Below are 72,089 nucleotides of genomic sequence, written 5' to 3'. Positions count from 1 at the left end.
AATGCACAACATAAAAGTTGTGAGTTATGTTTTATTCGGCAGATTTTCTGCAGACGTCAATCCCCAGAGACAGGACTCTCAGATTGCTCTGAGGGACTGCCCCAAAGATGTAAGGGAGGAGCCAGGATATAGAGGAGTTTGCAACAAAAACCAGGTGGTCGGAACATCAAAAGATGACTGTTAATTAAAGAAAACCAGACATCGTAAGTTAATGAATTTAGTGCTTTTCTGTGTGTGGGAAGATGCAAAAGTTTGGGCTCATTGAAATCATTCCTTTGATATGCACCTCAGCTATCTAGGGCCAGTATCCTGTTTCTTTTTCCATCCTAAGTTTCCTCAGGGTGCATCCTTGCGGGTAGCTGCAGTGGCTGAGGGTTTGATGGCAGGCATCCTATTTCCATCCTGAGATGGCTTGATGGCTGCAACATCCTCTGTTTATTGATGTGGCAGATGTGATTCTTGGTCCCCAGTGCAATGAAGTGGATTGAAATATAGTGCTGATAGAGCTATGTATGGTCCAATTACGCCATGTAATAAGCAATTATAAATCCTTAGTGCAATCTATACTAAGAGTATGCTTCCTATGCATCTGGGGTAAACTGGCTGATCTAAGCTGGCCATGGCTGGTGCAGCTGGTGGGGTGTAGCTCTACTCCACATGTCTCTCTTCTTCCAACAGGCCAGCCTGGGCACACTCTCACGGTGATGACAGAGGCACAAGAGAGAGCAAGCTCCAGTGTGCAACCTCTTTTCAAGCCTCTGCTTGTGTCACAGCTGCTAACATCCACAGGTGAAATTACTCGGTTAAGCCCAAGGTCAAAGGGGTACAGCAGAGCACCCTGCTCCTGTCGGAGGGCACTTCAAAGTCACATGGCAAAGAGTGTGGGTGCAGGGAAGGGTTAATAATAGGGCTAAAGGAAACTATCACATTGCCAGAAACTCACTGGGTATTATTTGTAGATGCATTTGAGTATGCTCAAATTTGTGGTTGAATAACCACATGAATTCTCAATCAATGGTACATGTTCAGATATCTTCAAAAAATCTGGAGCCAATAACGCTTGTTTTATGAAGTTCTGATTTAGCCCCTTCAGAGGTTATTTTCGATATCTGAAATTAGTAAACACTAATTAACTGTTACTTACCATTTTGGTACCCAGAGCCAAAAAACCAACTATCTTCCACAGAGACATCAGAGCAGTTAAATAAAGCCACACATGAAGTACTTAAGACACTGTTTGATCTTTTGGTCCATAAGTGTTGGTTATTTGTATTATCATTTTCTGAAACTTAAATATTATCATGACACTTCCCTGCTAATCCTTCCTGTGGCTTCATGTTGCCTGAAACTCTGGTTCTCAATCTTCAGTTTGCCTCATGATCACCTGGGCAACTTGATAAACATGCATAATTCTGCATTCCATTCCTATAGATTCTGACTCAGTAGATCTGGGATGGGCTCAGAAATCTTTATTTCTACAAGTGCATAGATCATCAGGATGAAAGTGGTACTTGCATCACACTTGGTGGCACATGGACCCACAGGAAAAAAACTCCAGGCTCTTAAGCATTGCACACAAGTTGCTCTTCTGAAGCCTTATCTCCAACTGCATAAAGCTTTAACATTTACTAAATGAATGAAAGGTGGGAATGACACAGCTGTCCTTTGTTTCCTGAAGAAGCCGTCTTACGTTATGGGTGCCTTCTCAGTTTTAAGCATCCCTAGGAAGGGGCAAATTATCTTTTTTTTTTTCTTGTTTAGGTATATAAATGTCATCAGTCCCATTGTCCTTCATTCCTCCAAGCTGTTTTGCAACACAGGAAGCTGCATTTCCCAGGCTCCCTTGCCCTCTGGTTTCCTGAAGTTTTGGCCAATGGGAAACATTGGTGGAAACTGGAAGATGGAAAGGGGAGAATAGCCAGGTATTTCTCCCCTTTTCCTTCAGCTCCCCTACCAAACGTGGTAGCTCTACCACCTGCAATGCCTCTTCTGTGGTCCCAGCTCTTACCAGGCAGTTACCATCATGCTTCCCCACCATTTGGACTCTAGGATACCATGTCATTCCAATGTTCCCCCAGCCCAAGTGCTGATGTGGATTCTTGCTATCAAAAATGTAATAGTCAGTCTTCTGTGTCAACCAGGCTATAGTACCCAGTTATTCAACAAACACTAATCTAGGTGTTGTTGGGAAGGTATTTCATAGATGTGATTAACATCTATAATCAGTTGACTTTAAGTGAGAAGGTGATTATCAGTAATGTAGGTGGGCCTGATCCAAGGTCCCTCAGGGGAAAGAGCTTAAGAACAGAACTGAGGTTTCCCTGAGGAAGAAGATATTTTGCCTGTGGTCCTGTGGACTGCAGTATCACCTCCTGCCCAAGTGTCTCCAGGCTATGCTGTTGACAGCTGGCCTTATGGATTTTGAAATTGCCTAGCCAACCTCCACAGCAACATGAGCTAATTCCTTATAATACATAACATACGTTATATTATCTCTTTATCTATCTATCCATCTAATATGCTGGTTCTGTTTCTCTGGCAGAGCCCTGACTGATACAGATCATCTCTGGGTTATCTTTCCACTCTCTGAGCCCTCCCTGATATAGCATATTTGAAAGAAGCTTTTTGCAAGGCATTGTTTAGAGACTATGCCAGTATTACCTTAAAAATTGATGTGTGTCATAGATCAATGGAACAGAATAGAGAGTCCAGAATTAAACCCACACACTTATGATCAATTAATCTGTGACAAAGGAGGCAAGAATATACAATGAGGAAAAGGCAGCCTCTTCAATAAGTGGTGCTGAGAAAACTGCATAGCTACATGTAAAAGAATGAAATTGGAATATGTTCTCACTCCATACACACAAATAAATTCAAAATGGATTAAAGACCTAAATGTAAGACCAGAAACCATAAAACTTCTAAAAGAAAACATAGGCATAACACTTTTTGACGTAAATCGTAGCAATATTTTTTTGAATCTGTCTTTTAAATTAAAATAAATAAAATCAAAAATAAACAAATGTGACCTAATTAGGCTTAAAAGCTTTTGCACAGGAGAGGAAACCATAACAAAGTCAAAAAACCTACAGAATGGGAGAAAAATATTTGCTAATGATATGACTGATAAGGGATTAATTTCCAAAGCATGTAAATAGCTCATACGATTCAACATCAATAAAACAGACAGCCCGATTTAAAATGATAAGAAGACCTGAACAGACATTTTTCAAAAGAAGACATGGCCAACAGACCCATAACAAGATGCTCAATATCATTAATCATCAGGGAAATGCAAATTAAAACCACAATGAGATGCCACCTCACACCTGTCAGAATGGCCGTCATCAAAAAGAACACAAATAACAAATGTTGGCAAAGATGCAGAGAAAAGGGAACCCTCCTCCACTGTTGATGGGCGTGTAAATTTGTGCAGCCACTGTGGAAATAGCATGCTGGTTTCTCAGGAAACTAAATATAGAACTACCATATGACCCAACAATTCCATTCCTGGACATAAATTCTGAAAAAAATGAAAATACTAACTCAAAATGATACATGCATCCCTATGTTTATAGCAGCACTATTTACAATAGCCAAGACATGGAATCAACCTTATTGTCCATCGACAGATGAATGAATAAAGAAGATATGGTATATATATATATATATATATATATATATACAATGAAATACTACTCAGCCATAAAAAGTGAATGAAATGTTGCCATTTGCAACAACAGGATGGACTTGGAGGGTATTATGCTAAGTGAAATAAGTCAGACAGACAAAGACAAATACTGTATGATATCACTTATATGTGGAATCTAAAAAATAAAACAAGCTAATGAATATAACAATAAGGAAACAGACTCACAGATATAGAGAACAAACTAGTAGTTACAAGTGAGGAGAGGGAAGGAGGAAGGGCAAGATAAGGGTAAGGGATTAAGAGGTATAAACTATTACGTATAAAATAAATAAGCTACAAGGATACATAGTACAACCCAGGGAGTATAGCCAATATTTTATAATGAGTATAAATGGAGTATAACCTTTAAAAATTGTGAATCACTATGTTGTACCCCTGTAATATATAATATTGCACAGCAGTTATATCTCAATAAAAAATTGATGTGTGTATATAATTAATGTTTGAGGAGAATTTTATGATTTATAAAGTACTAACACAAGTTATATCATATAACCATCGCTCCCCCTTTATATCCCAGTGAGTTACATATTATAATGCTACATCTCAAGGCAGACAATGAATCTCAGAAGGCTAAATAATTTGACCCATGTCATGTATCTGGGAGACAGAGGAGTTGTGGTTTGAGCTCTGGTCCCAGATACCAAATCATGTACAATTTCCAGCACTCCTTGTGGCCCTATGAATGTTGGTGACATGAATGACCACAGAGTGCGGTATTTGAGAACAAGGACTATCTGTGTAGATGTGGGCAACTTATTTACATTCTCTGGGCCTGGTTTTCATATCTATAAAATAATAGTAGAATCTATTTCACAAGTAGATTTTGAGGACCAGAGGAAATAATATATATGAAGAGCTAGAAAAATACTTGGCAGTGGCATGTAATAATTCCACAAGAAAAGTTAGCTATTATAACTTTAGCAATATATGTAATTTGATGCTATACATCATTTGCACTGAAAACATGCTTGATGAATGGTCATTATTAGCTTTGTGCGGTTAGGGGTGTTGTAGCTGCCCGTGAACAATCTGTTAACAGTCTCTAACAAGGTAAAATTTGGAAACTTTTATAGCAATTTTACATTGCTCCAGTATCTGAGAACCTAATTGGTGAACTCATTTTATTTCTATGGTATTTAAAAAATATATCAGTCTGTGACGGGTTGGGGAAGGAAGTTTCTTCATCCTAGGTAGTTTGAGAAGCACTGGTAAAAGGAGGCACAGTCTCTCAGCTCGGGGAACCCCAAAGATTGAAGCTCATGAAGTCAAGAGGAAAGGGAGAAATAGAACTGGGGAGCCAGGAGTCACATGAGAGGCAGTGGAGAGGAGCTTCATTTGTCTTCAGTGGACACAGATATCCGGTATGGTTTAAGGCAGGGCCACAAACTGAAACTCCCAGTTGGGCACCAAAGATGAGTCATGGGGCCTGAGTCTAAAAAAAAGTCCACTTTATTTTGATAGGAAACAAGTAGGAACATTTTTCTTATTGTTTTCAAACTACATGGCCTTTCCGCTTTTCATTGTCTCAATTTTTGATAGAAACGTGTCATAGAAATAGTTCAATTTCAACTCTATTCCGAAAAAAAACCCAGTGCAAGTTTGATAATGAATGATAAACCAACCTAGCCAAGCGTGGCAGACAGGATTCTAAGATTCCCACCTCATGTTGTGCATGCCCTGCATAATCCCTGGGACTGGGACCGTGATGGGACATCACCCCCCATGAGTAGCTTATATCACATAGCAGACTTGGCTTTAAGGATGGGAGAATAGCTTGGGTGGGCCATCCCTAATCAGATGAGTCCTTAAAGGGGACTGGGCTCCTCCTGGAGAGATATCTGGGGCACGAGTGGGGTTTGGTGCATGATGAGTGCTCCACTTCTGGCCTTGGACATGGAGGGGGCCACGTAGTAACGAATGCAGGCAGCCAACAGGAATTGACAGTGTCCCTGCTCAGAACCAATAGACAAACAGGGAACACAGGTCTACAACCACACAGGACTGAATTCGAGCACAGCCACGTGGCTTGGAAGATGACGGGAAAGCAGGCTGGCTGACACATGGACAGTAGCTTTGTAAGATCGTAAGCAGAAAACGCAGTCATGCTGTGCCCGGGCTTCTGACCACGGAGCTGTGAGCTGACCTACGGGTGCTGTTTTAAGCTTCTGAGTTTGTGCTCATTGTTGTGAGGCAATAGAAAACTAACATAGTTAGGAAGCAGACACCAGAGTCAGAGCAAATGGAAGACTCTGGAGGGCTCTAGTTTGGTTAAAAGGAGTGGCCACCCCTTGATGCCAGCTTCTTGTTGCATGTGAAAATAGGGACTCAGTGTTGGCAGATCTGTATGCTCTAGTGAAGCCAGGAATCTGGATTTTTGTATGAAACATCTAGAAGTTTTATATGGGCAGTTCTTCACACACACACACACACACACACACACGCGCACACACACACACACGCATGCATTTCAGGTCAAGAAAACCATATTCATGCCCTGAATCTGTAGAATGCCAGTTTGCTACCTATGGCCTTAAATTTCTCATTTGTGCTGATATATTTCCTTAGAGTTAAAATTTCGATTTTCTTTTCTAGATCATTAATTGCCAAGTAAAATTCAAGATCTGACTTTGAGAAAAGCTTCGTCATTACTTCCTGTTGGTATCTATTGACAGCTCTCTTTGCTTAGAGGTGCATTTTTATTTCCTTTGCTTAAATGTTAATGAAGAAAAGATGTCTCAGAGAATCCAACCCTTCTCTCCATCATACTTTAGTTTCAAGAATTTTTACCTAAAATGGAATGTGTGAATGTGTAGAGTACAATAATGCCTCTAAATGATCCACTGTCCTTTCAAATTAACCTGAAAAAGCACTGAAGTTCTTTCTGTTTCAGAATCTTTGTGAGGCTGACATTTGTTATTAAAGTAGCTTTTCACAGTTTTATTATTTACTACCTTGTAATATCATTATTTATTATTATATGCTGCCACCTAGTGAAATAGCAGAAGGGCTGTGCTGGTGATTTCAGATTTTGTGCTTTTTGTATCTGAATTTTGGTGACTATTGTGATTCTCCCAAATTATAGAACGCTTTAGAGTGACAACATTGGTATGGGTTAGACTTCCTAGGAAACAGAGGGTCTATATAATATGTACATTCTTAGTCTTTTTTTTAAAAACAGATATAGTTACTCAGATTCTTGGAGGTCTAAAATAAAATTCAAAGGCATGTTATATGTTTACAATGTTTTATCCTTAGGTATAACTTGCTGTGTTTTGAAAGTTGTCATGTTTCATTTCTTAGAGATGTAGAGTTCACAGAAAAAGGGGAATTTCCTGGGAAGAGAAGTCATCGTTCGTTTTGAGTGTTTGTTTAAAGAAAAGTGTTCCTGTTCCACCAGGCTCCACCCTAGTAAGTAAATTCTCACGTCCCTGCCCCTCCCATCATTTCCCCTTCACTGCACCATCTTGTGCCCAGTTCTGGGGATTTGTCTGTTTACTTTCTCAGCAAAGTACTTAACATTTGAAATTTCCAATATGTGAAAAGTGGGTCACCTATTGCAATAAGATTCATAGATTCATAGCATTCCCTCTGCTAGAAATGACCTCAGACTTAAAAAAAAAAAATGTACCTCCCTCTCTTTATAGACAAAACACCCACCCAGATGGGCCGTGTGGTTTTCTCTGGGCTCAGAGCTTCTTCACGGCAGAGCTGAGATGAGGCTGAAGTGTCTTAATGGCCATTGAGTGTCCTAGACACTAGGACGCGCCCCTTGTCCTGATAAGAGAGTTCGATAGGGCTGAGCTGGGAGGGAGAGGAGGTGCCATTCAATAGCGAGGGCGGGAGGACCCCAGGCAGAAGAGGGAGCCTCAGCTCTGGAGCGTGTGGGATGGTCTGCAGCCAATGAAGAAGTGTTTATCAGCAAACTCTTATTCACCCAGCCTGTGGGGCCTCACCCGGTGCCTGTTCAGGTCATGCAGGGCAAGGAGAGACAAGACTGAAATGATTGGTGTGCGTCTACCCTTCCTCATCAGAGGGGCTGGCCGAAGCAGAGGAGTGCTGAGCTCAGGGGCAGACAGCTGGCTTGAATGGGGTTGAGCCTGAACCTTGACTCAATGGGATTGAGTCAATCCTCCTTGACTCTCCAAACACCTTTTTCTGTATCAGCCAAGAGAAAAAAAAAGCTGCTAGAGCAATATTATTATACTATCACTAGTCATTAATGATTGCTCATTATTAATCAACCTAATTATTACTAGTAATTGTTAATCATCGATATTAGCTTAATTGCATGTTAATAATTAGTATACTATTACTAGTTATTAACTGTTACTAATTAATTAGCCGAATTATTATTAGTAATTATTGATTATTAATATTGGCTTAACTGTATGTTAATAATTAGTATTAGCTTTTTCATAGCAGTAAAATCAATGTTAGCGATAAGGAAGATCACCACATAAACAAAAACAACCCACCAGGAAAACTGAACAGTTCTGAACTCATCTGCGTCTAACAGCATTGTTTTCAAAATATTTTTAAAAACCTTTTAAGGAGAAATGGGTATATTTCTACTAATGGCAAGAAGACATATCTTTTTCAGAATCTGCTAAGTAAGGCAGACAGTATTTTTTAAAAGGATTTAGAAAATTTGAACAATACAACAAAATGGGCATAATAGAATCACCCTTTCCCATCAGTTAGAGACTAAATACATACAGAGCCACAGAAATGTCTCAGCAAACACCTGAAAACACATATACTATAGATAATGTTGTCCTACTAAAATGTACTCAAACTAGCACCAATACTACAAATAATCCCTATAGGTTTTTTTTTTTTTTGTGGTATGCGGGCCTTCCTCTGTTGTGGCCTCTCCCGTTGCGGAGCACAGGCTCCGGACGCGCAGGCCCAGCGGCCATGGCTCACGGGCCCAGCCGCTCCGCGGCATGTGGGATCCTCCCAGACCGGGGCGCGAACCCGGTTCCCCTGCATCGGCAGGCGGACGCGCAACCACCGCGCCACCAGGGAAGCCCCCCTATAGTTTTAAAAATTAAAAAAAACCCACAGTGATCAATTAACAAAATGTGTCTTAAAAAGAAAGCATAATAAAAATTCTAAAATATTTAGAACTGAATAACAATAAAAACCCTACAAATAAAGATAATGGGGGTTTAGTGACTGCAATATTTTAAATTTATGGAATTAATACATTATTAGACAAAAGAAGATGTAAAATTACAAAAGAAAACAATTGAATTCAAGAAATTAGAAAAAGAATGACAAAGTAAACTCAAAGCAAGAGAAAAAGGTGGTACTCAAGATAAGAGCAGAAATAAATTAAATAGGAAGCAGAAAATAATAATCAGCAAACAATAAAACTAGTTCTTTGAAAAGGCTAACAAAATAGATAAACTTTCAGCAATGGTGATTGATATTAATATCGAGGTAAATGATAATTATTACTAGGAATGAAAAAGAAATCACAACTACAGATACAGAAGAGATTACAAACATTTCAAGAGAATATTGTGAACAATTTTATGCCAATAAACTTGGAAATAGTTTACTAAGCTTGTAGAAAAGTGAAGAGTACCAAAAATGACTCAAGAGGACATGGAAAACCTGAAAAGTCCTCTTAACTTTGAAGAAATTGAATCAATATTCACACACACACACGCACGCATGTATGCACACACGTGCGCCCTCCATCACACACCTGGATCAGACTACTTTCAAGATTCAGTCAGTCAGATTGTGAAGGAAGTCTATTCACTAGCTTATGCAAGTTGTTCCGGTGGTTGAGAAAGACAGAAAGCTTGTAAGTTCATTTCACGAAGCTGGTATCCCCTCAAAACGAAACAAGGACAATAGGAGAAATAAAAATATAGAGCGTTCTTCTTTAAGAATATATACTTTTAAAGTTTGAAATAAAGCATTAATACATGTAATTCAGCATTGTATACATGTGAGCAAATTCGGTAGTTAAAGAAGGAGAAAGTATAAAAAGCTAGGAAATTAAAACTGCTAATTTGTACCAGTTTAAATTTAGCAACATTGCTGAAGACATGATCACTGAGATGGATATCTTTTCCTTGTCTTCTCCTCCTTTTCCATCTTTTAGGAAGCTTTTCATTCATAAACGTTATGAATCTTGAATTTGTCTCTGTCCATCATTTCACTATCATAGAGCATAGATCTCCCATTCATTCATTCACTCAACAAACATAAGTTTTCTCCTAAGTTCCAGGCACTGTGCTGGCTCCAAATAGCTTCCCCCACCCTCTCCTTTTATTGAAACCACCCATTCTTTAAGGTCCAACTCAAATCTCAAATTTTACCAACATGAAGTAGATTAAAAGTGAGTAAGAGGCAATATTTTCCTTCCACGAACTTCTGCATAGTTGGAGGGCAGGGAGAGGCAAGTCGAATTTTTAAAATTTTACAATATAAAAGGAAAGTAAAGAACTCCTATAAGAGAAATACAAACAGTCCTCGAGGACTGAGGGAATTTTTAGTTTTTTGTATATTTCTGCGTTACTTTTATTTTTTATATTAATTAAAAAACTCAAACCCAAAGAGCGGAAAGCAAAAAATCAAAACAACCAAACCAAACGGTACCATGGGGATTTGGTGATTCAGATAAGGGGCAGATTTTACTTTGGGGACAAGGAGGCATCGGGAAAAGCTTGGAATGGGTTTTGTTTGATGTGGGCCTTTTTAGGTTGGATACAATGAGAATAGATAAAAGATTACCATGGCCATATATTCCTGCTTACCTCTGAACGTGTCAAGGTTTCTTTTCCACGGAGCTCAATAAACATCTAATCATGTTCTGTTTTGGTTCATTTTTTAACTGTACATTTAATCTCTGTGAATAGATTAGAAAAAAAATTATGGGAGAAAATGAGGGGGATCATGATTGTCACTGTGTTTCAACTGAGAAGCAGACAGAGTAGTAGGACTGAAAGAAAACGTCTGTCTCCTGTAATCTCCCTCTGAAGACTTAAAATTTTTTTTGGAGCTCTTCCTAAACAAATATTTATCCAGCCCCTATTGAATGGGAGGCACTGCCCTGGGTGCTGGAGCTAAAATGATGAATTGGAGATTTTGTCCCTGTCTTCAGAAGAAGGAAGGCCAGGTTGGCACCCCACAATATCTAAATTTCCTCCTGCGCAAGCCCTAAATTAACCTCTGCCCCATCCCTATCAGCTGGGAGGGTGATGGTGATTTCATTCTACAGAAAAAACCCTTCTCGGTAAGTGTTTTAAGGAGAGACGTCATTATCCCTCCCCTTATCCCATTATGGCAGCGCTGAGACTTCAGAATGTCGGCTACCTGGCATCTTTTGCTAGCAGGGTGTGAGGTGCTAAAATTGTGGAGGAAGACCCATGCCAACCTGTCACCATTGAAACTCCCTGGGCACAGCCTGGTAAGTGCTGCCAAGTCTCTCCAGAGCCTTGTGCTGGTGCGAAGTGTCTCTAATCCAGAAGCTCCTTGTGGATGGGCTTCATCCATGCTTGTCTGCCTCAATTTCAGGGACTACTTCCCTGCCCCAGCAGAGATTTCCCTCCTGGAAGCTTGTCATGGCACAGCCTCAATGGTGGCCCTGTTTCTGAGCAGCCCTGGCTTTGGCTGAGAGGTGTCACCATCCTCTATTTCCAAGTCTCTTCTCATCAGTGCGCTGTACTTAAATTCCATGGCACAGGCTACCGTCAGAGACAACTTATCTCTGAGGCTGTGTGGAACTGACGAGCTTTCATCTAAGGGCCTAACCAGAGTCTTTTCGTGGACTGCATCGCTGGTGGGCCAGCAGCCCATCACCTAAGATTAGGGACTGCTGGGGAATGACACCACCACTTGCGTTCACGACAGGACTTGGTTACTGGACCACCAGTCAGATGGGGATCAGAATATGACTGTGCAAGGCCAGCCTCTATTCACCCACCACTGCTTCTCTGACTCAGACATGCCCTGAAATAGGCCTGTGCCTTGATTATCTCCACCACCACCACAGCTCAAGCAAGACATCTCTAGGCAGCAGGAAGTTCTGAAGGCAAAGCACAGTGTATGATGGAGTCTGGGACTGAGACCCCAGACTTTTTGATTTCCTGCTCTTATTGGCAGCTGGGAGCTCAAGCATCTCATTCAGAGTACGGATTGTCCCACTATTTTCAAATCCAGAACTGGGTAGAGGGTTAAACTTAGTATGACGCTGGTGGCCTGTCAAATACCTAGTGGATCCAGCTCCTGGGAACTGGTTCAAGTTAATGCGCATCCGATTGGCTGCCTTTGGAGAACCTAACAAAGTGCTCTAGGCGGGGCTGGGCAGTAATCCCATCCCAGTCCTGGGGAAAGACCAGGAGGCAGAGCAGCGGAAGCAGGTACTGATCAAGGCGTTCTAGGGGAAGTGGGATGAGGGGGGAGAGGTGAGAACATCTCCTCGGACCGAGGGTTCCTTGGAAGCCATCTAAGAAGCCCATCAGGGACCACGGGGAGACTTGGGGTCCTGGACTGGGGACTCTGCTGTCAGGCAAGCACTTGCTTGTTTCCCAGGACTTGCTTCCCTGAGCCAGTGGGGCCTGTGAGAACAAAGATTCATAACTCCTCACCTCTGCAATTTAAATTTTTGGCAGGGCGTGAGTGACCACCTGGAGGAATGGTCAGACATAGCCCGCATACTCTCATAGTTACTATCTTTTGGTATTTAGTAAGTGAATCCCGTTCTAACTGGAACAAAGGCAATCAGACCTGTCTACAATACATATGGCAGGCTCTAAAGGAGAAATTCTGGGAATAAAAGCCCCCAACTTGAATAATGGCAATATCATGGGAATATCTGTAGCCCCAGGGGGACTACTTTGGATGCTACATAACTCCTTGTACACAGATGTCAAGTCAGTGTATTGAATCACAATTTTTAAAATCTGACTTGCCTACCCACATAAGCTCTTTTTCAGAAGTCTTAATAATCACATTTTACATGCTTACAATGCTTGCTGGGGTCAGGCTCTGCTCTGTGCATTCCACACATATAACTCATTCATTCTCCTAGCAATCCTGGGAGGAATGCATTCCTGCTCTCTGAATTTTCCTTGTAAGCAATTTGCCCAAGGTCATGCAGCTATGAAGCGCAGGAAGTGAGGTTCACACCCACATGGTCTGGGTTTGGAGCTTGGTTATTAACCACCACCTCCACTTCTTCTGATGATGTCATCTACTCACAGGATATTTCCAAATTTAAACTGACCACAAGGAGTCTTAAGAAACAGCCCCATCCCTGGTGGCACAGTGTTTGAGAATCGGCCTGCCGATGCAGGGGACGCGGGTTCGAGCCCTGGTCTGGGAAGATCCCACATGCCGCGGAGCAACTAGGCCCGTGAGCCACAACTACTGAGCCTGCGCGTCTGGAGCCTGTGCTCTGCAACAAGAGAGGCCATGACAGTGAGAGGCCCGCGCACCGCGATGAAGAGTGGCCCCCGCTCGCCGCAACTAGAGAAAGCCCTCGCACAGAAACGAAGACCCAACACACCCAAAAATAAATAAATAAACAACCAATGAACCGACATTTAAGAAAAAAGAAACAGCCTCAATTTACTGCATAATCTTTACCTTCTTCCCCACCGCCCTCCATTGGATGCTGTGAAGATTTGACTTAAATTTCTTAGGATAAGTGTCTCCGTTAGGGTCCTTTTTTGGCTAAGATCATATAAAAGGAGAATTTGTTAGAGGGATGTGTGGATCAGGGAATGAGAGGGAAGCTGGAGAATCTGGCCTATAAACAGGATGGCGGGGGAGCCACAAACAGAAATCCTGTCTGCTGTGGAGTACAGGCAGCAGGGCAGTGCTGCTGCAATAATGGACTCCATCGTTATGAGTCTTGGGAAAAGGAATGAATTGTCCAAGCTTGGGTCCTGTGCCCTCCCAGTGGGTGTACAGAATGGGGAGAGAAAGGTTTTGATGGAAGGAGTCTTTGGGTACTTCCACCCCGAGGTAGAAAGTGTGGGACTTTAGTTGTGGCAGGAAGGAGCTTCTGCTTTCCTAGAGCATGAAATGGGCAAGGGTAAGTATGAATGGGGCAGAGGACGAAGTGAGAAGGGCGACATATTTGAAAATGATTATAACCGGACAAGTAGGTGGTAATGTAAGACTTAAACTTGGGTAGCAAAAGAGAGACTGGGGAGAAAAAAAAAAGATTTAAGAGGATGACTTACCAGCAGTTTTCTTCCTCGTTGTCCTATTTTTTTCTTCATGTTCTGAGACATCACCTCCTGCCCCAAGTATATTTAGGCAACTCTGAGAATTCAAGCTTGTCTATTTCCACGTCTATCTTCTGGCCTGAAAACCTTCAACTGAGGACCATTTCTCTTAAGTCCTAAATCTCATCTTAGTATGATTTTGTTCACCAGTATTTTCAATCCCAAGTCATTGTGCTTTTACCAGAGACTGCAGCAAGTATAGTTTATCTTTTGAACAGAAATGTAGTTTCAGAAGCATACCATTCTCCTTGATTATAAGCAAAATCAAACTTAATATTAGTTTGGATTTATTTTACTGTTAATATTATTTACTTTCTGAAAACAGACTAACCCCAATTAGCATTGTGAATTGTCTGCCCTGTAATGACCAGAGATTCCATTCTATTACATTACTGAAATCATTTGCATAGTAATTATGGCTTAGCTATATTGGTAAGTGGAATTGTTTCCCTTCTGGTAATGTTGTATGATGGTCTCTCATAAATCACATGGAAAACCTTACCAGATGGCAGAATTAAGGAAGTACAGTAATATACTCCCACTAAACTCATGGTCATTTGAGGTTCAAAATCAATGTTTCAGTCTGCTCCACCGTCTTCCTTCTAATGTGTTTCAGTTTCTAAACCACTCATGCAACAGAAAAACAACTTAAGTTGCAAATGTGATTGGTCTAGGGAAATTTTAAAAATTCAATAGTGCAAATTACCCGTCTTGTCCTCACCTCTCCATATTTCTCCCTCCTCCATTATTATAAATGAAGCCTGAAAGCAAATCTCACAGGCTATCAAGGCAATTGAGACACATTTGTCCATGTGTGTATATCTGTGTCTCTGTGTGTGTGTGTGTATGTGTATAATCTGCTCTAAATAAACTAAATGTAGTATAGGAAAATCTGAGTTTGCATAACAAAACAAAACAAAACTGGGACTTAGTCTTCACCTTAAAAAATGATTCATTTAAAAAATGTCTTTGAATCCAAAGTGTCCTGGGTGAAATTAAAATATTATTTAATCTCTAGGGTTTTAATTTTTTTAGAAAGATTAATTCTACAAAACAATCTAAATTGATGTACACACACGACATGCGTGTGCACACATGCACTCATGGATGCATATACATCATCTAAACATTATCTGGGGCAAGATGGTATAATGGAAAGAAAGCACGCAAGGAACCAGGCAGAGCTGGTCCATTCTTGGCTATGATTGCATGGAAGTCATTCTATTTGAGCACTAGTTTCCTCATCTGTGAAACAGCAGTAATAATAACATATCCGTATTACTTGGGATACAGGTTGAACATCTTAGCAGAGAACCCAAAAACTGTGTCTTATATAAGACAGAGGGATGTTATACCCCTCACATTAACAGCCAAAGTCAGTGACTCAGACTCCTTTATCTTGCCACTCCCCATTTCTGTGGAGGGGTGAGGTACCCTTGTCTACAAGGTCCAACATAGGTCGCCACCACATCTACATTCCAGCCTGTAGGAAAAGGAAAAAGAGAAGGTGAGGGTCTTCCCCTAGCCCTTAAGAGCCTGCCTGGAAGTTGCACAATAACTTCTGTTCACACCCATTGGAGAGAACTTAGTTACGTAGCCTCATCTAGCTGCAAGAGGAGTGGGGCATTAGCATCTTTACTTTGGTTGTCCATGTGCTAGGGAGGGTTCTGCTACTTAAGGAAGAAGGGGGAATGGATGTTGAGGGATGACTAGCAGTCTGCCACCCCACGTCACATGATAACTAGGAAAATCAAACGAGATCATAATACCCAGAAAAATCCACATTCACAAATAATAAATCCCTTTGTACACCTGTATTTATAATAGCACTGTTACAATAGCAAAAATGTGGAAGCAACCCAAGTGTCCATTAATGAGTGAATGGGTAAATAAAACACGGTAAATACATGCAATAGAATATTATTCAGCCTTAAAAAGGTAGGTCATTCTCACAGATGCTGCAATATGGAAGAAGGCCGAGGACATTATGCTAAATGAATTGCTAATCACAAAAAGAAAAATACTGTATGACTCCACTTATGTGAGTTACTTAGAATAGTCAAAATCCTAGAGATAGAAAATAGCATGGTGGTTGCTAGTTTTGCAAAGTTTCAGTTTTGCAAGATGAGTCCAGCAGGCAAATTATCAGCCCCCACTACACATCAAGAAGTGTCCTTTCTTTTGCGGGGGAGATAGGGACAATACTTTCTCTTGTAATAATTTAAATGGGATAGTACATGTAAAGTGCACTGTGTAGTACCTGGGACATAGTACGTTCTCAATGCACATTAGCTGTTATCTTTAATATTATTATGAATGGGCTTTTTGCAGCCTTGTCCAAATCCACCAGAGTCATATCTTCCTTGTTTTACCCATCTCTGGCCACTTGAAGACTTTAGACCATTGCCAGTCTTGGATATGTGCATTCGTCAGCTCAGGCTGCCATAACAAAATTCCACAGACTGGGTGGCTTATCCAGAAATCTATGTTCTCATAGTTCTGGAGGCTAGACGTTCAATATCAGGGTGCTGGTCGGGCTGGTTTCTGGTGAGGCTTCTCTTCCTGGCTTGCAGACAGCCACTGTCTTGCTGTGTTCTCCCATGGCCTTTCTTCTTGGAGAGAGAGAGATCACTGGTGTCACTTCCTCTTCTTACAGAAAACCAGTCCTATTGGAGTAAGGTCCCACCCTTAAGATTTTGTTTAAGTTTGTTTGTTTGTTTGTTTTTGCGGTACGCAGGCTTCTCACTGTTGTGGCCTCTCCTGTTGCAGAGCACAGGCTCCAGACGCGCAGGCTCAGTGGCCATGGCTCACGGGCCCCGCTGCTCCGCGGCATGTGGGATCTTCCCGGACCGGGGCACGAACCCGTGTCCCCTGCATCGGCAGGCAGACTCTCAACCACTGCGCCACCAGGGAAGCCCCAATCTTGTTTAAGTTTAATTATCTCCTTAGAGGCTCTATCATTAAATAGAGTCACATTGGGGATTAGGGATTCAACATATGAATTTGCGTGTGTGTTTATGTGTGTGTGTGTGTGCGTGCGCGCATGAGTGTGGGCGTGCGTGTGTGTTGCAGAGATGCAGGACACAGTTCAGTCCATAACAAGAGGCTTACTCAGACTTCCAGGTATATTTCCTTCTTGCTCAAGCCAGTTCCAGTTGGAGTCTACTGTTACTTGCAGCCAAAACCCTCCTATGTGACAACTATCACATTTAAAAAACCCTTTTCCTGGGGGTTAATATAACCCCTTAAAATTGTATGCAGATTTTTGTGCTTATGTACATTTTCAGAGCTACCGTCAGATTATAAATGGACCTCTGATCCTCAAAAGAGTAAAAGCCGCTGATAGACTGTTACAAATTTGCTGAGCAAATATGCAGTCATCTATTTCATTTTGATCCATCCACACCAGGGCCTGTGATCTCCCTTCAGGTGCAGGCAAGGAATGTAAATGAGTGAAGCCAGCAAAATGTGAAGCAAAAGGCAGTGATGATGATGTTTGGAACCTGGAGAGCTCATGCTCCCCCTACATCCAACAACAGAATCACTCCTCAAATCCAGACAAGCGTCCCATGTGGAAGGCAGTAATTTGGATTATTGTACAAAATTCTCCAATTATTTAAAATATTGTTTGGGCAAACAAATGGTCCTAGTGGTTAAACATAATCCTTGGGCTTTCCCATTTCAAACACTGGTGTAAACATTTTTAGAGGAACTTTGGGACCAGGTAATGATAACTCCTTAAATAAAAGTCACAGAATGTGGCCATATTAATGACTCATTGTAGAAATTCCTTGTCTTAATCTTCTTGTGCCCCAGCATCCAGAGTGGTGTTTGACTTAGAGTGTATGCTCAGAAAGGTTTTCTTAACGAATGAATAAATTAGTGAATACCTAAGTACTCAAAAGTCGAGGCATTGTTTGTATTCATTATGCCCAGTGCTCTTTCTTATTTGTTTTTAGGGAGCTCACAAAATAAAAACATAACTATAGCAATCTAACTCCTTATCTGTGGATGGCACTTTACAGTTTACAAAGCACTCCTGGATATAGTGTTTCAGTCAGGAGAGGTGGTTCCTGCAAGAAAAAAATGGCAGCATCTTGTAAGCACAAAGGGAATAAGCATTAGGAAGAAGAATTTGCTGAAATCTGTGGAGTGGAGACATGGCAAGATTCCCTGGTCCTTAATGACATCACTGAGCCACTGAGTGTACTATAGCTCGGTTCTCTGCCTGTCCGTGGGCCTCCATGTATATTTCCTTCTTACTTAAAGCAGTTGAGTTTGGTCCTCAGCTATTTACAGCTAAACCCCTCCTAAATTTCTGCCACAACTACTCAACTCTGCTATCGTAGTGACAGCAGCCATGACAGTATGTAAACAAAGAGATGTGCTGTAATCCCTATATATGCCAAAGATGAAATAAGAATTCCAGTTCCAAGTCTCTTTGTTTTCTTTGGCCTATTATTCAACAAATAATTTTGAAAATGATATTTATATATATTCCTTTAGACTGGAAGTTAGGAATCTTAGCTTCTTGTCCTGGATTTCTGACCATCTGCCTTGTGATCTTGGACAAGTCTTTTTGCCTCTCAAGACCTCAGTTTCTGTACCTGCAAATTGAATGAGTTGCGAAAGAAGACCTCAGAGATCTTTTCTAATACCCAATCCCTGTTTATTTATTTTCTCTTCTTCACTAGAGAGTGAGTTCATGGAGGGCAGAGACCACATCTGCCTTGTTCACCATTTTATCCCAACAATGAGCAGCAGTAGCACAGAACCCAGCAGGCACTCAGCTAAATCTTGTTTAATGCATAAATGAACTTCAACTCCAGGTCTGTTTGCTACGGTGGCCATTTTTTCCTCCATCAACTAGTCTCTAAATTGCCTTCATTCTTTGGTTTCCATGGTATTCCTACAGAATAATGATGGAGCCAGTTCTAGAATTGGTGTCAGAATTGGTTCTTTTCTATTTATAGCTTGGATAACTACTCTGAGCCTCAGTTTTCTTATCTCCAAATTAATAAAACTATTTCCACTTCATAGAGTTATAATATTGAGTAAGTTTAATAGTGAATATGAAAATGCTTTAGTAAACTGAAAAAATATATAGAAATATGAGTTATGGTTATAATGATGTTGATTAATGTAAAGCTCTTGGCATGAGCAGTGAGTTCGAGGTTTAATTTAATTTTATATCTATTCATAATAAGCATCTTGAATTATTACTGAGAGGTAATGATGGCAACAATCTTCCTTAAATAAAAAATGGTTGCTTCTCAGGCAAAATGTGAACACTTAAGACTATAAATAATTTATTCCTTTTAACAGTCATAAAATATTAAGGAGAATCACTAATAATATTTTTAATTCAGAACAATTGAAAGACAATGAAAAATTCTAGGCTAGGTTCTGGAAAATTAAAGAGAAAGAAAAATCAGTTATGTTACAACAAGAGAATAATACAAAATTAAACATTATGAAAAACTTAGTATATTTTAAAAGCCATTGGCAATAATTCAATTCAATTGATGAATAATGATGTAAGTGGGCCTCCCTGGTGGCACAGTGGTTGAGAATCTGCCTGCCAATGCAGGGGACGCGGGTTCGAGCCCTGGTCTGGGAGGTTCCCATATGCTGCGGAGCAACTGGGCCCGTGAGCCACAATTACTGAGCCTGCACGTCTGGAGCCTGTGCCCCGCAACAAGAGAGGCCATGATAGTGAGAGGCCCACGCACCGCGATGAAGAGTGGCCTCCGCTTGCCACAACTGGAGAGAGCCCTCGCACAGAAACGAAGACCCAACACAGCCATAAATAAATAAATTAAAAAAAAAATAAAACAGCAACAACAACAACAACAACAAAAACCCACTCTCTCTTAAAAAAAAATGATGTAAGTGATAGGGCATACCACCCTTCATAGGATGTCCTGCTAATGTTTCAGATATTAAAAAAAATCTACTAGAAGGATATGTATATACACAAATGAAAAGACAGAAGGAAAAAAATAGTAAATCTAAAAAATCTTTTAGATAAGATTGTGAACTTCACAAAATGCAGAGAATGATGTCACTAAACTGTAAAAAGAAAAGATTTGAATACAGGTGTAAAAATTTGGGCTGTATCACAGAGATATTTGTTTAAGCCAAAAGAGGGAGAAAAAGTAGCTTGACTTATTAAGATGACTTTTACCATCAGGATGTCTTTATTACGAGGAAGAAATGATATACACACATTTTATTTACATATAATTTGCAAATGGAGGGGGCATCAAGGTTGGGTATATCCAGATTAATAAACTAGGTTATCTCTGAAAGGTTCATAAAATGAAATTTCTTATGTTGAATCTCATTTTCAGTGCTCTCCATTATATAATTGGAGACTCATTTTGATTAAAGGCCAATAATTCATTCAACAAATACTTATTCGTTTCCCACAGTTTGCTGGGAACAGTCCTAGATATAGGGATACAACAGCAAGCAAGATGAGGGGACTTACTTTCCTACAGCATCTTGTCTCATTTATTCATTCATTGGGCCAATTCACATTGGATGCCTAGTCTTTCCCAGGCCCTGAGGTTCAAAGGAGAAAAAGTCAGCCACAGTCCTAGCCTTCTTGACACTTAACAGATTAGTGAGAGTCAGCAGTAGCCATCAACTATACTCACTTCCTACCAGGCACTATGTGAAATAAATTACTTTTTGTAATTCTCACAATACTGTGATGTTGATATCATGTGACAGATGAGGAAACCAAAGCTCAGAAGTGGTGAAACAACTTGCCCAAGGTCATATAGCTAATAAGTGGCAGACCTCGGGTTTGAACCCAAATCTCATTGACTCAAAGTGTACACTCTTATCTACTCTGCTATCCCACTTCTTGTTGCTGGAACTCTTTCTGGGAAACAACAAGAAGAATGGAGAACCATGGTGGCTGATGTAATTGTTGTGTAAGATGTAATTCACTAAATTGGCAGGGGAAGAAGTGAGAGAGAAGGCAAAGAATTTGTCTTCGGGGTCTAACATTTATTGAACATCTGTTAGCTTCAAAGTGATTTAGATACAGGATCTTGTTTAATTCTTTCAATATCCTTATGAATAGGGTAATCTCATTTATAGATATGGAATTGATTGTTTCAGGTAGAAATGCTTTTAACTAAAGAATTCTGAAAAACTGCCTGTTGTTGATGAAACTAATAGGGGTTTCTTTTCCTCTCGTAAGTTTGATATTGACTCAAGAGTTCAACAGTGTCAGGATGGCATCTGTGCAGTTCTTTTGTCCTTTTCCTCATGAGTGCAAGATGGCTGCCATAGCTGCATTCAAGGCAAGAGGAAGGAGAAAGAGGTGGTGGTAGGTTCATTGTTTTTTTATTTTAATTGGAGGAGTAGAATATTCTCCAGAAGCCCCCACCCTCCCAGCCCCAGAAGACTTCTATTTACATGCCAGAACATTCTCAGGTGGCTACATCAAGCTGCAAGGGAAGTTAGGAAAGTGAGCGCTTAGGTTTCCAACCTTTGCAATGAAAGATGAAAAAAGAGGAGATGAAAATAAACACTGAATTGTCTAAAGAAGAGGGTTTGCCAGAGTGTATCAGAGAGGCTGAGTAACTTATGCAATGTCACACAGCCATTCAAACTCCTGCTGACATCCAAAGTGTATGCTTTCACCTAATCACTGATCCTGGTCAGACTCTCCTAACATGGCAATGCCTTATGGGGAAATTAATAGACAACACAAACCCAACAGCCATTCATTCCATAGCCGTGGAGTTGCCTTTATGAAGTTCTCCATGAAGCGACCATGAGAGGAGGTGTAGCACCTGGTTTCAGACCCAAGAAGCACCTGGCATGGGAGCATCCACCTCTCCAAGGTGTCTACCCCTCATGAAGTTCTCCCTGGTCAGTAACTGGTTTTCCAAGCCAAGATGAAGATTGTTAGACTAGAGAAGAGAGGAAGCTCAGGAAGAAAATAACAGCTAACACTTACAGAGCACTTAGCATCAGGCACTATTCTAAGAGTTTTATATTGTGTCTCATTTAATCCTGGTAGAAACTGTCATTATTCCATTTTTTAGTAAAGGGAAAAGAGACACAGACCTCTCAGAGTCAGACAGCTGCACATGGTGGAGCTGAAATTCCAACCCACCATCTTAGCCACTGTGATTTAATTGCTTGATGTTGCCCGCACGGGATAGTGGCAGAGCATCTGAGAAACTGTACCTGTCATGGAGACTGTCTCCTCCAGCTTCTAACCAGGTCCCGAACCTCCTTCAACAGCAGACAAATTTGGTCATGTCCCAGTTGTAAGAAGTTATATTCCCTTTTAGTTAATTAAATTTATTTAATTCTCAAGGCAACCCTAGAAGTAGGTCTGGCAGGAGTCCTGATCATCTGAGTAAAATTAAGTCAGTTTTACAGGATCACACAGGTAGTAAGCACTGAGAGAGGATGGAAACTCAGGTCACCGGATTCTAGGTCCAGTGCGCTTTGTACTCAGCACAGCAGCCAATGGTTCTAAAGATTAAATGCAAATGCACATGGCGAGAGTCACTGCAGACAAGTAAAAGTGATCCATATCAAAGCAGGAGTGAGGGAAAGACTGGACACTAAGTCTAAGAAAGAGAAAGGAAATAAGGTGGCAGAGGGAGGGATGCTGGGGATGCCAAAGGCAGACTTGCCCAGTTTCTAACTTTGGCTGGAAAAAATATCAGCACTTGCCTGGATGGGGGTTGGTACATGTGTCCCACCGCCTTCCACCTTACATATGCATGGCAGACATAATCAATCGATAGTGCTGGGATCCCAGTATTGTTCTGGACACGGTGCTTCAGGCAACCACTACCATTTAAATGTCCTCCCACGAAATCACACCTAGATGCCATCCCTGCTTTGAAGAGTCAAAAACGAAAACCTGCAGGTTCTTGGTCAAGAAAAGAAGCAGAATGATAGAAATCTTGGTTAAGAACCAGGTATATCCTGAGGGTATTTGAGCATTTTACTAATATATCTAAGCCTCAGTTTTCTCATTTATAAAATGAGGATAATAGGGCTTACTTCAGAGGGCTGTTGAAGGATTTAAAACCATAATCCCTACCCAGCATTTGGTGGGTTCCTGTTTTTTATCATTGTTATCAGTTCAAGTTGAGCGGTGACTACTGCCTCCTTGCAAAATCTGTAAGTCCTAATGTAAGGAAAAGACAGAATCTAGTCTCTAATTTGGTTCTCAACATAGAACTAAATTGATTGATTGACGGATTCATTCAAGAGTTACTGAGTGCATGCAGTGTCACAGCCGTCTTGCTAAACATGGGAAATGCAATTGTGAACACACAGTGGGGTTTGACATCTTTCCTGCAGTCAGCCTCTTGAGGGATGTAACTGTGTAGCAGTACTGATTGGGGTTTTTCTTTACCCTCTATGGTTGGTGACTAGGACCCAAGGCTGAAGACAAAGAGGTACAGAGTATATACCTCGTTCTAAAGAGAGCTGCCGACCACTGATGGGGTTTGACGACTCCTGCCAGGGGTTATGTAGAGGTGGGCAGAACTGGCCTTACCACTATTAGCCACGCTTCACCCCTTCACCTAAGTCAAGGGCTGTTGGTCTTGTAGGGAGGAGAGGGATACTTCCCTTCTCTCCAGAATCCCAGTCAGGGAATTCTCCTGGAAAGCCTCGTGTAGGGATCGGAGATGTCTGCAGTAAGGGCAGATCGCCATCTTGCTCTCCTGCTGGTAGCTTGCTGAGGGCAACAGAACCCTGGTGCTGCTGTCCGAGTGGAGTGGAGAGTGGTGTAGAGGCACAAATGATCAAAGATCCTGTTAACTGCTTTTGCTTCTACATTCCTGAAGGCAGGAGGCTTGCTGGAGCCCTTTGTTTCAGCAGGACTAGTACTTGGGAAGAAAAGATGGAGAGGAACCCCTGCCTGCATTTCTTCAGGGGTGACCCAGAGGTTGCAGAATTGATACTCACAGCTCTTCAGGCTCCACTTGAGGGAAACAGAAGTTAGAGGATGAGGCAGGACAGAGGGGCTCACTAAGTGGTCACTAGGGGGACCCCTCACTCGGAAAGGGGGCTGGGCATCTCCTGGACACAACTCCCTTCCAAAGTGTCTCTCTTCCTCACTTTCCACTCACCTGGCAAGAGTAACACCGAAAAGAGGGAGGGGAAGGCGGTTTGTGTTTTATGGCTGACCACAACCCTCCTCCCACTTCCAGGGGTGTGAGGAGAGAGTGGACTATGCCCCCAACTTCTAGCCTCATCCCTTATGCCTGAGCTGGATGGTAGTGAGGAGGGCGTAGAGAGGAGATCGGATTTAAAGAGAGTTTGAAGTTAGAAACTGGTTTAGAATTTAAATAACCGAATAGGTCTAGAAAGTTATGGAATCTGTCCAAGATGTCCCTAAAAGATTTCAAAGGACAATCTGATCAGTATAACCGAAGGCAATGATTGTAGAAAAGCAGATGTTTCAGGTTTCCATGTTTACATCCCATGGAAAGTCTACTTTTGGTAACTGGTGTATATTGAGCTGCTGCAAAACCGAGTATCAGCCGGCAGTGGAGCTGTACACCATATTCAGAACCGTATCATTTTGAGTTGAGAGGAACCTTGGAGCAGTGGATGCATCTATTTGCTTTTTGGGATTATCTGGAACATTGTAAAAATATGGCTTCCTGGGTACCAGAATCTCAGAGGTTCCAATTCAGGAGGTCTGCGTGGGTCCCGGTGATGGAGATACAGTCAGTGTTAGGCTGTGTTTGAGAACTGCTGTCCTCAGAAGGCTTCTAGCTCACCTGGGGTGGCCAGTGAGAGATCTGCTACCAACTCCGCCTGATGAGTTTGTTTACTATTCTCTTGGAGAGGCAGAATTGGTTAGTTATGTCTCTTCATGAGACCAAACGCCATCCTCAAAAACTTGATGTGCTCATTTTTAGGTTCCTATAAGGTGGGGCTGCCTCTTTTGATGAAAGCATAACTTTAGTGTTTTGGATAATAGCAAAAGAAAACGCAAGACTCTAGAGACTGAGAAAAGCCAAGGAATTTTGTCCTTCTTTTAGTCCTTGTTAAATACAACTTTTGACTCTGTATTGTCTCTTCCTTCTCCAGATGATGATGTAGGACAGACCAGGAGATGTTTTTGTTTCTACATGGCTAGGGCTTTCAGGGCAAAGAAATCTAAGTCCTTGGTTGAAACCTAGAAGCCCTCTGAAGGCAGCCTGGGAAGTTAAAAGATAATTGAAAAACCAGAGACCTCAGGAGGCTTATCTCTCCACGTATTTACATCTCAAAGGGGGATAAAACCCTTGCTTATAAACTCCAGTTTGTCTTCTCTATCCCCTGGAGACATTTATTTAAATTCTAAAGGGTAAAAATCCAGGAGTTTTCCCCTTCTTTTCCCAAAGGGAATACATATACATTAAGGAGACAGGTTTCTCTGTGTCTCTCTGGAATGTAGGGGGCAGTATGCATATACGCTCCTAGAGTCATATTTTCAGGCTTCCTCCCCTGTGGTTGAGCACCTCCCTTTGTTTGTGCTGGTGAGGCTCTCATTGCATCACCCCAGAAGGGGGAAGGATGGGGGCACGAGGAATGGATGCAGTTATTGCTATAAGTAAATAATAATGATCGCCTTGACCGGAAACTTCATGTTTGCATTCAGGATAACATAAAGAAAAATAGGTATTAAAAACTTCTCAGCTGGAATTCTGAAGAGTGGTATATTTCACTCATTGATGGGGGCAAACAGCAGATGGGTTGCCTAGATGTACAGCTGAGCCTTTGTGTACACAATGGTGTAGTGTCTGATGTAGGGATGAGATGGCAGAGTGAGGACATCTTCCTACTTTGTTTTCTGTTTCAATCAACAAAGAAATAAAGGGCCCATAATGATATCTAACCACTATCGTCTCTTGCATTTTGGGGGGAGCATTTTATGTTTACTTGTCACATAGACCATATGGGGTGTGTTGGTGTTTAACAACCAGCTCTCAGGTGGGGCGGGGTCTTGATTTGTAGTGTTTGCCAATATCTGTGGTGTAAATACTCCCACTATGTTGATTGCAGGCTGTCAACGTATGTCAACCAGCTTGCAAAATTCCTGGAAATGTAACAATAGGCTTTCCCAAGCTGGTATGAGCCAACTGTTCATTATCACTGGCATATGACTAAAACAAAACAACCAAACAAAACAACAAAACAAAACAAAACAAAACAGAAAGAAACATATACATCAAAAGAGCAAGCAAGAAAGGAGAATTCCAAATAATACGTGTAGATGGTCCCCCTTCAAGAGTTAGAGTTTAATTGCTACACACTGTCCTCCCACCTCCCCCACCATTGAGAGTGGGCTACACTCAGTGACTCTTTGTAAAGAACAGCACAGGGCAAGGGAATAACAGCAACTTTACAGTGGAGAAGCCTGGCAAACACTTAACCAAAACATGTCATGTGCTATGATGTCATGTGAATGTCCTGCACCCTTTTATTTGTTGTAATGAGAAGAGTAATTCATATCTGTATGTTTGTTCAAAAACCCCATAACCTCAGGCTAATCATGAGAAAAAAACACCAGCCAACCTCAGGTTACGGGATATTCTATAGTATATCTGAATTTTTCAAGACTCTCAAGGTCGTGACCACCAAGGAAAGACTGAGAAATTGCCACAGACCAGAGGAGACGAGGAAGATGTGACAACTAAATGCAATATGGCACCCTGAGTTGGATCTGGGAACAGTAAAGGATATTAATGAAAAAATGATGAAATCAAACAAAGTCTGGAGTTTAGTTAACAGCAAGGTACCAACGTCAACGTCTTGTTTTTGAGGCATGTACCATGAAAATGTAACGTGTTTCCAGTGAGTGAAACTGGCTGAAGGGTATACAGGAACACTGTAATATCTTTGCAACTTTTCTGAAAATCTAAAATTATTGCAAAATCAAAAGGTTTACTGAGATTTTAAAAAATGCAAGCATTAGAGGGGAGGGAGGGATGAATAGGCAGAGCACAGAGGATTTTTAGGGCAGTGAAACTATTCTGTATGATACTATAATGAAAGATACATGTCATTATACATGTGTCCAAACCCACAGAATGTACAGTATCAAGAGTGAATCCTGGGACTTCCCTGGTGGCGCACTGGATAAGACTCTGTACTTCCAAAGCAAGAGGCCCAGGCTCGATCCCTGGTCAGGGAACTAGATCCCTCATGCATGCTGCAACTAAGAGTTTGCATGCCACAACTAAGGAGCCTGCCTGTGGCAACTAAGACCCAGTATAACAAAATAAATAAATAATAAAAAATCTATAAGGAAATATCCGACATTAAAAAAAAAGAGTGAATCCTAATGTAAACTATGGACTTTGGGTGTTAATGATGTATCCGTGAAGGTTCATGGATTGTAACAAATGTGCCCCTCTATGGGGGATTCTGAGAGTGGGGGCAGCTGTGGGAAGGGACAAGGGGCATATGGAAACTCTCTACTTTCTGCTCGATTTTTCTGTGGGACTAAAATTTCTCTAAAGATTAAAGTCTATTAAAAACAACCACAACAACAACCAGGCAAGCATGATTCCTAAATTGAAAGGGAGCTGAAGAGCCTTCTATATATCCTTTCCTTATTGTAGGTGGATGGTCTATCTCTCAGAAAGGACCCGTGTTCTCGGTGTCCCTTTCCTGAGGCATGGTTTTTATTTATTTTGTTTTCATTTTTCATTTTTTTTGTTGTTTTGCTTTGCTTTTTTCTGTGAGAAGAGAAAACGGTGCTTCTCAGAGCTCTCAGGCCATAGATTAAAAACTGTTTTTGGAGGTCTTTTACCACCCCTTCATTTTTTTGAGGTATAGTTGATGTACAATATTATACAAGTTACAGGTGTACAATGTAGTGATTCACAATTTTTAAAGCTTATACTCCATTTATAGTTATTATAAAATATTGGTTATATTCCCTGGATTGTACAATATATCCTTATAGCTAATTTTATACCTAATAGTTTGTACCCCTTAATCCCTTGCCCCTGTTTTCCCCTCCCCCTTCCCTCTACCCACTGGTGACCATTAGTTTGTTCTCTGTATCTGTGAGTCTGTAACCCCTTCATTTTTTTTTTTTTTTTTTTTTTTGCAGTACGCAGGACTCTCACTGTTGTGGCCTCTCCCGTTGCGGAGCACAGGCTCCGGACGTGCAGGCTCAGCAGCCATGGCTCACGGGCCCAGCCGCTCCACGGCACGTGGGATCCTCCCAGACCGGGGCACGAACCCGCATCCCCTGCATCGGCAGGCGGACGGACTCTCAACCACTGCGCCACCAGGGAAGCCCAACCCCTTCATTTTTTGAAGTCAACTCTTCAAATCAAAAGAGCACTTGCTTCTCCTTGCATTCTTTCAGATGTTTTGAGAACATGTTCATTCTTTGTCTAAGTAGAAACGTAGACATTAGGGCCAAATTGTGTGCTTATAAATCTCATGTTTCCATCAGATATATAAAACCAGCTTGATTTCAATCATTTCAAATAGGTAACCTCATCTCTCCGTGAGCTACATAAATGTGAGAGAAAATCAGAGCAAAATTTCTTGGAGATTTAGCTACTTTAAGTTTTCAGAGAAGCTAACAAAAAAACAAGGCACACTCATCTTCACTACATGACAAGGCAACACTATTTCATGTTAAATTTGGTGAGAACTTCAACAATCCAACCCCTTGTTGGACAGGAAGACTGAGGCCCTGTGACCCGCTCAAGGTGGCCCGTTAGTGACAAAGGTAAGGCTCTGAGCATCTTGCCTCCTACCCCAGGGCCCCTGCCATTACAGCAGCTGTGCAAAGTGCATTAGAAGAGGAGGAGGAACAACGAAGTATCAACTGAATAAAGGCTGAAAAGAAAAACAAGTGTATCGATGGCCTCTTGCAAGCATCCTTTCATTTGCAACGATAACTGTGTCTGGAAAACCATCATTTATCAATATCTTAACTTTTCTATAGCTGCTTAGTCTTTCTTGAGCAAAAATCTTTAAGATATGTTTTAAAATTTTGGTTTTAACTTTAATTACCTATCCATGTGCTACCATTGTAAGAATTGTGAAAGCTCCTTTTTTTTTTCTTTCCTAAATCAGAAATAACTGATGAACTGATGGCTGGGCTGGACTGTATATTGAGGTATCCAGAGAACAGCTCCAGGCAAAGGATGATTCTGACTAGATGGCAACTCAATATAGACTGTGTCTCTCTCCCTTGAAAGCATCCTTTGAAATGGATGAAGCAATAGAGAAGGTGGTGGGTCTGAGAATGTGAATAAAACTGATCGACTCCCACAGACAAAACAGTGGCTGGGTCACAATGTGGAAGAAAACCACAGCTCGGAATAGAGAGAGTGGTCACTGGAGATGGAGGACACTCTCTTGTGTTCATTTCTCTCTTCTCTGTTTTCTGCCAGTGGGAACCAGGAACACAGTAGCACAAGCTCAGCCCTGCCTGGAGACCACAGAGAATGTCACTCATATGCAGTTGGGGTGGGAAGCAAATGACAGGTGAGGGTGAACCTCCTCTTCATTCCCCTCTACATATCGGGGAGGAGACGATTAGATTATAAAATTGTAGCACTCGGAGCAGGGGTCCAGGAAGGTTCTTGAAGGCTGAAGTACGTCTCTTAAAATTCATATGTTAAAGTCCTAACCCTTAGCACCTCAGGATGTGACCTTATTTGGAAATAGGGTCATTGCAGATTCAATTAGTTAAGATGGATGAATGTTAAGATGGATCAGTTAACAGTTAGTTAGGATGGATGGAGCAGAGTGGGCCCCTAACCCTATATGGCGGGTATCTTTATAAAGAGGAGAAATTGGGTACAGGCACACACAGGGAGAATGCCATGTGAACGTGAAGGCTGTGAGGTGGGTGAGGCTTCTACAAGCCAAGAACCATCAAAGATTGCCAGCATACCACCAGAAGCTAAGGGAGAGGCATGGAACAGATTCTCCCTCATAGGTCTCAGAGGGAACCAATCCTGCTGATACCTTGATCATGGACTTCTAGCCTCTGGAACTGTGAGGCAATAAATTTCTGTTGCTTCGTCCACTCCACTGTGATCCTTTGTTGAGGCAACCCTGGGAAATTAATACAGAGGCCAGTGTTGCCTGGTGAGGAGGCCAGTGGAAGAGATTGAGGACAACATGTAGTACCAAAGGCTCAGCAGCATGAGGCATGGTCCCCTCTCCTCCTTCAACTCACTAGGAGGCAACTAGAGACTGGACTTCAGCCTCTCCTCTTGTACAGATGACCTGGGGAGGATGCTAAGATTATCCACATAACAACTCAAACAGAGTCACCAACTGTTGGAAATAATGAGAGAGATTAGTAATGTTAGCAGAAGCTATCCAGTTTCCATGTCCCTCTATACCACTGATAAAAGCTAGAAAATATAGCAGAAAATAACAGAACTTTCACAATAGTAATAAGTCTATAAGATCTCTAAGAGTTTACTTAACAAAAAATGCGCAAAAACTCTACAGAGAGTAATTTAAAGCTTTCTTTAAAAACATAGATAAACTACTGAAAATGTGACTGGACCATTATGTTCACAAGTGGCATGCTTTAAAATTGTAATGGAGTCAAAACTTCTAAAATTAATTTACAAAGTAAATGCAATTAAGACAATTTCAGCATTATTTTTTTGATAAAGTCGACAGACTCTCAAATTTGTGGCTACTATTAAAAGCCCATGTGTAGCCAAGTCAATTTTTAAAAAGAAGAGCCAATGAGGGGGAATTCCTTAGCTGATATGAAGACATACTGCCAAGACATGGTAACAAAAACAGCACTGGTGCAGGAATAACCAACTACAACAATGAAGTGAAGTAGAAAGTTTAGAAGCATATGTCTATATATTGGGTTAACCAAAATTTTCATTCGGGTTTCTCTGTAACATTTTGTGGAAAAACCCAAACAAACTTTTTGGCCAACCCAATATCTAGGAACTTGATGTATGAAAGAGGTGGCAAGACAAATTAAAGAAGAAAGGACAGGTTCTTAAGAAGGTGTTATTGGGAAATGGATTAATATTATAGAGAAAAATAAAGTGGGATCTCTACCTCACACCATACACAAAGGGGGAACTTTTAGATAATTTGAGACTTAAATGTGAAATATAAACTGTAAGGTAATGAAACAATAGGAGAATTTTTGAGTGGAATTAGTATCTAGAATATACAAAATGCTCCTGCAAATCAACAAGAAAAACGCACAAATATGAACACAATGGTCAAAGAGTAGTGGATTCAGAATGGGAACCTCAAGTGGCTTACAAGTATAGAAGAGTTTAGCCTCACTCATAATCATAGAAATGCCCAATTTAAACAGCAGTGAGACATGGAAACAACCTAAATGTCCATCGACATATGAATGCATAAAGAAGATGTGATACATATATGCAATAGAATACTACTCAGCCATAAAAAAGAACAAAATAATGTCATTTGCAGCAACATGGATACAACTAGACATTACCTTACTAAGTGAAGTAAGCCAGACAGAGAAAGACAAATACTATATGACATCACTTATGTGTGGAATCTAAACTATGACACAAATGAACCTATCTATGAAACAGAAACAGACTCATGGACATAGAGAACAGACTGGTGGTTACTAAGGGGGAGGAGGTTAGGGGTGGGGTGGAGTGGGAGGTTGGGTTTAGCAGATGTAAACTTTTATATATAGAATGGATAAACAACAAGTTCCTACTGTATAGCACAGAGAACTATATCCAACACGCTGTAATAAACCATAATGGAAAAAAATATATAAAAAAAGGAATGTGTATATATGTATAACTGAATCACTTTGCCGGCGGACAGGATGGCAAGGATGTGGGGAAACAGGTGGGAGTGGATCAACATTCTGGGAAGTGATCTGGCAAGTAAGATGACAGAACTCAAGAAGATATTTTTTAGGTTGCAAACAGATTTTTAATTAGAAATATGAAATTCTAAATGGATTTTTAAAATAAATGTATTTATTATTTACTTTTGGCTGTGTTGGGTCTTCGTTGCTGTGCGCGGGCTTTCTCTAGCTGTGGTGAGTGGGGGCTACTCTTCGTTGTGATGCGTGGGTTTCTCATTGCAGTGGCTTCTCTTCATTGCAGAGTACGGGCTCTACGTGCTTGGGCTTCAGTAGTTGTGGCATGGGGGCTCAGTAGTTGTGGCTCTCAGGCTCAGTAGTTGTGGCTCGTGGGGTCTAGAGCGCAGGATCAGTAGTTGTGACGCACTGGCTTAGTTGCTCCGTGGCATGTGGGATCTTCCCGGACCAGGGCTCGAACCCGTGTCCCCTGCATTGGCAGGTGAATTCTTAATCACTGCACCACCAGGGAAGTCCAAAATAGGTTTTTTTCACACAAAAAATTATGCCAGAGGATATCAAAGAATTTATATCAACAGCTGTTGCACCTCAATGAATGACCGAAGTCTGGGTTTATTCTTCTCTGGGGAATGTAGTTTGGAGGAAAGGACATGCCCTTTGGAGTTAGACCCTCCACCTCCAACTTGAGTGCTCTTTCTACTTTTCCATGGACTACTTGCAGGTGCTGTTGAAACTATTGTTGCCATGAGAATGAAGCCAGCCACAGCAGATGACTCTTGCTAATTGTCAGCTCAGAGTGAAAAGCCAGGTCCTAAATAAAATAGTGCTTTTAAAAGTTACTTTCATAAGTAAGATTAATACACTAATGCCTCCTTGGCATAATCAACTCAGTATTGATTGAGAGATTTCAAAGATTGGACCTTTGGGGGCAACATGTGGATTCATCTTTGTATCTCTGGTACCTGGCTCAATTCGTAACATTTAGGGACTTCTTAATCACTTTAACTGAAAGAAGGGACAAGCTATTTATTTACAAAATCATAGGAAGATTTTTTTTTTTTCTTTTTGGAGACAGTGACCTCAACTCCTTTTTCTTGTTCAAGGATCTTTTCATTCAAGAAACATATTTGATCAACTGTGTGCCAGGAAATGTACCAAGTGCATTACATGCACCACCTTGTTGAGCCCTCCCAAGGACCCACTTGTAGAAGCTATAAGATTCTTGTGTACAGAAGAGCCAAGTCTTGGAGAGCTTAACTGCCTTGTTCATGGTCACATAGGCAGGTGTACAGTAAGAAATGAAACCAAGTCTCCCAACTTCACCGATACTAAAGGAATAGCTACAAAGTAAGGTCTTCCCTCTATTATTACGCAAGATGCAAAGATAAATAGGAAATTCTTTCCTCAAGAACTTACCACCTATTCAATCAGTTATAAACTGTGGGAAGCCTGCAATTATTTTAGGTAAAGATTAAAAAATGGTGTAAGGGATCACAAAAGGGTAAGTTTAATTCTTTCTAATTAGGGGTTGGCTTCCCAAAGATGGTGGCATATGAACTGGACTTTGAATGGTGACCCGAATTTGAAGAGGCATTTTATGAGATGGGGCCAGATTGTTTTAAGGCAGCGATAGGAAAAGGTGGGATGTTTCAATCAGGAATAGTGAGGTTGGAAATGAAAGACCGAATATAGGACTACCCTGATGGCGCAGTATTTAAGAATCTGCCCGCCAATGCAGGGGACACGAGTTCGATGCCTGGTCCAGGAATATCCCACATGCCACGAAGCAACTGAGTCCGTGCACCACAACTACTGAGCCTGCACTCTAAAGCCTGCGAGCTACAACTACTGAGCCCATGTGCCACAACTACTGAAGACTGTGTGCCCTAGAGCCCATGTGCCCTAGAGCATACGTGCCACAACTTCTGAGCTCGTGTGCTGCAACTACTGAAGCCTGTGCGCCTAGAGCCCATGCTTCGCAACAAGAGAAGCCACTGCAATGAGAAGCCTGCACACCACAACAAAGAGCAGCCCCCCTCGCTTCAACTAGAGAAAGCCTGAGTGCAGCAATGAAGACCCAACGCAGCTAAAAAAAAAAAAAAAAAAAAAAAGACTGCATATAAAAAGGCAAGTGGGAAAGTGGGAATCTGAGATACATCTTCATAGATGTGATAGTTAAAATTCTGGGATTCTATAACCTCACTGAAGGAAATACTATGGAGCAAACATTATAAACATGGAGTCAAGAACTTTGTGAACCCCCTGAAATTTTTGGCAAAAATGTGTGAGCATGTGTGTGTGTGTGTGTATTTGTATGAGAAAGAGTATGTGAGTGAAGGGGATGGTCATATGTCATTTTCTGGAAAGAAGGACCATAGTCCATGGCTGACCACTGTTATGTAACCTATGAAAAGAAGAACCCCTGCACATACAATGAGAAAGCAAAGATCAGACCTTAGGAGTTACATAGAGAAAGTGGATTTGTTGAAGGAGCCTAGACGGATACTGTCAGAGAAGAGCCATAGACATCTACTATTACAGAGGGCCAGGAGGGAAAGGTTAAAGCATGGGATGACTGGTCAACCATGCCTATTGAGTTTAAGTTTGAGAATTCTACCAGGTGTGATCATCTGTGCTCTTGTGGGTTATCGGGAAATCATTTACAGGCTCCTAATGGATACTTTAAGTGATGAGGAGTAGACAGCTATTGCAATCCACAGCTGGAAACTGAGCCCTATTTAAAAATGGTCCACTAGATGGCACTGTGGGCCAATAAGAATATTCATCTGGCCTTCCCAAGTGAAATATGTTTACCTTCCACTTTCTTTTTTCTTTCTTCTTTGCTAATATACTGCAGCCTGATCCCCTGCATTATTTGCCTATTAAAAACAATGGCATTTAGAAATAATATCCCTAATTTTCACTATTCGTTGTTACTCTTTATGTAATCCTCAGTAGACTTTGGAAAACCTTCATTTGTAGCTCAGTTCTAATACAGAAAGTTGGATCTAATCCCCAATTTACTAAAACCCTTCATAAGACTGTGTGTAGTCATTGCTGGCATTTATTGATTCTTGAGGAGCTGTGAGATTGGGAAAGACAGGAGGGAAATAAGAGTGAAAGGTAAGAGTGAAAGGAGAGAAAATCCTCTAAGTTTGATCAGAAGAGCAAGGAACACAAGTTTTAGCCATGATTGATCTGGCAAGGGAATAAAGCAGCCAGGAATTCCACGGAGGTGCAACGTTGCTTTCAAGGAAGAGAATCTCATTATCCTGGGGTACAGATTACTTGGGACTTCCACGTGAAAACCTGCGTTTTAAAAATTATTTTTATGCAGAAAGAACAGACCACTTGAATTAGGTACCAGGAAGAGGAGTTAAAATATATCCTTTGGCCAAAGAAAATCATAATGCAATTTTACATTTATATGGCACTTAACCAGTTTACAAAGTGCTTTTCTGCGTCCATCATATTGTTTGATTCTCAAAAACACCCAGGGGGCGGGCAGTGTAACCAACCCCACTTCGCACAGCAGGAGGCAGAGACACAGAGAGATTCAGAGCCTTGCTCAGGGATGCACAGCCATCGACAGGGAAAGCTGGCATAAAAATCCAGGTCTTCACTTCTTTAATGTGAAAAATGGGGCTAATGACACCTACCATGGTAGAGATGCGTTAAACGTAACCACATAATAAAGGTCTCTACACAGAGTCAGTATATGCTACCTAGTTTCATTATTTAGAGATAGGTTAAAATGCCTATTTCCAATGATATAGATGTTAAGGATCTTTGATTGCAACAATAGAAACCAATTTAGCAGATTGTTAACTTGTTAACCTTACACCTCCCTCCCTGCCCCCCGCCCCCCACCCCCGCCCCCGCCATTGTGCAGAAAGGAATTTATTGGAAGGACACAGAATAGCTGCAGAATCAGAGGGAAAGCAGAGGAGCCTGGCTTTTGAAAAGTACAGGATGCAAGAAAAATTGGGATTGACCCACCTTGGGCCACATGTATACTCCACAGCTAGGGGAAAAAAGGGTCCTTGGCTGACAGCCCCTTCCAGGGGAGGACGAGTTATCTGAAGGGGAAATTGGGGTGCTATTGCAGAAGGAGAAGAAATAAGGGCCCGGCAGAAAAAGAAAACACTGGATGTCATTACACAGGGTATTTCTCAAATGAAGGCCTTAAACATCACTTTCTGTAAAGCTAGAGATGATGACCTATATTTATCGAACATTGATGTGCCAGGTACTGTTACATTTGTGAACTCACTTATTCTCTGATAACCCTATGAAGCAACTAGTAGTATTTAGTCCCATTTTACAGGGAAGGAAACTAAGGCACATTTGACCAGGGTGGCAGAGGTGAGTTTAAAACCCAGCGAGAGCTCATCACCCCAGAAAGCAATAGTCTTTAGAGGATTACTGTAAAAATGAAAAGAGTTAATTTTAGATGGAGACATGAAATTGCTGTTATTTAGCCATTTTGGGCCTCAAAGAATGACAGTTGCCTATGATTTAGTACATGTACAGCACTCAGAGCAGTGCCTGTAATATAGTCAGTGCCCAGTGATGTATTTCATTTTTATTAGGTGATCCTGCCTGCCTGCAAGCAAGTGAGCTTTAAAAACTAAAATTGCACAGGCCATTATTATGTGAACTGGACTGGGTTAGGGTAAAAGTGCAGGAAGGTGTCCTTTGATTAGTGCTACCATGAAGTTTCCCAAGGAGCAAGTTAGGCATTTTGGTAGTTTTTCCACTTATGATCTCTGTGTGTCTAAGCTTCTCCTCTTTTTACTCAGACTTGAGACTTGTGTGAATTCTTTGGGACTGAGAGCACAGCAAGAAGTCTTCGTTTTATGGCAACACAACATCATGTGCAGAAGCCCTTGACTCATCCTTTGGGACTCAATCCCCTCCTCTCCTTCTCCCCTCCCCCACTGCCTCCCCCTCGCATCTCTGCCTCTGAAACTACCCTGAAGAAATGGGCTGCATGACCCAGAGCTGGAATGGTCTCTGGGAGTTGCTTAGCCCAAAATTTGAGCTGTTTATCAACAAGGAGGTGGGGCAGTTTTTTGCAAACAGTTGCAAAAAAGGTGGGGGGATGGCCCACGTCTAGGAGGAGTAGCTGCTGGTCAGCCCAGGAGGTCTCTGAGCCTCTGATTAGGTGGGACAATCAGTGACTCCACAATTCTCCGCAGATCCCAGCACACAGCTCCACACACCCTCTGAAAACGAAAAATAAGCCCTGCAGCACAATTCCCCGCTTCTCCCTCAAACCCAAGCTTCGCTCCAATCTGCCTGAAGAAGCAAGGCCACACAAGAGCCAAGGGTTACTTATTTTCTGGAAGGACAAATGAGGACCTGTTTTCAGCGAAACAGATTTCCAAGAAGCATGTGGCTTCTTGACGGCTGACCCACTGTTGGATTCAATCCTGGCTGCTGTGGTTTCGAGAATATCATCAGGGTAGCTTCCCCGCTGTGCAGTCCATGTTGGGACTTACACCGTCTTTAAAAGGCACAAATAGCTGCATTGCATAATGTAACCCGATGTTCCGACAACCCCACTTATACTCATGCTAAATTTAAAGGTCACCTTTGCGGGGAAATAGTGGCAAGAGAATGAAAGCGCCTTAAACACGAATTTCACAGGTGTTTCCTCATTTGGAAAGTCTTACACTAGAAAAGAGGCAAAATTGCCTGTGAGTTTAACAAAATATACAAGCGCAGAATTCATTTCTTGGCAACAAGATAACTTTATCAAAAATTGTAAAATAGACAAGTGTGAAGTGGTAAAGTGTGTCTTAGATGCTTTCTCTAATATTAATCATTCTTTCCCCCTATAGTTATTGAGCACCTACTGTGTGTTAGGAACTGGGCTAGGAATCAGATGGTACACAAGACAAACCCCCGCCTTCACAGAGCTCTCCGTTTGTCAGGGAAGAAAGATACAAAAACATGGAGTTACAATAAGGGGAGATGAGGGTTATGAAAGAGGACATACATTTGAGAAGCACATAGCAGGGGGACCTGTAATAGTCTAAAGATGCAGATAGCATCATCCCCCAGTGAAGTCAGGACTTGGCTGAGAGCTAAGGGATGAGTAGGGGAGAAGCATTTTAGGCCAAGGGAAGGTGTAACATGGATAGGGGGATAGGGGGAGCAGCATATCTAGAAGTTAAGGGAGGAGAAAGCACGCCATAGCTGGCACCGAAGATAATCTAGAGCAGGAGAAGCATAGTATGGCCCTCAGGCCAAATCCAGCCTAATGCCTAGTTTTATAAACAAAGTTTCACTGGAACACCATTGCATCCATTTCTTTATTGTTTTTGGTAGCTGTTGCATTGCAACTGTTGAGTGGTTGAGATGGAGGATGTATGGTAGCTAGCCCACAGTAGGCACTTAACAAATCGTAGCTGCTGTTACTATCTGCATTCCTCTCATTACTCAGATCATAACATTGCAGTGAAATGGCTTAAGGGAGAATAGAAAGTTCCTATCTTCCTAGGAACTTGGCCAAAGCAACAAGTAATTGTCAGACCCGGTTTTAAGCCCATTCTAATTGATCAATAACCATTTTACATCCACACCTACACTGCTGAAATTCATCTAGTCAGCAACAGTGTCACACTGTCATTCAAGGCATCTGCGGCTAAAAGTCAACCCATGTGCGCTCTCCCTTCTGAAAAATTCATCAGTCTTTGAATTCTACTCTTCATATATATATATATATATATATATTTAAACAACCAACTCTCAGCTTTGCTTAACGAGTTTGGGCTTTACAAGTGTTATTTGTCTCTTCAGTGATGACGGCCTCTTCTGTGGACGTACACAAAGTGAAAATTGGCCTAAGCCAGGATTTGAATCCAGATATATCTTACTCCAATCCCACGTTCTCTTATCCACCCCTGTATTTCTCAAGTTGGGAATGTATACTGCTGCTGCTAGCTGAGATAATGGTAGCTGCTACACAAACTTGGCTTTAAATAACATTGCATCACATAATATGAGGAGGAAGTCCTTTCCTTTTCCATCTTCAGTTCTTTTACATAGCAATGAAGAAAACAGGCTGTGGAGCCAGACTGGTCTAGGACTGTATTAGTTATCTATTGCTGTGTAACAAATTAGTCCAAAACTTAGAGACTTACAACACCAATAACATTTTATTATCTTAGATCATGTGGGTCAGGACTTTGGGGTGGTTAGGTGGCTCTAAATAGGGGGGTCTCATAAGATTATTGTCAAGGTGTTAGCCAGGGCTGCAGTCCTTTGAAGCCTTGACTGGGGTTGAAGGGTCCTCTTCTACATTTGCTCGCTCACATGGCTGGGAAGTTGGTACTGGCTGTTGGTGGAGGCATCAGTTCCTTTCCATGTGGACTTCTCCATACAGCTGTGTGAGGGTCCTCATGACGTGGAAGCTGGCTCTCCCAGAGCAAGTGATCAAAGGGAGTAAAGTGGAAGCAACTGTATCTTTTATGACTTAGCCTTGTATTTTGGTAGTTGGGCTGCTATAAGAGAATAGCACACATTGGGTGACTTTTAAATAATTGAAATTTGTTTCTCATAGTTCTGGAGGCTGTAAGTCCAAGATCAAAGTGCCAATATGGTTAGTGACTGGTGAGGGCTCTCTTCTGAATTGCAGATGGCCATCTTCTAATTGTACCTTCACATCAGGGAAAGAGGACAAGAGATCTCTGGACTGTCTTTTATGAGAACACTAATCCCATTCATGAGGGTTCCACCTTCAAAGGCTCTACCTCCTAATGCCATCAGAGTTGGGGATAGGATTTCAACATATGAATTTTGGGGGAACACATATATTCAGTCTATAACATTGTGAAAGTCACACACTATCCCTTCCGCTGTATTCTTTGGTCACACATACTAATGTTGATACAATATGGGAGCTGACAACACAAATGTGCAGATACCAAGAGGCCAGGATCATCGGGAGCCACTCTGAAGGCCATCTTGGAGTCTACTGCTACCACTTACTAGCTGTGCAATGTTAGACATATTAGATTTCACTGTGTCTCAGTTTCCTTACCTGTAAAATGAGAAAAATAATATTACCTACCTCATATACAAGTGTTTTTTTTGAGAATTAAATGAGTTAATATTAGTGAAGCCCATAGAACAATGCTTAGCACATAGTACATACTTAGAAATGTCCTGTTAATACTTTTATACCTCTCTAATTCAGTCTTACTCAAAGAGCCATTCCACCATGAGATAAAGGGCTAACACAAGAATATAAATCAATGTATATTGCTCCTTCATCGAGGGAGCTGTGCTGCCATAAAAGAAGTCGGTTGTAAACTAAAAAAAAAAAAAATTAATTAAAAAGTGTCACTTAAACAAAATATTGCATGTAGTGATGTAGTTGATTTACATTTTGGAGCAATCTGTTAAGAGTAGACAGAAAAGGCAGTTTGCAGACCAACATCCAGCCCACAAGTCACACTTTGAGTAGTGATTTCCTAAATCTTGATAATCTCCCTTTTTAACTGCAAGAGTACAACAGCAGTGTTCAACGGCATTGTTTTCTTTTTTCCTTTCTTCTCTTTTCTTCTTAATTTCTCAAGGTGTAGAGGGAAGTGGGTGAGAGCAGGGAATTTTATAAAAGTGACAATGTGCTGTTGAAATGCAGAAGAAGGATGGGGAGAACAGGCTAAAAGGAGTATGTGTTTGACAGGAGGAGAATTCATGTAAAGTTATGAAAGGACAACTGTCATCTGTTTAATGGCAAATGGTTGTTTTACTCCATTTACTGATGTGTTACAGAATTTCTTTTAAAGTAAACTTATGCCTTAGTTTGGGTTCCTTACAAGCAGAGCCTGAGACAAAGACTTGCCTGTAGGTTATTCATCCTGAAAGTAATTCCAGGGAGCAGAAATTGGCGAGTAGATAGGGAAGCAAATACAACAGTGAATTGTTGTACTGGCCAGGGCTGCAGGGAGCTGGTGTTTTGTCTCATCAGGGTCTTCTGAAGACTTTTTGAAATTCTTGTCTCCCTGGTATATAAAAGGAAAAAAAATTATCCATCAGCTCTCTTCCCCTATTAGTCAAAGGTGGTCTCCTGGTCTTAACTCTCCTTTACTTCTAGATTGCATATTGCAGGTAAATGTGGCATGGGTTCCCCAAAAGAGTCAAGGGCTGTGTCAGAAAACTCCAGGCTAGGAAATCAGAAGTATGTGGTGTATTTGGAGGCCAGGTGCTCTCTGGTTATTCCTTGGCAGAGCTAGTCAAAGTCTGCTGCTTGGAACTTCCACAGCAGCAGCTATAGCAAAATGTAGACCCAAAAAGATTTCTGTGGATCACAAGAAATGTTCAATAGAATGCATTAAAATAAGGAAACACGTTCTGAAAATAATAAACATTAAGTAGGGACTTTGAGTTTCAGCTTGAACATGTAAAGAACTTAGAAGCCATCACTCATCCTTACAGAAAAAGCTGGATAAAATGACCAACAGAGAAGTAAGTTTGTGCCCTCAGAGAAGGTTGGATTCAGAAAAGTGTGAATACAGGGCAAACTGACACCTCTAAATGTAGAGAGATGGAGATTTGCTTACCTTGAGGGCAGATACTAGAACCATGAACTGGTGGGGGCATTTAAATGGTACTTTAAACAAATTGCCAGATATGGAGTATGGACTAGTGTGACAGTAAAGACTGCTGGGGCCCATCAGTCTTAGTCTTCCCCCCAACCAAACTTTCATGGGCTTTTGTTCCAGGAATCCCATCAGGTTCTCATGGTGGGTATCTGAGAAAAATCTCCCTGTAACTCTGGCAGCCATTGTGAAATAAGTCCAGAGCTATCTTCATAACACAGGCCTATTCTCCTAGGAAAGAAATTTTCTGGAGCCTTGTTCCAGATGGAAGAAGGGAATTTCTCCCCACTCCAGGCTTCCTATCCCACTTATGGGGAAAAAATTCATTTTAATCAATGAACAGCCCTTCAAGGTAGTAGACTGGGAATGTTATAGTTAGGGATGGGTGGGGAGCAGGGAGAAAAGAGCTCTTCCATTGAAGAAATGAAGTGAAGGTCACAGTCCCAAGACTTAGGCTCACTGAAAGGTTGATATTTAATTGGAAGATTATAGACTGCTCTCTCTCTCTCTCTTTCTCTCTGACATCTTACCACCAAACCAACAGTGTGAGCATTACAGCTAAAAGAACTGCAAGACAAAAGCTCTCTCTGGGGAAGACTACATAGGGAAGCCCTAGGTCAAGAGAGGAGACAAGATGAGTAACACTAGAGGAATTTGAAGACTCAGGCATCAACAATTACAAGAGACATTAAATACAGCCCTGATACTAGCCTGACTAGCATGTATCAGGGCATATATTTACCCAAGTAAATATATGGGCATATATTTACCCAAGTCCCTATTACCTGATACTATATGTCTCACCTTCAGCAAAAAGTTATAAGGTATGCCAAAAGCAAGAGAAAATACACTCTGAGGAGATGAGAAACCCATCAGAACCAGACTCACATATGATATGGATGTTGCAATTATCCAACAGGAAATTTAAAATAATTATGAGTAGTATATTAAAGGAAAAAGTAGACTTCATAGAAGAACAGATGGGTCATGTAAGCAGAGACATGGGATTTCTAAGAAAGAATCCAAAGTGGGTGCTGGGGGAAAAACCCCACAGTGACAATGAAGATTGCTTTTGATGGGCTCATTAGTAGACTAGATGTGACCAAGGAAAGGATCAATGCACTTGAAGGACAATAAAAACTACCCAAACTGAAATGCAAAAAGAAAAAAGAATGAAACGCAATAATGTATCAAAGAACAGTGGGACAATATCAAAATTTGTAACATCTGTGTAATGAAAATACCAGAAAGAGAAGAAAGAGAACAAAGCAGAAGAAATATTTGAAGTAATAATGGCCAAGAACTTTCTAAAATTAATGACAGACATCAAACCACAGACCCAGGAAGCCCAGAGGACACCAAGAAAGATAAATACCAAAAAATCAACACCTAGGCACTCAAACTGCAGAAAACTACAGATATAGAGAAAATATTGAAAAAAGTCAGAAAAAAGTAACTTACCTGTAGGAGTAATAAGGACAGATTCTATCAGACTTCTCATCAGAAACTGTGCAAGAAAGAAGGGAGCAGAGTGAAATATTTCAAGTGTTGAAAGAGATATCTACCAATCAAGAATTCTAAATGCAGCAAAAATTATCTTCCAAAAGTGAAGGAGGAATAAAGACTTTCTCAGACAGACAAAAGCTGAGGAATTCATCACCAGCAGATGTGCAAAAAATGTTAAAAGGAAGAAGGAAAATTTTCTTTAGGAAGAAGGAAAATGATATAGATCAGAAATGTGGAAGAGTGACAAAGAAGGAATAAATAAAGGTAAAATAAAATCTTTTATTTTTCTTATTCTTAGTCCATCTAAATGGTAACTGTCTGCTTAAAGCAATAATAGGAACAATGTATCAGGTGATGACAGCATATGGATAAGTGAAATAAATGACAACAGAGTCAGAAGGGATGGGAGGGAGAAATTGATAATACTTTGCTAAGAGATACTTGCACTACTCACGAGGTGGTATAGTGTTCTGTGAAAGTGGACTTAGATTAATTATAAATGTATATCACAAACTCTGGCAACCACTAAGAGAGCAGATAAAATTAAATCATACTCAAAATGAATCATACACCTAAATGTAAAATGCAAAACTATAAAACTCCTAGCAGATAATACATGAGGAAATCTAGGTGAACTTGGATTTGGTGATGACTTTTTAGATACAGTATCAAAAACAAATTCATGAAAAAAATTGATAACTTGGTTATGATTAAAATTAAAAATTTTTCCTCTTGGAAAACACTCTTAAGAGTATGAAAGGATAAGTCATAGATTGGGTGAAAATCTTGGCAAAACACATATCTAATAAAGGGATGGAAATCAAACTTCACAAAGAACTTTTAAAACTCAACAATATGAAAACAAACAACTCAATTAAAAAACCAGCAAGATACCTGAAAGAAGATATACAAAATAAGCATATGAAAAGATGTTCAACATCATATGCCATTAGGGAATTACAAATTAAAATGACAATGAGATACCACTATGTGCCTGACAGAGTGGTTAAAATCCAAAACATTGGCAACACCAAATCCTGGAGAAGATATGGCAAAACAGGAACTCTTATTTGTTGCTGGTAGGGAAAGGCATAGCCATTTTGGAAGGCAGTTTGGAAGTTTCTTAAAAAAACTAAACATACTCTTACCATATGACTCAGTAATTGTGCTCTTTGCTGTTTACTCAAATGAGTTGATAGCTTATATTCACACAAAAACTTGTACATGAGTGTTTTTTTTTTTTTAGCAACTTTATTCATAATTGCCAAGACTTGGAAGCAACAAAGATGTCCTTCAATAGCTGAATGGATAAATAAATTGTGGTATATCCAGACAATAAAATATTATACAGTGATTTAAAAAAATCAGCTATCAAGCCACAAAAAGATATGGAAGAGCTTTAAATACATTAAAAAATTTTTTTTATTGGAGTATAGTTGACTTACAATGTTGTGTTACTTTCAGGCGTACAGCAAAGTGAATCAGTCATCTATATCTATATCTATATCTATATCTATATCTATATCTATCTCCATTCTTTTTCAGATTCTTTTCCCATATAGGTTATTATAGAGTACTGAGTAGAGTTCCCTGTACTATACAGTAGGTCCTTATTAGTTATCTATTTTATATATATAGTAGTGTGTATATGTTAATCCTAATCTCCTAATTTGTCATTTCCCCCCACATTTCCCCTTTCGTAACCATAGATTTGATTTTGAGATCTGTGAGTCTGTGTCTGTTTTGTAAATAAGTTCATTTGTATCATTTTTATTAGATTCCACATAGAAGTAATATCATATAATATTTGTCTTTCTCTGTCTGACGTAATTCACTTAGGATGATGATCTCTAGGTCCATCCATGTTGCTGCAAATGGTGCTACTTCATTCTTTTTAATGGCTGAGAAATATTCCATTGTATATATGTACCACATCTTCTTTATCCATTCCTCTGTTAATGGACATTTAGGTTGCTTCCCGCAAAATAGCTTGCTGGGATTTTGATTGGAATTATATTGAATCTATAGATGAAGTTGGGAATAATTGACATCTAAACAATATTGTGTCTTCTAATCTAGGAACATAGAATATCTTTCCACTTATTCACCTCTCCTATTTCTTTTACCAGTGTTTTTTAGTTTTCTATGTATATATCCTGCATATATTTTGTTAGATTTACATCTAAATATTACACTTTATGCATAGTTTTGCTTCTTTTCAGAATTTCATATATTGGAATCATATAGTACATAGCCTTTTCAAATTGCTTTCTTTCACCTAGCAATAAGTACTAAAAAACACTGTCAATTATTCCCAACTTGATCTATAGATTCAATGTAATTCTAATCAGAATCCCAGCAAGCAGTTTTATAGATATCAATAAGCTGATTCTATAGAATTTAGAATTTACATGGACAAACAAAAGACCCTACACAATACTAAAGAATAGAGTTGGAGAGCTTGCATTACCAAATTCAAGACTTACATTAAATGTGGTGTAAATAAGACATGGTGGTATTAGCAAAAGAATGGACACTGATCAATGAAACAGAAACAAACCCACAAAAATATAGTCAACTGATTTTTGACAAAGGAGCAATGACAATTCATTGACAAAGTATAGTTCTGTTTGATAAATGGTAATGGAACAATTAGGTATCCATATAAAAAATACGAACCTAAACAGGGACCTTATACCTTACCAAAAATTAATTCGAAATGGATTGCAAACCTTAGTGTAAAATGCAAAACTATAAAGCTTATAGAAGAAAATATTGGAAAAGTCTATGTGACTCTGGATTTGGCAATGAATTTTTAGATACAACACCAAAAGCATGATTCATCAAAGAAAAAATAAGTAAGCTGTCTTTTATTAAAATTAACAAATTTTTCATTGAAAAAGACACTTTTAAGAGATTGAAAATGCAAGCCACACACAGACTAGGAAGAAATATTTGTAAGACATATAAAACAATATAAAAAGGAACAATGCAACTGAAATACTGGCAAAATATCTGAATGGACACTTTACCAAAGAAGATATACAGATGGAAAATAAGCATATGAAAATATGTTCAATATCTTTTGTGTGGTAGGCAGAAAAATGGCTCTCCAAATATGTTCACGTTCTAATCTCCAGAATCTGTGACTATGTTACCACTCATGGCAAAAGGGACTGCAGATATGATTAAGAATAAGGACCTTGAGATGTGAGATTATCCTGAATTAATTTGGTGGACTCAATCTTATGAGTGCTTAAAACTGGAAAAATTTCCTGGCTGCACCCTAACAGAGATGTGTTGACAGAAGAAGGGTTACAGTGATGCTTTTTTAGGGTTTGATAGTACAAAAAAAGGGGTGAGCCAAGGAATCTAAGTGTCCTCTAGAAGCTGGAAGTCCAGGGAATAGATTCTTCCCTAGAAATGCTGACACCTTGATTTTAGACCAGTGAGACCTGTATCGAACTTCTAACCAATACTACAGAAATATAACAAATATGTGATATTTAAATTCCCTAAGTTTGTGGTAATTTGTTACAACAACAATAGAAAACTAATACAATTTGTCATTAAGAGAAATGCAAATTGAAATTACAATGAGATATTGCTACCCACCTATTGGAAGGGCTAAAATCCAAAAAACTGACAATACCAATTCCTGGTTAGCATCCAAGCAGCAGAAACTTGTATCATTGATAGTTGGAATGCAAAATGATGCAGCCACTTTGGAAGACAGTGGAAATTTCTTACAAGGACAAATTGTCTTACCATATGGTCAGCAATCATGTGATACGGTATTTACCCAACCAGCTTAAAAATTGAGGTCTACACAAAAACTTATATATGAATGTTTATAGCAGCATTATTCAAAATGGCCAAAAACTGAAAGCAAACTGATATTTTTTAGAAAAATAGGTGAATGGATAAAAAATCTTGGTACAACCATACAATGGAATATTATTCAGTGATAAAACGGAATGTGCTAGTAAGCCATGTGAATATGTGGATGAATCTTAAATACATATTCCAAAGGGGAAGAAATCACCCTGAGAAGTCTAAATACTCTCTGATTCAATTTATATAACATCCTGGAAAAGAGAAAACCATAGAGTCTGTAAAAAAAAAACAAACCAATGAACAAACAAAAAAACAAATCTAGTGGCTTCTAGGAGAATTAAGGAGATGGGAGGGTAGAATAGGTTAAGCATCTATGATTTTCTTTAAAGCAGTTCAGGTATTCTGAATAATACTGTTATTGTGGATACATGACACTGTGCATTTGTCAAAACCCATAAAACTTTAAAGCATGAGCATTAAAGAGTGAACATTAACATAAACCACTTAAAAATAATCATTTAGGAGGTTGGGACCTACCAGGGTGGAAATCAGAATGTGACAAAACATTTAGCTTTGATTACATTGGTAGTGGATGCCGTGTGTTCACGTGGGGAGCTGTATTAGAAGAATAAAGTGACTGAAAGGCCTGTTATCAACCCAAAAGGATAATCTTGGGGATTTTCATAGTCTGAGTAGGGAGAGGAGTGGATATTTCAATTATAAGATTAACATTAGAGAGTCCTGATCTATCCATGGAACAAGACCTGGTAAGGAAAGCAGATAGTGGTGGTCACACGAGAGGGTATCAGCGGGCCTGTGGAGGTGATTCTGAGGCAGAATAGTTTAGAGGCTAACAGAGTGGACTCTCAAGGATGACAGCCAGGGTTCCTTCCTCTGTCACTTGTTTGCTCTGTGACCTTGGGCCAAATACTCAACCTCTGTGGCCCATCTTCCTCATCTATAAAGTAGGGATGATAAGAGTACCTACTCCTTTAGGGGCGTGGTGCACTTTAAATGAGTTAAGAGAATGGTCCCAGCACATAGGGAGACCTTCCTAAAAAGTCAGCAGCCCCAGAAAGGTGAATGCTTCGGTCCTGACCCATTCACGTAGCTCCATTTCCCATCTGCTCCTGTGAGACCAGCATGGGCCACTCTGTGAAGCTGGGCCATGGCTGCAGAGAGCCAGTACCAGGGCTTGTCAATGAAGGAGTCCCCACTATGTCATCAATGATTAAGTTCCTTGGGCATCTTCAGTGGCACGCTGATCACGGCCTTCGGATCTGGCTCACTCTAGCTTTAGACAGTCCAAATGATTAGAGAGGACCTCCGATGTGAGTTGAAAGCGTCCTCCTGTATTTTCCATCCACTGACTATCATTTTGCCCACTGGTCAAAATGGACCTAAAATGGACCTAATCCTGCCACTTGACACTCCATCAAAGCACTGGAGTCAGGCATCAAGCCAGTCTGAGTCTTTCCTTTTCCAGCCTAACTCTAGAAGAATAGGAGAGTACGTATCAGAGTACCTGAGAGGGTTGACTTAAGGTATCTGAAATAAACACGGTGTGGTTTCTCAAAGCCCACACTTCGGAACCTGTGTGCCTTCTGCAGTATTCAAGGGCCAGTTTGGCGAAGGACGGGGCTGCGTGTGTTTAGGAAGAAAGGGATGACTTTAAAGGTGTTTTGTTAGCAAGTTTGTTCACCTAAGGGTCTGCACGGTCTGATTTCCCCCAAACTCCTCTAGAAGCTCCGTTTCCTGTCGATCAGTGGTGAAATCCCCAGAACAGAATGGGTTGTGTGAAATTTCAGATTTTATGCAAGTTCAAAGCTAGAACCCATGCACAATTACTGCTTAGAGTTTGATTTTGCCACAGTGAAAGCCCCGCGGATTAGGCCTTTCACAAGAAAGGAAAAAGCCCCTTCTGAATTTTTAGTCTCCGTTGGCTATTCCACAATAGAATAGTCTTCATACTGCCAGGGCGTTTACAATGTAAACGTTTTCTTTTCAAGGTTAGTGTTTCAGAGCCCAAGGCCACTTTTGAAACTGCAGGGGCAGAGCCGGAACAATTCTGCTGGCATTCTAAAAATAAGAAGCTTTATTTTCAAACTGCAGGATGTGGTTTAAAAGACAGAGTCTCAACAGTTTACTTTTTTGACTGCCACTTGTATCCCTTTTCTGTCAATTTGGCCTGGAGAAAGGGGCTGGTCCCATACAGAGGGAATAGTAATTTCTGAGAATTTACATTCTTACTGGGATCCCAGTAAGAATGTCCCCAACCTTCCCCTCCTTTTAGGGCCCAGGTAATGAACTCTTAGATTCAGGGTGGCTGAATCCTAGGCAGGATCAGGCCTCTGCCAACTACAAAATTGCCACTTGCCATCTACCTCTACAAGGATTGAATCATGAGCCGCTGCAGCCGCTGACCTTCAACACCCCCTAAGAGGAGTTCAGGGTGCAGGCCAGGAATGAGGCACTCTGTGCTCTGGGAAAAACTGGCAGAACCTATCTTTAGATAGTTAGATATTTCAGGAGAAGATTTTATGAGCCCAATTCTTTCATCTCCTCGTACCTAGAAAAGCACTAAAATCGTTAATGGTGACATCTGCTTCTCGTGACTAGCAGCAAGTCTCTGCCAGCATGTGTGCCTGTCTGCACACACCCACCCCCTTCACTAAAATCATATATAACATTGACCTTCCCCCTACCTCTTTGGAGCAGTTCCTCAGAGCTATCTGAAATGCTGTCTCCTGGGCTATAGTCCTCATTCTGCCCTAAATAAAACTAAACTCACAGCTCTCACATTGTGCATTTTTTTTCACCTCCATCAGATACACCAGCAGGGAGAAAATTCTGAAAGGGAATCAAAGCTACAGTGATTGACATAACTGGAGCATCAAGGCCTTAGGGAAAAGCTTCCCTTTCCTGTTCTAGAGGGTAAAACACTCATAGGAGCCAGGCTGGGATTCTTGGTCCTCTTCATTCCTTCATTCTTTCCAACTCTTGTCTTCAGTGGGAAGGAGAGAGTGTCCTTTATCAGAAGAATGCATCCAAAGTATTCAGTAAGAAGGGACGCTATTAGCACCCAGAAGATTTGTTTGTCTTGAAGATGCTTTTCCCAGAAGGCTCGGGAAGACCCTGGTAGGAGTCATCTTGGTCCTCTCTAGATGGTGGATCTTTACCGTGACCATCTCGGACTCAGGAGCCATGAAGCTGGGGCTCTGGGGAATGAGTTTCTTGGAGGAGGGGAGACAGAGGGAGGTCAGAGAATCTGGAAAAGAGAGTCTAGGAGTGAAGCATACTGCTCCATGAACATCTGAGGCGTGAGTGTGTGTGGATGGGAAACTGACCCAATGGGAATAGCAGGCCCGTGACCCGGTCTCTCGGTTGGCTCACGGTCTGTAATCAGGGAGACTGTGTGCTTTCTGTTGATGGACTGAATCAGCAGACCCATCCAGACTTTGCTGGGCATAACAGCAGCTTTTCAGAGATATATATGCATACGTGTATATGTATGTATATAATGAAAAACATTTATTTTATATATTTATATATTATATTTATATATAATATTGTGGACAAAGAACGTCACCTGCCATTTCAGTAAACAAAAGGTGTTCTGGCCATAAAGGCACCAGCCAATGCAGCCACCCCCATGGTGAACCCTGAGGCAAATTCAGGAGGGAGAGAAACAGGATACAGGTCCAAGATAGTGTCCACTGAAAAAATTGCACAACCTAAAATTTGAGAATTATGTTTTGTTTGGCGGAATTTCTGAGGACTTCAAGCTCGGGAGGCAGACTCTCAGATCGCTCTGAGGGGCTGCTCTGAAGAGGTAAGGAAGGAGCCCGGATACAGAAGGGTTTTTGCAACAGAGACCAGGTAGTCAGAACATCAAGTAATTACTGTTCATTAAAGAGAATCAGACACCACAAGGTAAGGAATTTAGCACTTTTCTCTGTATGGGAAGATGCAAGAGTCTGGGCTTATTGAAATCCTTCCTTTGCTATGCACCTCAGCTATCTGGGGCCAGCATCCCATTCTTTCCCATCCTGAGTCCCCTCAGGGTACACCTTTGGGGGTGGCTGCAGGGGCTGAGGGCTTGGCAACGGGCAGCCCATTTGTCTCCATCCTGCGTCCCCTCAGGGCTCACTGCTGGGGCAGCTGCAGTGGCTTGATGGCTGCAATATCCTTTGTTTACTGATATGGCAGGCAACATTTTTCATTCATAATAGTTAAGATACATATCAAAGAAAAGATTTCAATGAGCCCAGACGCTTGCATCTTTCCACATATAGAAAAGCACTCAAATTATTAACTTGAGATGTCTGTTTTTTGTGATTAGCAGTACTCTTTTGATGTTTGACTACATGGTTTTTTTTTTTTCAGTGCAAACTCCTGTATATCCTGGCTCCTCTTTTACCTCTTTGGAACAGTTCCTCAGAGCTCTCTTAGAGGCTGTCAGCCTGGCTATAGTCCTCAGTAAGACCACCAAATAAAATGTAATTCTCAACTTTTATGTTGTGCATTTTTTTCAATTGACAATATATTATATATTATACATTTATTTATATATTTATATATCATATATTTATATTTTATGTAAATATATTATATTTATATTATGTTTATATATTATATCATCTATATATTATATAGTTATATATTAAATTATTATTTATACATTATTTATAAATATATATTTATATATTCACATGATGTATTATATATTCATATGATGTATTATATATTCATATAATGAAAAAAATTTTTCCAGCATGATGTTATCCTTAGACCCTCCCCCTTGAAATCTTGATTTTGACAAAATTGAAGTAACCATTTTACAGCCATCCTAGCCATCATTCTCTTTTCCATCAGTCTTTTGGAATTTTTGAATGACAAACATTTTTTTACAGTATCATTTAGGATTGCTTTTGTGGTGCTTGAGAACCCTGACATCATGGCATCACGGTGTAGGAAGAGCTAGCTGGCTGGCATTCAGGAAGGTCACCTTTACTCATGTGGCTCAAGCTAGGTGGCTTTTAGAAAATAACTTTAATTTTTCTGAGCCTCCATTTTCATATCTGTGTAATGGGAGGCTGAGATGGCTCAATGGTGGTCAAATTTTTTTAAATATAAGATTGGAAACCCCCTCCCCGCTGCTTTTTTGACTCCTCCTTTGAGTCTCTTTCAGTGCAGGGATTCACCCTTATAGGTCCCTGCTCCTATACGATTATTTCCCTAGCTCTTCCCATGTCTAGTTCATTTTCATACTGTAAAACTCCCAGCTCAAAAGTTACCTCTTCAGAGAGGACTTCTGGGACAGCCCTATCTAAGTCACCCTGTCCCTCAGACTACCCTGTTTGTGTATATAATCTCATGTATTTATTTTCTGTCTCCCCATGAGGGCTGGGATCTTGTGTGTCTTGTTCACAGCTGGACCTCCTAAGCTTGAAGAGTGCATATGCTGAACACATATGTTCAAATAAATGGAAGGTTGTGATAGAGGATGGCTTTTGATGTTTTCAGTTAGTCCTAAGGGAACATACTACTTGAAATTGCTGTAATTTTTGTCACTTAACCTTAGCTTTAACTTCTGTAGGAGATGGGATTTACAAGCTTGGACTCTAGAGTAAAATCTTGATTCACATTCCAGCCCCAATACTTACTGATTGTGTGTCATTAATTTAACCTCTGTTCCTCTTTCTGTCCAATCAGCCATAAACTAAATTTAATGGTCATTATTCAAAGGCTTTGTGTGAATATGGAATGAAACAATCATGCAAAGTGTAGACACAGGGACACAGAAAGCACAAAATATTTACTGCCACTCCCATCCTCATAATCATCACTATCATATGAAGGTAACTAGTATCACTGATAAAATGTTGCTACATTAAAATTAGATATAACTAGAAGAGTGACAAGCCTAACAGCTAAAAGCTTGAAGAAGAAAATATTTCAAAAGTTTCTAAATTATTTTGGATATTTTTCTTTGAAAATATTCTGTTTACTTCATGAATACAAAAACAGCTTAGATAAGATTATCAGACAAACAATCTCAATTAAGTTAACATTCAGAGTAATGGTCCAATTTTCCTTATTACTGTCCTAAATTTGTATGAAAATTGAGTCTGTACAGAAATTTGTAGCCACAGCCTGAACTATTTCCAGCAGTTCATTTATATCTTTGAAATTAAAGTGAAAAAAATAATTTGTACCTTTCATAGAATTAACCTCCCTCCATGCATACTTTCCTATGATAGAGTTTAACATATTAACTGACCCAGCTTTAGAGATGGGAGAGGTGGAGATAGTATATTCTTGTCAATTCAGCACAAAGTCTCCTGGTCTTGGCCATGGGATCCCTGGAATCTGAATCCGGGAGCAAAGCTGGGTGTGATGTGTGAGTAGGGTATCCAACTGCCTTCTAGACTCAGTGAAGCTCTGGACACAGAGGACTCAGGGACCATTCCTGGAGGAGAAGTCATTGGAAGAGTTTGCTGTGGTTTCTTATGTCAAATAATCTGTTTAAGTGATTCAGGGTTCACCCCATCAGTGTTTGAGGGGAAAGAAAGATGCTAGGATCACCCATGTACAAGTCTTATATTAACAAATTTAGGACAGGTAGCAGCTATTTTCTTCACTCTCTCAAAGTTCTGTGTTCTTAGAAACAATACTGTGCATAACAAAGTATACAGTCAATCGGCAATATTTCTTCCACACTCACTGGCCACATGACCTGCTGTGATGCCAGAAAAATCTCGTCTTAACCTCCCTGAACTTAAAAGCACCCAGGAAACCCTTCATGGATAGATTTTCCAATGATTAAATATGATTCTAAGCCAGGGCTTAGTGTAAGTGTTGGTTTATCTAAACCATCTATCGTTCTCAAATGGTGTCACAAAGTTTTCACTTCATTTTTCAAATCAACTCCCACAGGGGTTTGTTCACCTCTCAAAAAATTGGCTCCTGAAATATAATCCTCTGGTGGCAGCTTTCTAAAGTCACATGGCCCAAGTATTATGGCAAAAATCATAGGCACACTTGTCTGAGAAAAGAGATTAACATCTTTGGCTAAGCTCTTTTTTTTTTTTTTTTAAATCCAAATGAGTTCTTTTCAGTAAAAGAGAAAAGCATGTGCAAATCTCAAGCAAACCTTATGAAGTTCAGATTTCAGAACAAATCATTTCTTAAAGCAATTTTAAAATTTTTTTAAAGAAAAAGCAATCTGTAACATACAATTGGGTATCTTTTCTTTTTGTTACTTGGTGTGTATTATTAGTGGCAATTGCAGTATTTTTTTCTAGCAAGATCACAGGCTCTGATCATCAATAACCCACAGTTTTACACCTCTGGCAATGGCTTACCCAATTTTGTGCCTTTTCTACAGTAAAAAAAGGGCAAAGGCAAACATTATGCAACCTTAGAAGCACTGGACAAATTGGGAGAAATATTTACAATACATGCCCCAGCCAAATAGCTAATTAAATAGTTTTAGAAAGACCCACTGTTTAGAACACCTTCACATCTCCTGTGTTTCTCCTTTACTCTCACACTACTATCACACTCACACTTCTGACACCAGATAAGTGGCTTCCCCCTACCCCGCCACCAAGCATTTCTGAGACACCAGCTGGGAGCCCTACAATTTAACTCAATTCTGACACTGTCTACCCGGAGATAGTGTCAGATGCCACAGGTTAAAGGCTCAGTCCCACAAGACTTCCCCCACCTCCCACTTTAGATGCCAATCACCAATTCAGGGTGTCCACTGTCCTTCTGACTATAAATTGGAGGTTCCCTTGACCTCTTCCTTGGCTTAGGTTAATTTGCTTGAATGGCTCATAGGACTCAGGAAAACAGTTTACCTGCTATTCACCAGTTTATTATAAAAGGATATGATAAAGAATATAAATGAGCACCCAGATAGAAGAGATGTGTAGGGCAAGGTACATGGGAAGAAGCATGAAGATTCCAAGTTCCCTCAGGCATGCCACTCTCCCAGCACCTCCATGTGTTCAACAGCACAAAAGCTCTCTGAACCCCATACTATGGGGATTTTTTGGAGGCTTCATCATGTAACTGCATTATCAGTTATTAACTCCATTTCTAGCCCCTCTCCCTCTCTGGAGAAAGGTGAGGGGGGAGCTGAAAATGCCAAGCTTCTAATCATGGTTTGGTCTTTCTGGTGACCAGCCCTCATCCAGGAGCCCTCCAGGAGCCCACCCAGAGTTGCCTCATTAGAACTAAAGACATTCCAGTCACTCAGGAAGTTCCAAGGGATTTAGGAGCTCAGTGTCAGGAAGCAGAGTTAAAAAACAAATATTAAAACAAAAGATGCTTCTAGTGGCCTTATCTCTTAGGAAATTATAAGAGTTTTAGGACCTCTGTGCCAGGAACCAGGGGCAGAGACCAATGTATATATATTTGATTATTTCACACTCACAATCAAAAGACAAGCGGGCAAAGGATGTGAACAGATAGAAAAAATATATATATAAATGGGAATATAAAACATATGAAAAGGTGTTCCACTTACTTATAAAAAGAGAAATGCAAATTAAAACTACCCAGAAATGTCATTGTTTACCTGCTAGATTAGCAAAAATCTAAAAATTGGATATTGTTGGGGTCACAGGAAAGCAGGATTTTTTTAGCCTTTTAAATTGGTTTTTAAAAATTGAAGTATAGTTGATTTACAATGTTGTGTTGGTTTCTGGTGTACAGCAAAGTGATTCAGTAATACATATAAATACATATACAGTAAGTCCCCTACATACGAACGAGTTCTGTTCTGAGAGCACATTCGTAAGTCCAATTTGTTTGTGAGTCCAACAAAGTTAGCCTAGGGACTTAACTAACACAATTGGCTGTATAGTACTGTACTGTAATAGGTTTATAATACTTTTCACACAAATAATACGTAAACACAAACACACAAAATAAAGAAAACGTTTTTAATCTTACAGTTCAGTACCTTGAAAAGTACAGTAGTACAGCACAACAGCTGGCATACAGGGGCTGGCATCGAGTGAACAGGCAAGAAGAGTTACTGACTGCAGGAGGGAGAGGAGGTGGGAGATGGTAGAGCTGAAGGATCGTCAGCAACAGGAGACAGAGGGCAAGCTGCAATTTCACTCACGCCTGATGTTGATGACACAGGTTCTGTTTCCTTGCTGGAATAAGATGCACTTTCACATCTTTGAAAGTTTGCAACCTGAAGGTTCATATGTAGAGAACTTACTGTATATTCTTTTCCATTATGGTTTATTACAGGGTATTGAATATAATTCCCTTTGCTGTACAGTAGGATCTTGTTTATTTTATATATAATAGTTTGTATCTGCTAATCCCAGACTCCTAATTTATCCCTCCCCCACCCCCTTCCCCTTCCGCTTTGGTAGCCATAAGTTTTTTTCTATGTCTGTGAGTCTGAATCTGTTTCATAAATAAGTTCATTTGTGTTATATTTTAGATTCCATGCATAAGGGATATCGTATGGTATTTGTCCTTCTCTTTCTGACTTACTTCACTGAGTATGATAATGTCTAGGTCCATGCATGTTGCTGCAAATGGCATTATTTCATCATTTTTATGGCTTAGTAATATTCCATTGTACATATGTACCACATCTTCTTTACCCATTCATCTGTTGATGGACATTTAGGTTGCTTTCATGTCTTGGCTATTGTAAATAGTGCTACTATGAACACTGGGGTGCATGTACTTATAGAATTCTAGTTTTCTCTTGTTATACGTCTAGGGGTGGTGTTGCTGGATCATATGGCAACTCTATTTTTAGTTTTTTGAGGAAATTCTATACAGTTTTCCATAGTGGCTGCACAAATTTACATTTCCACCAACAGTGTAGGAGGGTGCCTTTTTCTCCACACCCTCTCCAGCGTTTGTTATTTGTTAACTTTCTAATGATGCCATTCCGACAGGAGCAAGGTGGTACCTCATAGTTTTGATTTGTATTTTCTCTTATAATTAGCAATGTTGAGCATATTTTCATGTGCCTATTGGTCATCTGTATGTCTTCTTTGGAGAAATGTCTATTTGGGGCTTCTGCCCATTTTTTGATAGGGTTTTTTTTGTTGTTGTTATTGAGTTGTATGAGCTAAAAGAAGGTATTTTTATATGTACCTGACAGCAGTGCAAATTTGCACAGCTCCACAGAGGACAATTTGGAAGCATCTGTGAAGCTTACAAATGCAAGCATTCTTTGACCTGGCATTTGTACTTCTAAGAATTTATCCAACATTTACACTCCCTTGCATGAGAAATAACGTATATACGTGGTTATTCTTTGCATCATTGTTTGTAATTGTAGAAGATCAGACATCCTGAATGTTCATCAGGAGGGGGCTGTTAAATTTTTATTCATCTACACAATGAAGAACTTCATCATGAGTATATGTAGGAAGGTTGCTAGGATGTATTAATTGAAAAAAACAGAAAGTATATAGTATGCTACCTTTTGTGTAAAAAAGAGGATAAAATATATATGTTTGTATTGTATGTAGGTAGATAGGTATTTGCTTGTATATGAATGAAGTATCTATGGGATGAAGATCTCACTCCATAAGTAATGAGGGAGAAAGAGGAGAAATTATTCTATTACTATGAACAGTGTGATATCATAGAGGAAAGCACAAAAGACCCAAAAGAAGAAATGACTCTTTCTAGAAGATGGTAAACGGAGAAGGTAAATTTTGATCCATGGATGGTGGTTTTCCAAGTCGTGATGCAAGAAAGAGACAATCCAGGAAGGGAAAAATATGCAAAGGCTTGAAAGAGGCTGATGTGACATTTGGGGCTGCGTAAGAAGTGCAATGTGGCCAGAGTTTCAGGTGTGCTGGAAGGAAATGGCAAGAGGTGAGTCAGGTAAGACTGACTCTAAGTCAAGGGAGCAAGATGGGTGAAGATGCCGGGGTGGGGAGGAGATTATGTGAATGACACCAGCTTTACCACGGTGGAACTTTTGCTTTGAACCATCAGAAATATAACTGAAGCAGCAAGAAAGATCTTTGCACAAACTGAGTTAATCTCATGACCCTAATCCTTTCTCAGAAGCCAGTGCACTCTCCACTGTGCTGACAGTGTGATTACTTAAGCTTAGGTCAAACTGTGTCAACCACTGGCTTGAAACCTCTTGAGACTGCTCTCTGGCTCTTGTAATCAGGTCCCGATTCCTCAGTGTGGCACATAAGGCCTTCTAGTCCTGGCCTCATCTCTCCCCAGCCCTATCTCTGACCCTGATCCTCTAGCTATCCTGTACCACTTGAGTCTAGCCCACCGGCCTATGCCATTCCATACCTCTCTGTTTTTCTCTACTAAGGATGTCGCATCTCCCCTTCCTTCTTGCCTGGCCAACATTTAATACATAGCCCAGATGTCATATTTTTGGGGCAGCCTTTCTCAAAGACCCAGTCTTCCCTCCCCCACCCCAGCATGAGTTTGCCACCCTCCTCTATCCTCCTAAACTACACCATATACATCTCTGGGAGGACTGGAAATAGAATTCAATTTTGGTGCCAGAGAGAGCTTTCCCTCATTCTACCTGCTACTCCATATCTTGGTGACTTTCAGCCAATTACTTAATTGTGCTATACCTGTTTTTCTCTTCTACACAATGCGGGTCATCATCTTATTTTGTATGATTGCCATGTAGATCAAATGGGATTATGCGTGTAAAGCGTGATTCACAACGTCTGATTCCAAGTAGGCACTCGATAAGAGTACCTCCTGCTGCACGTATTATTGTAGGCATTCTCTCTGCTGTTGCCACCACTATAACATTTCTGTTTCCTCCATCAAAGGTATCTGTTCATGTGCTTTGTTCCTTTGCCTTTGCCTTTGCCCTTTGCCATCGAGGGACCATCTTGTGTCATCTCTGCTTCTCCTATGCTTAGAACAGTGTGTACCGTTTGGCACCTGGAGATATTTATTGAAATCAACTAATTAACTATAAAACATATAAATGATTTTATACAATATATAATACCTAAACCTAGTCACAATATTGGCAGTGATAGCAACAGACATTTGCAAGCTTTTCAGTTTAACAGGGAACTTTGGCATATTTTTAAGCTCTATTCCTTACTTCATTCTTCATTATCAAAGAGCATCATTATTTACCAATGCTCCCACTTAAACAAAGAATGTATTACTTACTGGATTAGTTGAAATGTTCATAAGAAATGTACCTGTGCGCCATCCCTTTGATGAATTTGACCTATAATTTGATTATATAAGAAAACATCTCAGCAGGGGCTCCCTGAAGAAACAGGAAAGAGCACTGGAGATGAGGAAGAGAAACAGCTGATAGTAAGGAACTCAGCAGGGTGCAAGGAGGAGGTGGTGTTGTTAATTTAAAAAAAGGAGAAAGAAGATTTTTCACCTAAAATGAGAAAAGAGAGAAAAACAGCTTCATTTATACAAGATACTATGATTTGCTTCCATCTATGGGCATAATGGGAAAAAAAAATAACTTGAACATTGGTGTTAAAACTGGGTTGAATTGAAAAGAAACCCAGCTGGAGAAAATGGTGGACCCAAACTGAAACGTAAGGTACCCTTGAAATGGCATTAGTAATGTGAGGAAAATGGCCATACTTTAGGATGGGTTGATAGCTCTGTGACCCAGAGGAGCCTGGGGTATATATTCATTTAAACTTCACTGGTTTCCAGACTATTAGAGTTCACAGAGACCTCGGAAGTAAGTGGAAGGCTGAACTGGCATTCTGTGCAACCTGTGGGAGAGGATGACGGCGCCTCTGCGCTAGCATTTCTCAATCCCAGTTATGCAGCTGGATCAGTAGAAACTGAAGCCCCAATCTACCTTCACCACCACGCTGTCACTCAACCTATCTTTACTGGCTCAGCACGTGGTACCACAATTCCTCATCTATCCAATACGGACACCTAGGCATCACCTCTCACTCCTTTTCTCTCAACTTCCTTATCCAGTCCCTCAGCAAGTGCCGTCAATTTTACCTCCTAAATATGTTCCTAATCTGGCTGCTTCTCTCCTCCACTCCTGTAAGCACTGCCTTGGCCTTAGAACTTAGTTATACCTTACACTCTAAGCCTTTACACAAAACAAAATATAACAACCAAGATGATCCTGATCAGACCACCATATTACTGGTTTCAAGATGACTGTCAGAGCTGACTAAGCTGTTCTTCTCCCTCCTTTTGCCACCACAACCCTGAAACTCCCCTTCCTCTGAAAGCCACTGTCCCCTAAGCAGCAATCAAGAGTTGGTTCTCAGACAGGAGTGCACCCTCTTCCCCCATTGCAGGCCTCCAAAATAAAGCAAACTTTCCTTTCCTACCGACACTTGTCTCTTGAGTATTGGCTTTTGAGTGGCTAGCAGCCGGACCTGGGTTCGGTAACACGCCCAGACCACTAGTCCAAGCCCCCAACATATTTTTACATCCTAATTAGTCTCTCTGCTTCCCCTCATGCCTTTTTCACACCAAGTCTATTAACAGCAGCCAGAAGGAGCTCTTAAAATGGAAGTCGGATCTTCAGTGGCTTGGAAACCAAGCCTCATTCCTCAGCCTGGCTAGCCCTACGTCATGTGGCTCATGCCTTCCACGCCATACCCTTCTCCTCTACTCTCCCACTCATCCAGCACACTCTGGCCACTGGCCTTTGTTCAGGGTTTTCTATCCATCAGTGACCATCAGGGTCCCCAACTTCCTCACCCAACCTCACTTGGGTCCCCCAAACCTTGAGGTCCATGTGCATACAATGCCAAGATATCCAACATTGACCTCCTGAACCCCCTGGTCCCCCCACAGATGTGGCTACCTTTGCCTGAAACACGGGTCCCTCCATCTCCATCCTCTCCTTGCTGGATTGGTAAAAAGAGACAAATCTAGAGGTCCCATTTCCTCCCTACTTTTAGAGGCTTAGCAAGCAGCCGGCACAGTAGGTGTGCCTTCCTTTCTCCTGGAACACCTGCTGCTGCGGATCCAGCGCAGCTTTATCCATGGGATAATGATGCTGGGAGATTGTGTGCCCTGGACTACTTCTCCACATTTAAGTACTCCACCCCTGCCCCAAGAAGCCCATGTCATGTACTGATAAGGCATATCATTAGTGTGTGCTCAGTAACTGACTTCATCTCATTCTTGTCACTAGAACATAAGCTCCACAAGGGCAGGGAGCCCATCTGGTTCATTTATCTCCACCTCTTCCCCACTTCCTTTCATGTATAGTGTTCAAGAGGGTTGGCTCTGCCACCAAACGGCCTGCGCAGAATCTTAGCGCTAAAACTTAACAGATGTGTCAATTAGAAAAAGTTATTCAAATCTCTGTGCCTCTTTTTATCCTCTGTAAAATGGGGAAAATGACAGGTTTGTGAGGATTAAACAGGGAAATATACATCAAGCACTTAGGACAGTGCCAGGCACTTAGAAGTTTCCACTCAAGTTTGGATTGTCTTTTTTATGATAGATGCTCAATAAATGTAGGTTGAAAGAATGAATGAGTGAACTGTGTAGGTGTCAGCTCAAACATTGCCTCTTCATTAAGGCCTTCACTGAAATCCCAGCTACAGCAGGTTCTTTTCTATAAGGTCACATTATCACAATTTGTTCTTTTCTCTTTGTGTCTCACTCTCAGGGGGTCTCTCTCCCCAACCAGATATGAACACTTCAAAATGTTTTTTGCTTCATCGGAGCACATCTCACCCAGTGCTCAGCACATGGTGTTGCCCAAGGTTAAGTACTTAATGAAAGAAATGCAGTGCAAAGATGGAAAGGCCTTTGCAGTGTGGCTAATTGGTTGTGTGTTCCAGTAATTCTTCCAGTAATGCAGGGCATTGGAGGCCAAGGTTGGATACACTGGGATTGTGTGCACATGGACCACAAGGTTTTGGGAATCCAAGAAAGGTCGGGTAAGTGAGTTCTGGGTACTCAGATGCCAATGATTAATAGAACGGATAAATTTGAATGTCCATGCATCCACCCTTCAACTCAGAACAGTATCATATGTGATAAATTCATGGTTTTTGGAGTCAGAACTGGTTACGAATCTTGGCTCTGCCACCTACTGGCCATGTCACCTAAGCAAATGTCTTAGTATTTTTGAGCCTCGGTCTCTCTGTATAATGGGAATAATTATTATTCATCTCACAAGATTGTTGCAAGAATTAAACAAGAAAATGCATGTAATTTGTTTGGGATATATAGTATTGAATTCTACATCTACCTCAGCTCCCCGCGGGATCTCCACTAAACTGAAGAGAAAGGAATAAAAGAGAAAAAGGAAGAATGGGGAAGGGAGAAAAGAGCAAATGAGAACTTAGCAACATGCTGTCAGAGCGTGTGGAGGAGGGGTAAATGACACAACGGGGTAAACGAAGCAGTGCCTGGGAGCCTACAGAGAGGGCTGATGATGCAAAGCAAGCCTGTGTTTACCGTACAGAATGCAGGAAAATTTGGGAACTTGGAAACAGCATGAACTGCTAAAGGTCAGAGGAGAACATCAAGACTAAATACACAAGAATTGATTGAAAGTCTGATACAGAACATAAGACCTGACCTCAGACCCCCGCGACCCACACCTCTTGCTGCCAGGAAATAGCCCCTCTTCCCTTCTCCATGGGACTGGAGGTTCAGTTTCAGGCTTTGAGGATGCCAGTTGGAGCGGAGTGGAGTGGAGGAGTGAGGCATCAGGTTGAAATAAAAGGCATTTAGTAAAAGTCTACAGACTGAACAGTGAGACCCTGCAAGCTGCCCCAAGTCCCTGCTCCCTGACTTGCTTCCAGATCTTCATCAGCCAGGAGTATTCCATCCTCTTCTCACTGCTACCAACACACATACAGATCACAAGATTCTTCTTTGGAGAAATGGAATTGCTTAAGGGAAAATGGCTACAGATATTGACACCCTGACCATGTAGTGTCTCCGCAATGGAAAACCCAGTTTGCCTCTAATCCACCTGGGTAAGGCTCACCAGCACAGAACTTCCACTCATGTCCTAGCGCCTCATTCTCAAATATCAAGTGTCACTCGATACTTGAAAAATCTGCGAAAGATGCTAACATGAAAGGCAGAGATAAAAACAGAGAAAAAGGATCCCCAGAAGAAAGAAAGGCAATAGAGACAACAAAAGAACATTTAGAAATTTCATTATGGGTATCTTTAGGAATATAAAGCAAGATTTTGAATCCATGAAGAAGAACAGAATGACATAAAGGAGCAATAAGAAAAATAACTCTTTGATTTTAAAAAATATAATAAATGAAATAAAAAATTTAATAGGAAGATTGGTAGAAATGTCAAGAAAGTCTTTCAAAAACTGGAGCTAAAATCAAAGAAGTAAACATTAAGATAGAGAGATAAGAAAAATCAGAGACCTAATCTAAGGGAACTAATATCCAGCTAATGGGAATTCCAGAAAGAATAAAGAGAAGAAAAATTGGGAGGAAATTATCAAAGAAATAGTACAGAGAAATTTCTTGAATAGGAAGACATTGCTCTTTAGATTGAAGATGACCCCACGTCCCTATCACAATGAATGAAAAGAGACCCACAGGAGGCACATCATCAAGAAATTTCAGTCAGCTAGTGAGAGTGAGAAGAATCAAAGTTTTTAGATGAAAAACAAGTCAATACAAATAAATTAAATTCAGAATGGCATTAGAAAATACAATAGTGACACAAGATGCGAGAAGACAGAGGAATGTCCTCAAAATTCTGAAAGAAAATTATTTCCAACAAATAATTCTCTACTGAGGTATCTCTCAGTCAAGCCTAAGTGTAAACGAAAGCCATTCTTGGATCGGAAAAGCTTAAGAATTTGTATTTCCCATACATTCATTCTTTTGAAGCTATTGGAAGATATATTTTAGCAAGAAGGGGAGTAGACCAAGAAATAGGAAAACAGGGGGTCCAGGGAACAGACAACCCAACAGAGAGGCAGAGACAGGAAGCTCCAGGTCACAGCTGTAGCACAGTCCTAGAGAGTCATCCAGGCTGTGCCCAAGTTTCCAGCCACAGCTAAGGGAATGGGAAGCCAGGTAGAGCCAGGAGACTTTAGGAGTTGAAGAAACAGAACTGGAAGTCCCAGGAAGCCCACACATTTAAGGTTCTCAGGGTAGAGTACCAAAGAGGAAAACGCTGCTCACAGAGAACTCTGGGGAGTTACAGAGGGTTTCCCTTGAGTACACAGTTGTGTAATGACCAATGCATGCCTGCGAGGAAACTCTTCAAGACCAGGGAAAGAACCACCCAAAAGGATTCGAGGGAAGTGTCCAGAACTTACACAGAGATGGGAATGGTTCCTGTTCCCATAAGACAACTTGGAAACCCTCATAATTCACAAGACATTTGTGAATAACAGTTTTGCCTCAGTGGTGGGGAAAAACTAATCCTATTTGTCACCCAATCAAAAACTATCAGGTATGCAAAGAAGTAAGAAAACTTGACCCATAATTAGGAGAGACATCAATCAATGGAAACTCATCCAGAAATAGTAACACAGATGTTGGGATTAATATACAAAACATTAAAAGTTATTACATCTGTAGAGCATTTATTTAAGAAGCCAGAGAAAAGACTGAACATGGTAAGTAGAGCCATAGAAGAGATTTTTTAAAGACCTAAATCAAAATTCTAGAGATGGAAATTATAATGTCTGAGATGAAAAACACACTGGGTAGGGATAACAGCAGATTAGATATTGGACCAAACATACTCAAGATTACCTTGATTATGTAATAGCTACAAGATAATTTTAAAATCCTGGAGGAAGCAGTTCTCCTATCTTCATTCTCATTTATAATCAACACTGGACTTTCCTATTGACAGTACCTGTGAGTTAATTAAAAAATAATTTGGCATTGATGTTAAAAAGCCTGGCACGTCCTTCATCAAAATAGACTCTTTTCAGGCCATAGGGATAACTGCTTCCTGTTTAATGATACTAAGTGGTTGGCTCATTAGCTTGTCATGAATAAATCCCCTTTTCCAAATATATGCATGCCATGTTTTTAACCTTTTGTGTTACAGACAAGAGAGTCCTAGTGGGAAGGGCTCAGGATTTGGAAGCCTGATTTTCAATAATATTCACCAAATATTTGTTGAATGTGTCCTGTGTTCCAGGCATGGTGTGAGGTGCTGGGAACCCATTGGTGAATAAAACCTGGCACTCATTTCACGATATGCAAAATCCAATGGCAGGAGACAGACCAAAAACCTTCCTATTCCGACTCAGTGTGCTAATGCTATGATGGGAAAGTAGAGGTGATGATGGGAGCATATATGAAGGAATCTAGTCAGATTGGGAAGCCAGAGAAGACATGCTGGAGGAAATGAAGTCTCCTCTGCGATATGAAAGATAAACAGGGGTTTATCCAGTGAAGAGCTGGAGGAAGATGATTCCTGGGAAAGGGACTGGCATAGGCTCAGAGTCAAGAAAAGACAGGCATCTCTGGGAAACTACAAGAAACTCAGTGTGGTTAGAAAGTTTGAGGACTGGATTTGGTGAGAGATAAGCCTGGGGAGGTTTAGTGTAGATATTGTCCTGAGGGAAAGGGAAGGATGGAAGGAATTTAGCATGGGATCACATTTACTTTTTAAAATGTAGACTCAGGATATAGTGCCAGACTTGAAAAGAGGGCAAGGAGAAGCCCTCTGCCTGTGTGTAGATCACCTCCCGTCTCACCTCCTCAGGCCCCTTGCTCTATGCCTCTTTTCATTATCTCCTCCCTCTGCAGCCAGCCTCCCTTCTCCTCTATCTCCCTCTCATCAGCACCTAAATATCCCCCAGCTTCCGCCATCTTGGAAAACGCCCCCCTGATACTTTCTGGTTGCCCTCACTCTCTCTCTCCATTATATTCAATAGTTTGCCTAACGACCTAGCCACCTTCTCCCTCACCACTTCTGACTTTCCCATTGACCCCTCAGCCTCTGAGGTCACCAGTGTCTTTTGTGGGCTAAACCCAATGGATTTTTTTTTAAGCCTTTATATTACTTTTCATACTTCAGTAGCACTTAACATGGTTGAAACTTCTGGACACTTTCTTGAAATACTTTTCTCCCTTTGCTGTTCTTTCTAGTCCCTTTGGCTCACTCCTTTTCCTTTGTTAAAACATTAAAAAAAAATTACCCAGCGATTTGTGTTCAGGCCATATTCTTCACTATTTAAAGGATTTTAAAAAATATTTGACTTTCTACTATTTACACGATGAATACATAAATATAATCTGTTTAAAACCATTCATCATACACAGATGAAGCCAAAGCTCCCCTTAAATACTATCCTTGGTCCCTCTCTATACTGCAGAGGTGACTGGGGTTATCCTTTGGTGAGATTTATTTGTGATTATACTTTCTCAACCTTTACATACCCACCTATGTACCCAAAGAAAATTTCTACTTTGATATGTTTGGAGTATGCTAGTAAATATGGATTTATTTCATTATTTTATTTATGCTTTTTAAGACTGCAGCTTAAACCAGAATTTTCCTTGATATTTATCTGCAATCTTGAGGCCCTTCCCTCACCCCAGAGGTCACCACTGTTTTGGCTGTGTAGGAGTGGTTCTAGACTTTTACTTATAAATCCACAAGCATACAGTTTGGTTTTATGGAGTTCTAAAAAATCTTAAGTAAACATACTTTTGCAGCTTGTTTTTATAAATTAACAATATGTCTAGAAAATCTTTCTTGGTTAGTACTAATGGGTCAACCACATTCTCTTAACACAAAAATTGCCACAAACATAGTGGTTTAACACATCACACGTTTATTATCTTACAGTTCTACATGTCAGAAGTCCAGAATGGGTTTTACTGGGCTAAAATCAAGGTATTGGCAGGGCTGCATTCGTTCTGGAGACTACAGGTGAGGATCTGTTTCCTTACCTTTTCGAGCTCCTAAAGTCTGCCTGAACTCCTTGGCCTGTGGCCCCTTCCTCCATCTTCAAAGCCATCTGTGTGGAATCTTCAAATCTCTCACTGACTCTAATGATTCTGCTTCTCTCTTTCACTTATAAGGACCCTTGCGATTACACTGGGTGCACCTACACAATCCAGGATAATCTCCCATTTTAAGATCCTTCATTCCATCATCTGCAAAGTCCTTTTCCATGTGAGGTAATATAGTCACAGGTTCCACGAACTAGGATGTCGAAGTCTCCGGGGGTCATCCTGCTGCCTAACACAAACCTCGTGTAGTTTGCAGCTGTTTGCTTCTTATATCTTTATACACTTTCCCTGGTGACCTTCCTCATTCTTGTGGATGATGGCACATTTCCATCTCCAACACCAGTTGCAGCTATTGGATAACTAGACATCTCCCATTTGACATTTCACAGGCCCTGGAACCCAAGTTGTTTCTCACCTTTAGGTTTGTGCACCCTTTGCTATCTTGGCTTGAACACCCTTGTCCCTTGTTTCTTCAAGTAACACTACCTTCTTTGTCCATCAGGACTCAGGCATGTGTACCCTTCTCCAGGAAGCTTTTTTGGGATTAGTGTTCATATATTTTAGAACTACGACTCTTGCAATATTCCTTCTGTATTGTAAATGCCTGTGTTGATGTGTCAACTTTCTGGGCTTAATTACTTTTTGTAACCCCAGTGTTCAGACCGAGTCTGGTCAATAAATGCTTATTGAATTTATTAAGTCAATAAATGTTTGTTGAATATATAAGGTCAGAACGAGCAGCCTTTTTTTTTTTTTTTTTTTTAATTTATTTATTTATTTTTGTGGTACGTGGGCCTCTCACCGTCACGGCCTCTCCCATTGCCGAGCACAGGCTCCGGACGCGCAGGCCCAGCGGCCAGGGCTCACGGGCCCAGCCGCTCCGCGGCATGCGGGATCCTCCCGGACCGGGGCACGAAACCACGTCCCCTGCATCGGCAGGCGGACTCCCAACCACTGCGCCACCAGGGAAGCCCAGAAAGAGCAGTCTTGACGGCCAGCGTTTATTTTGAATCTGCCCTCAAAGATGCATCTGCCTGTAAGTTTCCAACCCTGGAATGTCTGACATTTCCCCACTGAAATGTTTTAGGAAGAGGGGTTGCACGTTTGACTTCATGCCAGTTTTCTGGGATGCAGGCTTGATTCTGCAGTCCCCTCTTTCTAAAGTTAAGGAGAGGATAATAAAGGGACTTGCAGCACCTGGGCCTAGGGTTAGCGAGGAACAGCTCAACTCTCATTCTGCAAGGGAAAGGAGAAGAGGAGGATACCAGGACCTTAGCGAGCATAGCTACAAGGAGACAGGCATTGGACAGGAGATGAGTGTCTGCACTACTCCTTGTTGGCTTGCCTATCCCTGCTCATCTCTTTGCAAATATCCCTTTTATTATCCTCTCCATAACTTACCCAGCTTGAATATGCTCTCTGCTTCCTGCCAATACGGACAGTGGTCACATCTAATCTGTAATCAGGTCCTCAATATTTAGACTCAAACCTGCACCCCAGAACTCCATTTATGTTTATGGGATTAGTATTAAATATCCTATGATAAAATATTACAAAAGTTGTTCACTTTTGTAATGTCATGGGGTAATCATGGCATGTTATATCTGGACCTGATCACAGATATCTTCCAGCCCCGACCCATCATTTTATTTAAGATGAAATTTCGTGTGGGTTGTGTCAACGCTGAGAGTGTGAGATAGTGAGTTGAAGACTTTGGAGTCACACAGGCTTAGGTTTGGATCCTAGAGCCACAATTAGTGGCTTGGTGACTTGGGCATACTCAGTTTTGTCAATTGCAAAAAGACCATATTAATCACTGAGTTGTTGAGAAGATTAGATGAATTAATGTGTCTGAATTCCCTGGCATTGAATGTGTCACTTGGCACTTGCTGACAGCCATTATTACAGACTCAGATGTCCTGATTTCTGGTCCAGGATGTGTGTTTTACTCCACCATTTGGCTAGACAAACTGAGGTGAACGGGAGACAGTTCAGTAGATAGAAAGGACTTGATATGGCCTGGCTTCTGCTGTGAACTTCCTCACTGTTAGACTCTGTTAAGAGGTGAAGGAGCTTTTGCAGTTGGTTCTCAGCCTTGTTCTTTGCCAGACTCCGGTTTGACCTTTGTGGCTTTTCCACTTTCATCCTTGTCTTTACATTTGTTTTGGTAACGCTGAAATTCTTTAGTCAAACCCATCTCATAGAGGACAGAAAAAGAGGGGAAAGAATGTAGTTCAAGGGAGCTTGATACTTTTCCCCTGAACCTTCTTTCCTAATCCCAGGTCTCTTGGGAAGGTCCTTACCAGGGTGGGCTCTCCATGATTCAAACATCCTATTTAGCAAAGCCTCTAGCAAGCTCTTACTTTGAAGGATAGAGTTTGTGGGTCTGCAGACCTAATGTAGCAAAGCTCTTGATATAGCAAACATTTCCTGAAGTCCTATTTCCTTCCCAAGTATTTCGGCGCTTGCAAACTCAGATGTAATGAATGGAGCCATTAGAGGGAACAATCACTCAACACCATAAGTTACTTTAATGGGCCCATCACTTAAAACTAAACTTCCACCATCTGTTCTAGCCTTTAACTGCAAATGCAAAAAGAACACCATTCCCAATGGCATCATAAAAAGTTAGATATAAGTGATTTAAATGCATGTTTTGGTTCTGTATTCGGTGCAATATAGATCTGAAGGAAGGCTCATATTGGATGTATTTTTTTATGGCAAAATCAAAATTCAGAGTAGGAGAGTTTCTTTGTTCACAAAAAAGTGGCTTTTTAGTTAACATGGAATATGTTCTACCATGTTATTCCTTCCTTCCTTCCTTCATTTATTTGGACTTTTTTTCCACAAGTATTTATGGAATGCCAACTTGTGCCTGGCAATGTACTAGACGATGGGGTACAGAAGTTAACAGTGATAATTAGAAAGATCACTGGCACTTCCAAAGGAAAATAAAACAGAGCATTTCATATAAATAAATATAAAAGTCATGTAAAAACTCAAACATAAATTCTGTGTTCTGCTTCAGAATGGTAATGTGATGGGGTGGGAAGAAGTTTGCAATGAGCCAGATCTTGATTTTAAATTCCCAACTCCTCCATAATGTGATTCTCTGAGTCTGTTTCCCTATCTGACATTTATTTCATATCTGACTCTTATTTCCTCATCTGGAAAATGGGAACTATATGTTCCTCATGGGTCTGCTGTGATTGAACGAGTTATGTACACAAAGCTGCTCTCCTCACCTGGGTGTGGCTCATAATGGGCACTCTGTGTTAATTCTCCTTTTAATTTCCAACTTATTTTTTTTATAGATTTTGGAAAATTACTTTTCGGGCATAAAATGATAGACTCATGGAACACTAGAATAGGAAATGGTCTAAGATGTATTCAGCTTCTTTACATTCAATGTTCCTTATTTTACAGACAATCTAATTTCATCCCAGAGAGCATTAGTAACTAGCTCAGCATCTTGCAGTTTGCAGTGGTCTCTAGAACATTCTGATTGTGATTCTGATTTTATTATTCCATCAATAAAAAAATGAGCATGTACTCCCCATATATACATATATTTAATTTTGTATATTGAACATGTATATTTGATATACATGAACTACTATATTGACATATTGTACACATTATGAAAAATATATATATAATAGAAATAAACAATGAGGTAATGATGAAGTAAAGAATATTTGTTGTTGCATTAGTTGTGATGACTTTATACTATGTTGACGGCATGCATACTAGTCTCTTGGGGCACATTATGTACTTAGGTGAAGTTCATTATTAATATGAATTTTTAATTCCACAGTTCAACATCTTTTTTTAAAATTTTGAGGGTTTTTGACTGACTTCATTATTTCTATCTTGTGATGGGGTTGAGTATCAGGAAGAAAAGCAACAACTCTGCTGTTTTTCTCTTGTACTCATACTGTGCTCAATCTGCAGTGTCTTTGCAGGAATATTTTTAACTGTTTCTCCATTTTGTGATGATTACTTTGGTTAAAACTGGACCATAAAGTGCCCAAATCCACTTTTCCAGGTACAGGGTAATATGTTGACAGTGACTGGATGTGCAAGGAAGCTACTGCTGTCTCTCACCCATCATGGAACTTGTCTATGAGGGTCCTCCGTGTACATTATGTGGCATGTGACCCTCTGACATAAGAGCCAAAGGAGGGTGAGAATGTCAATCTGTGTATCAAATATCAGCAAAGCTTTTCTTATTTTTTCAAAAGATAAACAATTAAATAATTGCCCTAAAATTTTCTTCCTTTACCCCAAATGATGATCTTGCTCATTTCACTTTGGAGGCAATTGAATTCATGGAAGAGGAAGGACTAGAGGCTGAGTCTACTGATGTCCCAATGATTTTTTTTTCTTTTTTTGCAAATAGAAAGAAGCAAATAACAAATTTTTTATTTTATTGTAGTATAACATATGTTCATAAAACTGTACATGCCACAAGAGTGCACTTTCCTGAATTTTCCCACAATGAACCCACATGACCACTGCGAAGATCAAGAACTAGAAAATTCCTAGCACCCCAGTATGCTCTTGGCCTTCCTCCTTCCCCCAAATAACGCCTATTTTGACTTCTAATTCCACAAATTAATTTTGTTTTAAATTTTGTGTAAAGAGAATGATACAATATGAATTACTTTAGGCCTGAATTTCTTTTGTTTAACATTATCTATGTGAGATTTGTCTGTGTTGGTTGGTGTATGGATAGTTCATTCATCTTCTTTACTATGCAGTCTTCACTGCATATGTATACTACCATTTGCTTATCATTCTGCATTGACGCATAGTCGAGTTGTTTCCAGTGTTTGTCTATTATGAATGATGCTCCCATGAGCACTCTTTTTTTTTAATGTATAGTTTTTTAAAAATTTATTTATTTATTATTTGTTTGTTTGTTTGTTTTTGGCTGTGTTGGGTCTTTGCTGCTGCATGCGGGCTTCCTCTAGTTGCAGCGAGCTGGGGCTACGCTTTGTTGTGGTGCACGGGCTTCTCATTGCGGTGGCTTCTCTTGTTGCGGAGCACTGGCTCTAGGCGTGTGGGCTTCAGTAATGGTGGTGCATGGGCTCAGTAGTTGTGCCTTGCGGGCTCTAGAGCGCAGGCTCAGCAGTTGTGGTGCACAGGCTTAGTTGCTCGGCTGCATGTGGGATCTTCCTGGACAAGGGCTCGAGCCCATGTCCCCTGCATTGGCAGGCAGATTCCCAACCGCTGCACCCCCAGGGAAGTCCCCATGGGAGCACTCATACATTTGGTGTGTTTATGCTTGTATTTCTGTTGGATATAAATTTAGGAGATACATACAGCAGTAGGATTGCTGAGTCATAGAGTAGACATATATTGAGCTTT

The sequence above is a fragment of the Physeter macrocephalus genome, chromosome 7 (genome assembly GCF_002837175.3).
Source record: "Physeter macrocephalus isolate SW-GA chromosome 7, ASM283717v5, whole genome shotgun sequence".
Taxonomy (NCBI): Eukaryota; Metazoa; Chordata; class Mammalia; order Artiodactyla; family Physeteridae; genus Physeter; species Physeter macrocephalus.
The sequence above is the reverse complement of the archived record's forward strand: the minus strand, read 5'-3'. Positions refer to the sequence as shown.